Raw genomic sequence first — 66570 nt, 5'->3', positions numbered from 1 at the left:
TGTCTTTCTTTGGAGAATATTCAGAATCAGATCTTGGATTGTCATTGTAAACTTAAGGGATCCCAATAGACACTGACACAGCTCTATCTAGATGATCTGTAGGAAGCAAATGATCAAGCCAGCTAGAAGAAGTATTTTAGGAAGTATGCTCTTGGGGAAGAATTCCTTTAAACTTAGTTATACATTTCATCTAGAGCATTTCTCTCAAAATTAAATTAATGAACAGACGGTAAAAAATCCACAAGGCTTTTTTTGACAAATTCCACTCTCCTCTCAGATATTTCCAAAGTATTTTGGAGTCATTAAAAATAATCTCAATTAGTAACAGAGGATAAAAGGATATACAGCAACTATCAAAATGATCTATTTATTTAATCAATCATTTTTCTGTGGTGCCTTATGTGCCCCAGTAATAGAATTTTTTGAAGAAAACACATTAACTTCATTATATTAAAACCCTGAGCGATAAATTATATGTTGCTCTCCCCCATTCACTTCCTGTTTGGGATGTAGAAAGATTTCTATGAATAGCAGTTATTGTAATTATTGTCCAAGAAAGAAGGTAGGCAGTATTATGTCATGCTCAGAGTGTTGGGCAGGCACTGAGTGACAGCTTTTCACAACGACATTGTGAGATTTATCCCACTGAGATGCATGACCATTGCTGCAAGGGCATCCCAGTGGCAAAGGAGCAATTACAGTAGGACAGAACTGGGGGCAGCAAAGGAGGGGGGGAGGCCTCTTGCTTGATGTGTAGCACTGTCATGATCCCCTATTTATCACGAATGAGAAGTATTAATTCCACTTTTTGTACTCTGCCTAAATGTGATGAATCAGTGTGCAGCACAAATTAATTGGAATAGTAGTTTATTGACTCTCCCAGATGTTGTGCTCATTTATCTTTTTAATGGTTCTTGCTGAGAGATAATATTAAACTGATATGAGTCACAGTGCAAAATGTGCAGGAGAAGGAAAGACTGTGTTTTCAAAGGTACAGCATTTTCTCTACCCTGAAGAATTTTTGAGGTGAGGAAGAAGTATGACAAATACGGGGAAAATCTGTGGAATCAAGTGTAGCAGAGGGAAGTTATACCCATATAATGTTTTCTGCTGTGAAATAGGCCTAGAGGAGTCAGTTAACAATGAACGAGGAAGAGGCATTGTTCCAATGGGAGGAAACAAGATGATTTGGAAAAGTTCTTGGAACAGATAAGAAGAATTGAAAGCATAAAAAATTTGGCACTGTTACGATTTCAGCTTCTATTAGTAGAACAATTTAAAATACGTAAAAATACTTTGTTGCATGAGGATAGATATCTTTCCAAATCTGTTAATAAGTTCAAAACAGGGATTGGATTAATTCCTAAAGAGATGCTAAAGGGAATGAATTGGGGGATATTCTCTAGTAACCTTTGTCTTATATTTGTGGATACCGGGGGAGGAGTAGGGAAGTGGATCACACAGAGGCCAGGCTTGCAAGCCATCTGCACACAGCACTTCTTCCTGGCACTGGACACACAGACAAAACTTGGCTTAGGTGGACATTGATCTGCTTCTGCGTTTTCTTGTGTTTTGAAATGCAGAACTCAAAGAAATGGCTACATTCCATTAATGGAGAGGAAGAACCTGTCAGGCCCTCATCTTTTCCTCCAGAAGGCTTGTGCAGTACCTGAACAATCGTAGCTTTTTTCTTAATCCTAAATGCGTGCCTGAATTCCTCCCGTGGAAGCCAGATAGATGCATGGTTCAGATGAATGTTTAGTGCTATTTGATGTCAGGTTCTGCAGGTGGTATCTGTCAGAGGGAGACAGGGTCACTGTGCTATTACTTTCTGATCTGTGACTACATATTGTCTGTGTAGTGAGCTAGAACATGGTTCAGTGAAGGTCTGTCTAAAGTTTTATGGTTAGAGTCAAAAGGTTGAGAAAAGGATGGGTTTTGTTCAAAGCTTAGGTCCAGAAGAACCTGTGGCCATCACAGAATTAATACATTCATCTAGTCACCACTGTTCTTCATCAGTGCCATGCAAACCCCAGAAGAAAGGAAAAAGCACCCCATGCTAAGGAGACCCCTCTTAGGTTTGTCATGTGCATGACCACCTCCATCAAGACACCATTGGGGTACTCTGAAATAAGTGGCTACACAAACCTAGGAGCAAACCTGCTTCCTTTCTAATAAAAACACATGCACTGATGGAAGAAAATTTTCAATTAATGCTGACCTGTTTAGCAGCACTGGTGCCCTTTGGCTCTTCAGGTGTCATCACCAACAGTGCTTGAACTTCGAGGGAATCCTTTATTTGCATAAAGCAGCTTCTGCAGAGGTACTGGCTGCATGAAATACTTTGCCACAGCTTAGGTACAGCATGGGCAGACAGCAGCCCTCTCTGTGACAGAAGTCTCACAAGCACAGAGCTGTACTACTGTCAGTTGTTTTAGCACATGTGGGAGCACTATCACTGTCTCTTCTGTGGCACTGAGCATCATTTGCCTGGATGTGTACTGAAGTGTTCCCACTTCAAGACTGAGTTCAGAAGAAGTGAGAAATTACAGCGCTGGTCCTGTCTGGTGAGAATAAACAGGACTTAAACAGGACTTAAACAGTGCCAGTCAAGCCAGGCATGCTGTTTCACATTCAAGGCTTTCCAGCTGAAAGGGTTTGTGTTTTCAGTCTTGGGTAGAAGAAGGTTTGAGGTGATTGGCAAGAGCTGACTCTCTTCTGCTGAGATAGACAACAGACATATATAGAAGGAAGAAAAAAATCCCCAGTAAAAAAAAAATTTAAATTACCCATTTCCACACTGCTACAGAAGCTCAAAAAAGTTGAGGAATCTCCATCTTTGGTGGTGTTCAAAACTCACCTTGACAAGCTTTCCAAAGAACTCTTCTCCCTCATTGATTGTTCAGCTAAGAAACCAGAATTCTTGAAAATACTGGTGATGATTCTATTTATCTCTCTAACTGGGATCTCGAACGTAGATTTTGGTAATCTGGGTACCCCAGTGAGGGTGCCAAAGTATACAGTCATAATAGCTTTGGTGAATAATGTAAGGAGATAACCCAGGAAATTCCACTTCCCATCTCTTGGAGCTTGGTATTACAGTAAAAGTAATATGTGACTGGTCTTTTCTGACTGCTTGAGATCTTCACAGTTTTACAGGGCTGAATCATTAAAAGACATTTGGATCCTCAGGAACTGTCATGCTTTTCAGATGCTTTACAATTTTCAGGACTTCCAAGGAGATGGGGATCATTCCTCTAGCCAAGGAAATACATGCCTTAAAATGGATTAAATTCTTCATGGAAGGGTTAGCATAAGTGGAGTGACATCTGGTACGAGTAGCAAGTTCATGTATTTGGAGGAGAGAGCATGAGAAGGGGTATTAATGGAAGTTTATAGATCCTGTGCACAGAAGGGTATTACTTTGCAGTCGGATTTGGAGGAGAATGGGGAGTAGTGGATTCTGTATCAAAGAGAAGTAATCTTGTTGAAAGCAGTTTTGGAAGAAGTAACTAGCTGAGAAGGCCATGGAAAGGTGCTTGTGTGGACAGGAGAAGAGGGTGGTTTAGAAGTTGGGATGGTTTGAGGTTTCTGTTTACGTAGTTTGGTGTAGGGTAGAAGTAGTAGTAGAACTGAAGAATGAAAGATGAGCGTCTTTGGGTGTAGTCAGATTCTGTACACATCAACTGCTAGGGGGAAGGGCAGGGCAGTGGTTAGCAATTTAGGGGCTTGGTACTCTTTAATTCACAGAGGCTAGTGCTTCCCTCCTACTCTCCCTTAAATGCTTCCATAATGTTCTCTCTATCCTTCATTGTGGAGTAAGCATTTTTCACTGAGGTGTGGAAGAGGCAGAATAAGAATTCTAAAAAAAAAATTTTCAAAAAATTTACCTTTTTTAACTACTAAATCACAACCAGCTTTTTTATTTGGCCACAGTTTATTTCAGGGAAGATAATTGCCAGTCTAATCCAGACAAAGGCTGTATGATTCCTCTTGAAGGGCAGTGTAACTTAGGTGGGATGTAGGATCAACCAGGATAAGGCAAACAGATGTTGCAAGAGAGATGTGCGGGTCAGGAGGGCAGCAGAAGAACAACTGGTTTCCTAGGAGCCAGAAATTGTTTTGTGTCTGGTTTTGTGCACGAGGGGTTTCTTAGTTGTAACTGCTTAGTGGTAATTTCAATGCTTTGGCCTGAGATCCAGCAGCCAAAGCATATTTGGGTTCTGTTTTCTGCTCTGTCACTCATAAATTATGTGACATGAGAAAATCTGAATTGTGAGCTGTTTTCAAGCCTTCTGCAGATAAATAAAGTCCCATTGACTGAAATTAAGGTATTCTTCAGTTTGTTTGACCTCTGTTTCTGCATTTATTTGCCTTCATTATGAGTGTTTAAAAGTCCCCATCTCTTAGGATTTTACTGGCCTAATAAAAAACTTTTAGATATTATATAGATTGACTGGCAGTCCAAGTGGTGCGTATTTATGTCTCCATGTAGAGGTGTCTTGCAGGCTTGATTTTGGTGTACCCAGTCTTAGTTTTGGTGGCTCAGGCAGCAATCTTCAGTCCCGTTCCAGGAGAACACTGCTGTGTGCTTGGATCTTTCTTTCTGTAAAGAACGACTTTCTGATCATTACCCTGAAATTTTCTCCCTTGTGCAGTTGCATCCAGTGGTGTTTTTACTCTGTGATGTGTTGTGTTGTATACAGGCTTCATAAACTAATAAGCAGTGCCTGTGTTATATCCATCCTCACATTTAATCTTCATTTTTCCTAAGTTATACTTAGTGGACTTTATTTTTCTCTTTCCTCGGAAGTAATAAATAGAAGTTTTTGCCTCTTTCTGGGATCCCTTTAGTTTCCTTACATTTTAGTGATGCCCAGAGTGCCTTTGGTTTGTCTGTCTTGGGTGCTCTAGGTTCTCACTGGTGGCAGCAGAAGAGAGAACTGTTCCATCCTGTCCAGTATTTCTCTCCCTCTCCAGTAAAGCAAATCTAATTGCACTGCACTGCCTTTTCACATACTCCCCAGGCTGCTTTTTTCTCTGCTATGCCCAAGTTGCTCAAATCCCCTATTGCAAGGTTTTCAGATAATTGCACTGAGGCTGCCCCTTTTAATTACAACTCTTCCCTCCCCTCTTTCAGCCAAGTTATTGAGCCATTTCTGTATATTGCCTGAGACATTTTTCTTTCTCCTTAGCTACGCTTCACTGTCTCACTGAAGACATTGGAGTGTTTTCAATGCTCTGCTCAAAGAGCACCTGAAGAAACAAAACATACTGGCTTTTTGCATGCAACCTACATTTTACTGTGATATTTCTCTGGTGAGCTGAGAATTGGACAGATGGAGCTAGAATTACCTTGCTTAGCAAAATTGTTATGCTGTATTCATCTAATGCAATGCTGGATTAGACTACATGCTGCTCCCTTACTGTAAGATAAGCCTTTATGTCAGGTTCTTAATGGTGGTGGTAGAGTTTTGTTTGGATTTTTTCCCACTAAAGATAATAAGCTTGGACTTGTGTGCTTTTTCTGGCTGTAATGCAGGCTCCCTATTTGACCTTAAATATCACAATGTTTGCTTCCTCACGTACGACATATCAACGGGAAAAATACTGTCCAACTTAGTAGTGTTGTACAGTCCTGTGCTTAAAGGGACAAATGCCTGCATCTGAAACGCAGTTACAAGTGTGTCAGCTGTGCAGATTTGTGTTGGCAAAAACTCTCCTGTCATGGCTACTGCCCTGCAGAGTCCTGAAAAGGCAAAGTGTAAGTTACAAGAGACAGAATTTGAAAAGCATACAGGGGAAATGGAATGGACACCTTCCAAGAAATGTTTCCAAAGATGCAGAAAGGATCAGGTCTTCAGTAATAGTACAGCCTATACTGTGGTAGAGATTAACGTTGATTTGGGAGCCACACTGTCACTGATGCCATGAAAGTCTCAAAATCTGTGTGTACTGGCAGAGCACAAAACACCTGTGACTGACTGGAGTCTTGAGGGGTGGGTATGTGGTATATACTGGGTCTGTGCTACTCCTTTTCACCCATGTCTTGGAATGGTTGTATAAAAACTGTCAGTTTTGTGTTGGTGTGACCTGATTTCTGTTTCTACCTTCTGTTTTTTCTTAAACAGTATTTCTCTGTGAAGGCCTCTGTCCTTTAATTTGGGAAGAAATTAAAACACTCCAAGAAATCTCTGGCCATTTCAAGGGAGTGGTGTGTGCTTGTTGAAGATGGTGGTATTTACAGAGAATCTTCATGGATTCTAATGCTGGCATCAGTGCAAGAAGAGTGTCGGGAATGGGTTTGCTCTGGATGGTCTTCTTCTTTCATCTAGTCACCTCATTAGAAGGTAAGAACAGATGCTTTGCAACAACTTGACAAAGTTTTCTGTAGAGGTTAAAAAAAAAAGTGTGCTCTCCAGTATGCTTGTATCCTAGTTCAGATGAGCACATCTTTCTGTTTGATGATTGATCACTATCTCTTGGGATTTAACAAGTTATTAGTGTTGTTTCTGGTGGGAGAGGCAAACCCTCTTATAAAGGACCATTAATGAACATTACTGCTAACTATCTCAGAAGTGACTGCCTCAAAGAATAGATTTTTTTCTCCAGGAATAAGCTCCTTGTTTATACTTAGTGTGTATTTGATTCTCGTGTTCCTGTTCTTGCACCATGCTTGCTTTGTGAAAAAATCTCTGGACATTTATACTGTTCTAGAAGACAGCACCCAGTGGGCTGAAATCAAGAGTCTTTGTCTCACATCTGAAAAACTTGCCTCAAATAATAGATATGGAGAGAATGCTTTGCGTTAACAAGAAGAGGCAGTTCACATTCAGCCAGCAGGGAGAGGAGGGAGAGAGCAGTGAAGGCAGGGTAGGGGAAAGGTAGGCAGGGGAAAAGAGGTGCCATGAAAATGGTAGGAGAAAGAAGAGATGATAGAAGGGAGGGCGATGAGAGCAGGAGATAAGATGAGAACTATGGAAGAGAGTGAGAGAAGGGCAGAGGTACTGTAAACAGTCCCCTTGTTTGTTCCAAGAATATCCTTGCAGCTACATGTGCTCAATGAACTGTACTGCTTTGTGATGAATGTTCATCTCTTGCATTTCTGAAAGCCTCTGAAAAAGGAGAGGAGGGAGAGACGGAATCAAAGGGAGAGATCTCAAGGAAAGACCTAGAGGAAAGGAGAATAGTGTGAGATCTAATAAAAAGGGGAAAGGTTGTTAAAGCATCCCTTCTCTTAATAGGAGGGGAATGCAATGTGTGTGGGAAGTTCAGGGACTAAATAATTGATGTAAGATTATAATAGAAATTCTTAAATCTCTGAAATTCTGTGAATTACTGATTTAAAAATTGTATTACAAATTACTGTGTAATTCCTAGTGTAACTGGTAGAGAAACTGAGATAGAAAAGGGGGGGAGAAATGTCCATTCTCTCTGCAAATACAAAGTAACTGAGTGATGCCTGTACAAGTGAACATTTTTTTAGTTCAGTGCTCACTCCCGAAAGTTTGTAGAGATAAAAGTTTAGAAAGTACTGTGTGATACAGCTTCACAGATCACATAGTTGGACTGCCTGGATTAAAACAGGACAGTAAAATTCTGCCTATGGAGATGAAACAGTAAAGGTGTCCATGAGCCAAACTGCACCTCTCAATTCGGAGTCAGGGGAGTCAGCATCTTCCTTGTGACTGTACTGCATGGTCCTAAGTTTGCACTCCAAAGCTGATTTGCATCTCAGAGGTAAGTATTTTTGTTGTGGTCAAAAGTCAAAGAAAAATTATATGGTGAGGGAGGAAAGTCTGATGATAACTATGTAGAAAGCTTTGCTTTAGTGCAGAGTTGTCCATAAGGAAGAAAAAAGGCCCATGGCTTGTTTGTTGACTCATTATTATATATAGCAGAAACTTGAAATTCAGGTTTCAGATTTAAGTTGAAAAATACAGGGAATATCCAGTGTGGTCTTTAGTTTTTGTAGAGTTTCGTAGAAGTTTTAGATGGTGTTTAAAATAGATTTTACCTCTAACTAAAGAGAATTGACTGAGTGGGAAAATCAATCAAGGTAGTTTTTCTTCTTAGTGTTTCTCGGGCATTTGAGTTGAAGTCTGAATGTAAATCACGTTTTGTCTCAAACTAAATGTTGTTCAAACTTTGTTCGAAATTTTCTAAGCCTTATTGTTAATCATTAAGAAAAGAAGGAGAAGCTGTAGAGAGGGGAAGAGAAGTAGTCAAAATATTCAAACCATCTTTATATGCATTATGAAGAGAGCAAATACTTCTTAGGCAGAATGCCTCTCAGATATAAAGAAGGCAGCATGCTTTTACAGGACCTGATGGGACTTTAAACTCCTTCATGACTCAGAAGTAAAGAAGTTCTTGTAAGCAATAGAAAACGTTTTTGTTGGTTTTGGTTTTAATGCATGAAAAGGAAACATTAGGCTGAATTTATTCAGTGCAGCTCTAGTATTTGGACACACTGATTTCACTAGGAATGAGCATGTCCCTGCAAAGTTTTCCAGACATGGTTTTTACAATAAAAAAAAGCCTGAATGGAAACCTGAGGGAAGACTGCTTTGCAAACAGAGGACATTTATATACTTGTTATTTTATCTTTATAAAAGAAAACACAATTGCACAGAAGTTTTCATTAATACTACATTTCTCAGTGTTTATGGCTCTGCAAGATTTTTTGAGGATTTAATTTTGAGAGCATTATTTTTGAGATACATGCTGGGTGAAGGAATGGATTTTTCCCTTTTCTCAAAGCTGCATAAAGAAGTACACTAATTTTATTTCTTTGAAAATCTATATATGTATGTAATTACAGTTTATCACTGAATATTTAAGTTAACATTTTAATTTAACCTTTCTGATTGTAAAAGTTAGTGAAGCATAGGATTTAAGAATGCTTGATGGGCTGCAGTCAAGACAGGTGAGAGCGAGTGATAACTTGTTAATGAAATAGCTCTTTCCAGGGCACTGAGATCAATTTTATGTGGAATATTGGTTTTGCTTTGATGGAGTTATAAATGTCTACAGCTGTAAACACAAGCAGAGTTCATTTTTCAGAACTCATTAAATATGTTCCAAGGGAATGATGTGTTCTGTATGTAAGTGACTGCATTTATTTTACAACAAGCTCTCAAGCCTGCAGAATAGCTGGACAATCTTTCTAAGTATCTTCCAGAAATTCAAGATGTAGAGAGAATAATTCTTCTGCTTTGGTAAAACCGCTTTGCATTAAGAGTGTCTCCTTGGCAAAAGGGAATATGGAAGAGAAAGGTAGTGAGGTCAGACATTCTTAATTCATTTTTCCCCTATTTTTTCTACTAACTGGTTGCTGTCTTGGGCTGTTGAGAATAATGTATTGATTGCTCAAATTGGCTTGCCTTTGAAGTGGAGGAAAACATACTTTCCTCAGAGGGAATCTTCAGAGTGAAAAATACCACTGTTTTTTGGCTTATTATATGCAGTTTAGTATATACAAAGAAAGATTTAAATTAGTGTTATTTTACTGCAGGGGAAAAAAAAAGTGAAATCAACTTTATCGTTTGATTGCTTGTGATTCACACGAGTTATTAAAATCCTAGCAAACATTTTCTTCACAGTTCTTTCCTGATGCTCTCCTGCATGCCAAAATCTTTGCCACATGCTTGGAAAGCCCAGGGCAGAGGAATACACTGTTGTAGACATGCAGAAGGTGAATGAGAGTGGGCTGGATGCACATCTTGTTTGTAAAGGGAGAATAGACAGTGGTTTATCCTTTTGGTCAATCTCAGCAGCTCTGTTTGGTTTATTTTCTTCCATAGTAGATTCCTGTGTACTTCCTGTGCTAGGACATCCCTGCTCCCAGGTTTGTACCATGCCCTGTGTTGAATCTGTTCCCAAACTGCTGCTTGGAGGCCAGTAGGACAGGACAGAGTATTTGTGCTGCAGCTAACACTGTTTATATTCAAAGCTAATTAAAGCTTCAAAGAAAAGGAACAGCATTCTTGTAATGTAGGGTATCCAGGACTTTTAGTACATGCTTTAGTAAAACTTTGGAAGACATAAACTTGCTTTTTAATGTCTGTGGAAAAAAAGCAAGCAGGAAAACATAGAAAAGCATTGAAAGTCATGCTGTGCTGCCATCAAAAGTAGCCAGTTTGATGGCAGTGGCAGTTGGATCCAGGTTCTAGACTCTGGTGGGTGTTTACAATGGTGGGTGAACTTGTTAAGCTGTGGAAGAGTAGATATTATATTGTATCACTAGGAAAGTTGTAGATAGTAATTTAACTTGATTTCATATGCAAAGTTGAAACTTTTTTTATTTTAATTTCTTGATGTCTGCATTTTCTGACATCAGTAGTAGTGCAACATGCTAATCCTGGCAGTTTCCTTAGAGCTTTAACAAAAGAAAGGGGCTGGGAAAGAGAAAAATACACAATCATTCATAAAGCTTAAAAACTGTGTTACCTTGCAAAAAGCTGTGTATTTCCATATTCTACACCATTTGGCTGTCATTTTTCTCTTTCACAGATGGTGCATAACTCCTGGTTGGAGTGTGAGAATTCCTCCTTGCAGATGACAACTTTGGTGTTCTGATAGTGTCAGCATTTTGCTCTGACATAGCAAGCAGTTAAATTACATTATACTTCATGGAACTTACTAAACACATAGCCCATTGAATCCAAAAGCTTTTTAAAAATTAATTGCATTTGAGAAGTAGCATTGCAGAAGTAATACAGATCATTCATTGCAGGATTGACAATACAGATTTATCCAAGAAAAATTTGAACTCAGTTGTCTCATATAGGTTGGTTTTGTATATATACTCTTACATTATTCTATAACTCTGTAGCTTGTTTTTTCATATTAAGTCTTTTTTTTCATAGCTAAACTTGAAGTATTTTTTTTTTTAAGTCTTTGCATTGGATAGTTACAAACAAGTTGGATTTTTTGGCTATTTTTGTTTGGTTTTTTCTTGTTTCATCAACTCATTTTTGAAAAATAGAATACTTATTACAGTTGCATATGTCATTAGCTATTGATATACTGTTGCCTTCACTACAATAGCTGTTTAGTTTTGGAAGAAATTCTAGTGTATTTAGACCTTCCCAAAGGTTTCACTGTATTTTGTCTCCAGATGATAGACCCCATGCATAAATACATTTGTTTATCTGAGTGATGAAAGGCTCCTGATAAAAGGGTCCTCTCCCCATGCTCAAAGGAGTACAGAGGAACAGTGAAAGGCAGGGGAACCTGAATAACCTAACAGAGAAATGAATGCCCTGACCCAGCTTCTCCCAGAGCTACGACCGGAGTGTGATCAGTCCATGGGGTGGGAATGGAACCCACTAAGTTAAATCAGTGGAAGTGCTCTCTGGAACGCCTTGCAGATTGAAGGAGATTATTGCCATCAGGGGCATAGGATTTATTATGGGAAGTAGAGAAGATAATCTGCAAAATTTACTGCGGGTTGTTTAGGGGAGTAACTGTAGGTGTGGAAAGGGAGGATTAAGTGTGAGAAAGTAGAGAGATAAGGGGCCAGTCACGTACACCAGCTGCAGGTCAGTATGGCTGTCAGGCATCTGATCACCACAGTCTATCCTATCTTCTTATTAAATTCCATTTTTCACCAGTTACCTGGCTGAGGGGGCTTTGTTTTGTTTGTGTTTGTGCATGCACATTTTTATACCAGCAACTGGAGTTGAACCACAGGTCATAGTGGCCCATGAGTCAGCGCTACCAGCAGCTGGAGATCATGAAATGGATGAAATCAAGTGCTAGGAACTCAAGGTGGTCATAGGATCTGTGCATCTGTGAGGCGAGCAGCTGGAGTGAGTGAGCTTGTGTTGGTGAGCCTGTGATCTCTACATCAAGCTAGACTAGCCTGATGGTAGAGTTAGTGGGTTGGGAAGCCAGGGAAAGACCAGAGTCTGGAGGAGGAATGAGACACTAGTTTGTATGTGTGTGTCTCTGTGAGTGAGACAAATGGAGGGGTTTATCTAGTGAGGGAAGATCAACTATCAGGAGATCCAGGTCGACTCTTCTGGTCACCATAAATTCTGGGGGTTCTTTGAGAGTCCTGTCTGTATATTGTGTATCTCAGTGCACCCAGAGACAAGATGATCCCAGGGCCAACTCCTGGGATCCTGAGTGTTGAAGACCCCTTGTTGGAGAGATCCAAAGAATAGCAACCCAGAAGAACAAGCATCCAGGGCTAGCGACGGGGTAGGCTGCATCCTTAAAGCCTGTTAGTAGAGGATCCATAGCGTGCCTTTGTGTGTGTGTGAAGGGATGTATTGGTGACTGAGGCTGTCTGACTCCTCACACCGTGAGTGGGGCTGTGAGCTTCAGGTGCCGGCAGATGGAGAGACCACAGATCAAGAGGTCAGGAGGCTAAACCTTTAAGGACAGTTATTGCAGGGATCTATATTGTGTATAAATGCATATGTATTTCCCACTACCAGACCTTAATCCTGACCCACCAGAAAGGGGAGCAGGATGAGGCTGTTGGTGGTGCTGTTTCTGTTTGCCTGACTGCTGAGTGCTTCTGTTGGTGTTGATCTTTGGGGCTGGCCATTCACAGATGTGCAGTGCCTGCATGTGTTTGTGTGTGTGCCTGTTGGGAATATCCACTTAACCCTGCTATTGGTTCTGCCTGGGGCCACGGAGCTGCAGCAGCCTGGCTTGTGTGAGGTTACTGGATTTGACAACCCCTAACACTGTTTTTGCACAAGCCCAGGGAATGCTTTCTCTTCCCAGCCTTCTTAGAGAGCATTCACACTCTTCCTACTCGTTCAAGGCTTAATCACAGAAGGCAGAACAAGCTCAGTAACGTTTCAGTTCTTTTCAAGAACTCTTTTAAGTGAGTGAGTTGTGCTGCTTGGGGCATTCAGCTGCATAGCAAAGCAAACTCTCTGAACGTTACCTTTTACCGTAGTGCCCTTTGCCTTCTACCAGTGTACATTTGGATGTATTCAGAATTCATCTGGACAAGGTTTGGAGCAACCTACTGTAATTTAGCCTGGCCTTGAGTGGGGTGTTGATCAAGATGACCTCTGTACCTCCCTTCCAGCTTGTTTCATTCTGTGATTCTACAGTTTTAGTACTAGATTCTCATCACACAGGTAAAGGAATTCTTTTGCTCTCCTCTCAGGATCAGCTCTCTTGTCCGTGGCTGTAGTTTGCAAGGCATTGGCTGTATAATTCCCTCTTGCGCCACTGCCCTGTTAAGACACTGAGGGCGAATGTTCTTCAGTCCAGAAAGCTGTTGGGCCATCCCTGCCTCTGTGAAGGTTGTCTAAGGGTAAATCATCCTGGGGTGAGTTGTCATCCTCTTGCATCAGGGTATCATTTTGTCTGTAACACAAGCGCTTAATAGTCTTGCTTGAAAATACAGGCAGACCAAAATCTGAGGATCATTACTGTGCCTATTCTGAACAGCCTGATCTGTAATAGCAGCTTCCAGCCTCTGCCTAGTTTTTCTGGATGTTGACATAACAGCATAATGTAGCCCAAGAGATTGTTTTGTGATGTAAATATAGAATAGTACTAGCTTAAGTACTTGGGATTTTTATTTCACCCTTTCTGGCCTGCAAGAACTGAGGATACTGAAATGAGAGTTTAGATTTTGCGAAGAATATAATGAACCCATTTGACTCTTCTATAAAAAGTGATGTTTTTTCTTTTTAGTTTAGGGAAGAGAAATACAGGAGAATCTCTCATCGGTTATTTTTATCTTAGTTGAACTAAAATAACACTTGTAATATGAAATTGGAATATCATTCTTCAAACCTGAGATTGAACCGGGAGTCGAAGAAGAGCTGTAGAATTGTCATCATTTCACATGTTTGAAAGCCTCTAGATTGCTCAGCTATCTTGCCTATTCCTCATTTTTAATGCAGAGTGGAATACTGCTCCAATGATACCCAGAGATACCTCAATCAGTGTTGCCTCTAGCAGCATCATGGGCTGGACTGAGCCTGGGTTTAACCTGATCTTGATTTTGAGCAATGATGAAAGGGTGTAAGCCATTTTTCTTCCAGGGTGGTAAATTCAGCTGAACAGATCATTTCTCTCTGCACTCAAGAGCAGCAGATTAGCAGAGTGAGGATGTGGAATGCTACAGCAGTCATCAGTGCTACTGAAGTGTCAGAGCAAAGGCTTGTACATGTACACATGTAGTCATTCATACTGTTAAATTATGAGCACAGCCATGGATTTGTTTGGCCCATGCCAACTAATCTTATCACAAACAGTGCCTACATGTAGGTCAGAGGTTAGGATGGACCAAGGACCATTCCTGAGAGGTGGTTTGGATGCAGCCGTGCACTTCTGTGGGGTTGGCGTTTTTAGCCATGGGAACATGAACCATACTGTGCCTGCTGTCCTCAGAGCTAGAGAGCAGTTTAACAGCTTGTTAGATTTATGAGTGTGCATGCAGCTGGTGTGACTGAGGATGTGATTCAAGCCATACAGCCAGTAGGTGAGGGAGAACGAAGAAAAATAGTGAGGGACTTTTGGCTGTAGGTTGTGAAATAAGATTTATGAACACAAAATTCTTGTGTACTTTTCTTATTTTTCTAATGGTTTCTTACTTAAAATATGCACTGTAAAAGGGACAGTGCTGTCTGCTTCAGGCTGCCTATTTCTGTTCGCTTGTGAAATACTCATGTGCTTGGTAAGTATTACCTTGCTCACTGGTGAGAAGCTGTCTGGAGAATATGCTTGACATGGCAGAGCACAGGCTGCTGAGCAAGTCGTCTCTATTTTCTTTCTTCTCCATTCCTTTCTCAGTTTCTAGATGGCTTTCCCTGCCCTGATTAACTTTTCTCTCTTGTACTTTCTTTTAGTTTCTGTGGGGTAGATGCATTATACTTTGGTAAACGGGAGACTCAGATCTGATTAGAAAAGAAGTTCTTTCTGTGTTGAAAAATGGCCTTGTATATTGTTTCAGCATATCAGGCCATGTCTGGGAACCCAGTGGCAAAATAATGACATGACACAGTGCAATCTCTGTGCCAGACTGCAAGTGAGAAGGGTAATGGGCATGGGGGAATGCCAAATTCCTCTGCTGCCAGGACAGCCAGGGGAAGACAGTGCCTCAGGGAGGCATAGGCCTTTTGCAGATGTTCTGCTGCTCAGAGGGGCTGTCTGAGCTGAGCTGTGCTTGAGAACTGAGCAGCTCAGTATTTCCTGAGGTCTGTTACATAATTTTGTTGGGGTTACTTTAGCTGTAACCAGTAGTTCTTTCCAGTTTTGGGAAGCCAGCCCAGGTATTTTGCATTGCTTTTGAATCAAGGAGCTGCATCAGCTCCTCAGAGAGGTCTAAAAGGTATAAAGTGTCCTGTAGGAATATAGGGAATGTAGTTCAGGGACATGAGTGAAGGCTGAGGTCTGTATAAACTTGCTCACTTGATCATGTCTGCTTTAGGATGAGCCTAGTCTTTCCTTTCCAGTGATTAATGTGGAGTGAATCCCCAGGTGTATTGGTAGGGATAGTGACATCAGCAGTCCATAAACTGGAAATAAAAACCATTGAGGACCTTTCACGTGCATAAAACATGGACCAGTCATAATATTAAAACTTTGCAAGGGAAATTGGAATAATGAATCCTATTTGTAAGTAAGCTGGCTGTTGCTGTTGGGTTTTGGGTTGTTTTTTTTAATCTGGTTTTTGGGGTTTTTTTTTAAAGCAATAAGATAGAAATATGAAAATCAAAATAAGCAAATAAAGCTTCCTAGAATTTAAGAAAAGCCAGCTGATTTATACAGTATATATCAACACATGTAAATACCTATTCAACTGAGTAATTTTCTTATTCTGTGTCCTAAATATACAGAGTGAGGAGCACATGCTTGCATACCACGATGGTCTCAGACCCTGACATTCTCTTTTGGAGAATACTATGTTTATAGTTTGCACTGTCACAATCTCTTCTGTGTTTATTTGTACCCAAGCAGAGAACAACATGTCCGATAGCAGTCAAGGCTAGTATCTGTCTCCAGTGGTAGATTCAATAACAGTGGAAATGCAGACTAGTGGGAATAAGCTAGGCCTGTGAAGTTCTGCCTGTACCCTGCTCCTGAGCCCTGTGATGCAACAGATTATTTAATACTGGGATTCCTACACAGGCTTGCAATGTAATACCCAGCTTCAGAACTAAGTGAATCCATTACAGGATCAGATGGGTCATAATCCTAAACTCCCAAAGAAATTTGGTTCCAGAACTGGAAATAAACATGTCTTGGCCTCATGTCCACACTTACATCTGCAAATAAAATGGGCAACCATAGTTCTAAGGAGACTGGCATGGATTCATGTAGCTCATCTTGTGTCCCACCTTTTCCTTTCCTAAAAGAGAGTGGTCTCATGTGTACTGCTCATTATGATAACTCTGCTCCATGCTGTCAGTGTGTTTACACTTTGCCTGCGAAAGTCTGGTCAGAATATTGCCAAGCAACTTGATAATCATAAGTTAGCCTGATTATGTGCCCAGTGCCTCTGCCCTTGTCTTGGCCCTTCTTAATTTATTAGTATGGACATAACCTGTTGTAATTAATCTGAAAGTATGAATGTTTATTTTTGGTGTATGGAAGCCCTCTACAAGACAATGTTGTGAGGAACAGATAAGATTTTAGTCTGAGTTGGAATAGCACAAAATACTTTTTTTGTTTAATTTTTTAAATACAAACAGAAATACTTCTGGATACAACTCAAGAGACCTCAGAGATTGGCTGGACCGCACACCCTTCTGATGGGGTAAGCATTTCCCTTGTCCTCTTCTTGACTGTACCTCTGCTGGGAAGATGTGCATGCATCTGATGAAGAAGAGGAAACTGGAAGCAGTGAGACTTGATTTATGGATTTTCTACATATGAACAATTTGAACACAGTGTGTTGTACAGAGCCAGATTGTTAAGAGAGGAGGATGCTGAGTGGGATGCTGTTGCCACCTCCTTACCCTATTCCTTCCACTCTGCTCCAGAAATAGAGTCCTCCAGCCATCCCTCCATACAGATAGAATAGAATAGAATAGAATAGAATAGAATAGAATAGAACCTTTCAGTTGGAAGGTACCTACAACAATCACCTAGTCCAGCTGCCTGACCACTTAAGAGCTGACCAAAAGTTAAAGCATGTTATTAAGGTCACTGTCAAATGTCTCTTAAACACTGACAGGCTTGGGGTATTGACCACCTCTCTAGGAAGCCTGTTCCAGTGTCTGACCACCCTCTAGGTAAAGAAATGCTTCCTGATGTCAATTCTGAGTCTCCCCTGAGGCAACTTTGAACCATTCCCATGCATCCTATCATGGATCCCAGTGAGAAGGGATCAGCACCTCCCTCTGCCCTTCCCCTCCTCAGGGAGCTGCAGAGAGCAAGCGGGTCACCCCTCAGACTCTCTTTTCTCCAAATTGGACAAACCCCAGAACCCTTAGCCACTCATCCCAGGACACAGCTTTCAGCCCTTCCACCAGCTTTGTTGCCCTCCTCTGGATGCATTTCTCCTCCTTCCCATCCCTCTTACACTGCAGGGCCCAGAACTGCTGCCAGCACCCCGGGTGAGGCCGCACCAGCGCTGAGCACAGCGGATGATCCCCCCTTCTGGCCGGCTGTGCTGCCGTGTTTGATGCCCCCAGGACACGGCTTTGGCCCTCTGGGCTGCCCGGGCACACCCTGCTGACTCTCACTGAGCTGCTGCCCACCAGCACCCCCAGGGCCCTCCCTGCAGGGCGGGCGCTCTCCAGACGCTCCTCTCCCAGCTTGTGCTTGTGCCTGCAGTTACTCCATGCCAGGTGCAGGATCCGGCATTTGTTCCTGAGAAATTTCGTGCCAGGGATGATTGCCCAGTGCTCCCATGGTGTACAAACATTTCAGTTGTGCTCCTGAGCCCTCTGTGCTCCCAGGAGCATCGTACATGATCCCAACTAGCACTGCCATCCTAAGTCTATGCCATGCCAACCCTTGGTTTTACCTTCAGCTCTCCTGGTGGTATGCCCTTCCTCCGTCAATTATATATTAAATCTCTCAATCAGTCCTTCCAGTTTATGAGCAAAGATACATTTCTTCCATTGGGACAGTGGATTCTGTCAGGTCCCAGCACACCTTATGTCTCAAAGATTCTTCAACCATCACAACCCCCAGCATTTTGGCAGAGACACCAATCCTGAAGCCAGGTACTGATATCTTGGCATCATGTGTTTCTTCCCAAGTGTCTTACCACTACTGGAAGGATGGAGAAAAACACTACCTGTGGTCTGTAGTGTTCTTCCCAGTGCCCTGAAATCTCAAAATCAACTTTGCACTTTTTATTGGGACATTATTTGTACCCATATGAAAAAGCAGGTGTGGATAGTAGTCTGAAGGCTGTACTAAGCTCTTCTAGTGGCATCACTAAACTGGGGCCCAGGGAGGCAGCACTTGCCTAAAAAGATGTTCTGGTCTGCAAATGGGTGCTTCTGTTTCACACAGGAGAAAGTCACAGATGACCATAACCATAATGGCAAATGGTCTTAATGCAGATCTTGTTGCGAGGGGTTGGTTGGTCAGACCTTTCTGAGAACGCTTGAGCAGGTTCCTTCTCTCCTATCTCACTGTTTACGTCCTCTGTCTTACCCAGGGCCTTGTACCTATTCTGTAAAGCTTGTTAAGAGGATAAGGAGGAGTTTCTCTTACAGCTTTGTACAGGAACCCGCTTCTACCCCTCCTTATCCCTCCCTTGTGCCTTCCTTCAGGCACAAACCAGATCTGGACCTGCCCCTGTAGTGGCCATGCTGAGTGGATTATGTGCACAGATGTCAGAACACAGCTCCCACTGTGGTGAAGCTGGGTAGAAGCGACTTCTGCTTCAATGTGTTTTCCAGAGAAGAGTGTCTTTGTTGTTCTATCTCATTTGTTTCTGTCCTGTGTTTTGTCTCTGGAGATGAGAGATGGGAAAATAGGAGGGAAGAAAGTGTGACTCTCGCATTTTAAGATTGTCAGTGTTGTGTGACCAAATTTGCATGATTTATGTTTTCTGTCACAACAGTTCTTACTTCAGAGTTTTGACTGCTCTTCTTTACAGGGTCATACTCTGTCTAGAATGCTGTGCTGCACATGGCATCAGCAAGTTCAAATCTTGTCACAGACATGGCAAGGAGAAGGGAAAGACAAAGACCTGTCCTGTATTTTTGGTGCAGTTGAATACTGAATCAATTTTTTTTTTACTGTTTCTTTTTTCTCCTCTATATCCATTGCAGTGGGATGAGGTAAGTGTCCTGGATGACAAGAAGCGCCTGATCCGAACCTTTCAAGTGTGCAACGTGGCTGAGCCAGGTCAGAACAACTGGCTGCGCACCCACTTCATAGAGCGGCGCGGAGCCCACCGAGTGCACGTCCGCCTCCGTTTCTCCGTGAGGGACTGCGCCAGCATGCGCACTGTGGCCTCTTCCTGCAAGGAGACTTTCACGCTCTACTACCACCAGTCGGAGGCTGACATAGCCTCTCAGGACATGCCAGAGTGGCGTGAGGGCCCCTGGACCAAAGTGGATACTATTGCAGCTGATGAAAGCTTTTCCCAGGTGGACAGCAGTGGGAAGGTGGTCAAGATGAATGTCAAAGTGCGTAGCTTTGGGCCACTCACCAAGCACGGCTTCTACCTGGCCTTCCAGGATTCAGGAGCCTGCATGTCCTTGGTGGCAGTCCAGGTCTTTTTCTACAAGTGCCCAGCTGTGGTGAGAGGATTTGCCTCCTTTCCTGAAACGTTTGCTGGTGGGGAGAGGACCTCCCTGGTGGAGTCCCCGGGGACGTGTGTACCCAATGCTGAGGAGACGAGCACGACGGGGTCCTCGAGTGTTCGGCTGCACTGCAATGGAGAAGGGGAGTGGATGGTGGCCATTGGACGGTGTACCTGCAAGGCTGGCTACCAGCCTGTGGATGATGAACGAGCCTGCCAAGGTGAGAGAACTATTTCCCCATCCCCCCAACTCAGGCAGCCACTTTTTTTTTTGGTTCTCCGCATCAGCAGTATTTGGCACTAGCCAAAATTTCACAGACCTGGGAGAGTAAATCATTTCTCAAAGAGATCACTTCGTAGCAGCCTCTTCTGACACATTCAGCTCCTCAGACTGGAGTTGGGGTGACTGCTTGTCCTGGTTTAGGAATGGTGTTCCCTAGTTTGGTATTCCCACTAAAACCACACTGCCACTTGCTCCCCCTCCAGTTGGAAACACAAAAGGCAAAGATAAGAACAATTTATTTGAAACAGCAATGAGATAGTAAAATGAACAGTAACAGCAACAATATTGATAACAAAAGGTGTAAGGCAAATGATTTACATGGGAAGTGACAGTAAACAAATACTGATTGATTGGCTCTTTCCAACCAGGTGTTCTCCCAACGAAAAGGAATGCCCTTTTCCTCAGATTCTGAGTGCCTTCTCCCCATCCCTGGGAATGATAAGAGGTGGTGTAGAGTAACATCTAGTCCTGGTTACACCCCCACAGCCACACCCACTCCCAGCTGATGCAGAAAATTATCCTTGTCCTGGCCAAAACCAGGACACCTCTGCTTGCTGCTACGAACATGATTGGAAACTCCACTCAGGCCTTAGTTCCAGATGTACCATAATTCCACTTCTTTACCAAGAGGCAACAGTGTTAGAAAGAAGATGCCACATGGGAGAGAGCTGAGCCCAGAGCTAATACACTCTTCTGTCCTAGTTATTTCTGGCCCTTTTGCTAGTGTATAGTAATAAAATAAAATAAAATAAAATAAAATAAAATAAAATAAAATAAAAAATGGGGAAATGGCAGCAGCTTGGTCATGGGACAGAGAAAATGTGACAGGGCTCTGTGAGCCTGTCCTGACTAGAAAAAGCAGTCTTAATGGTATCATCATTACTAGTAATGTACTCTCTGCCCCAGGGCCCATGGTATTTCTGTGAAATGTTTGTAGGAGGAAGAAGTAGAATACATCACATATCACCCAGAAGTGGTATTGGGCTAAAATCTGTCCAAGCCTGAACACCCAGTCTAATGTCATGACTGTGTTCTTGTCTCGAGCTTAGGACTGTCCATTAGAGCAAACTGCTTATGTTGGTTATGATGTTCTTCTAATGCTTCCTTTGTTTGAATATGCATCTACTCAAAATCTCTCAGCCATGTAAAATGTTGCTGCAATACACTTAGTACTCTAAAAAATAAATGTAATGTGGAACCCAGTTTTGGCTGCAAACAAAATGCAAAAGTTGGATTTATTCAAACGAGAGTTAACTCAGACATGGAGCATACAAATACTCTGGTTAACACCGAGTGCAAATGCAATGAATAATTAATGGTTGTCAATATGTTACCTTAAATTCCTGCTTCATGAAGTGATTTGGGTCATGCAAAATAGCTTTATTAAAATACAGGTCATTGTGCTGGAGACTTATAAAGAAATTAAAATTGGTAAGTGCTTTTCATTTGTTTAAACTTTGAGAATAATTAAAATATGTGTGCCTTTTTATCCTGCTCATTCTGGGAGAAACGTAACTACATTCATTTAGTGGTGCTCCAGAGACAGTAAGCTCTGATGTAGAGCAGCTCTGTATGGCACTAAATTTGTTGTCTGCATCAGTAGCATGACTAGTTCACAGTCTAAATAAACTGCCAGTCAATAATTTAGTTTCAGATAGTACTCTTAAGCAGTCAAAAAAAAAAAAAAAAAAGAGAAAAAGAAATTAGACTTGCCAAATAAAAATAAGGGGTTTTTAAAAAATCTGTCTTCCATTTTTTGTAGTATTCAGTAAAAGCTGATACTTCCTTGCAGCTTCATTGTCACAGAAGCTGGAGATAGATGAAAATGGTTAATATTATAAGGAATAACTGAAATAATGACAGTCTATCAAGCTGCAAAAGTCAGTTCCCATCATTTGTTTCCTGAGATTCCGTGAGCAGCCTAGAGCAGCCAATGACAACCAAATAGGAATCATAATGTTAGAGGGGTTTTTTTTCTCCTCATGTTTCTTGTAAACTCCTCCGGCTTGATCATCCATCCTGATCTCTTCTCCTGCTAACAACATTTTGCTGTCCTGTCTGAATGAAGCCACATTCAGCTCATGTAATTTGTCTTTTTGCTTGGTGTTTCTCTGTGTGGAGTCCTCTCCAGCACTTCTCCTCTGTACATAACGTTCTCCCTTATGAAGAACAGAAGTACTCCATGATACAGAGCTGCCACAATGTTCTAAATGAAATGCAGAACAAAAGCAATAGCTCAAGGGCAGATTTCTACTGATGGTAATGCGGAGAGGTGTTCTTAATAAGACTGAAGAATCAACCAAGGGTAAGGAGGAGAAGCAAGTTTCCTTCTTACGCTTTAGTAGAAGAGTGTGTGGGCATTGCCTTCCCCCTCACCATATGCAAGCCTGTGGAGTCCTTCCTGGACCAGCTGTTACCTCTTTATTTAGAACAACGAATCTGCCAAGAGCCATTCTGGGCAGATAGCTAGAAAGCCCTTTTTTCCCCCTGCCCCCTGTCATGAGTTAAGGTACTTTCTTTCCTTACTTTTATAAGACTGCCTGCTGTATGTTACTATATGACAAATTTATCCAGCTAAATGGAAGAGTGAAATGGCAACCTTTGGGTGATGTGGGGCGCAGTCTGCGTGGGATTCACTTTTGACTTTATCTGAGTAGACTTGGCATGGTGAACAGTCAGAAAAGAGAATGGCAGTTTACAAGGAAAAAAGCAGGTTGGGACCTTAGCTCCTTTTCTTTCTGTAGATGTATACACACAGGGTGCATTGCCTTGCAAATGTCTTACAGGATTTAAGTTACCAGTGCTTCTGAAAATAATATTTAGAATGTACGACTGGGACATTTTTAAAAAAATTCCAAAAATGACAATGTAGACAAAAAAGAGAAGAAGAATGACTGCCTGATAAAGTGCTAAGCTGACTTCCAAATAAAGAGGGAAAGAGCTCTGGACAGAGCTGAGCTGATTAGCCATGTGTGTGGCACTTCTGTACAAACATATTCAACCAGGGGCAGAAAACACCAGCCAGAAACAGGAGGAGGGAATAAGTTTGGAATGAAAAGAGTTAAGCTGAACTTGGGAGAGGGAGGAGGAGAGGTGTTGGTTTAATGTTTGTTTTTGTTTTCTCATTACTCAAATCTATGTTAATCAGCAATAAATTAAATTTCCCCAAGCCAAGTCTGTTTTGCCTGTGACAGTAATTGGTAAACAAGCTCCCTGTCTTTATAACTTCTTTACCTTTGCCCACGAGCTTTCTCATCCAATTTTCTCACTATGTCTTGCTGAGGAGGGAGAGTAAGAGAGTGGCTGGGTGGGCATTTGGGTGTTTGTCAAGGTCAGCCATCCACATGGCTGCTTCTCCTCTCTTCTTTCCCTGGATGTTTCTAAGAGTATTAAGCAAGCCAAAGATCTGCCTGTCATCTGTAGTAGCTTTAAGGGTTCCATAAAATGGCCCATATGCTTTGGCTATCTGTAGTCCCTTCTGATTGCAGAAGGAATCACATCTGTATTACTGATAACTACAGGAGCAAGCAACTGTGCACGGAGCTGTTGGAGGTCTCATTTGGGAAGAATATTGCATGATTATTTTTGTACTGTTAAAAAATGCCCTTTCTCACCAGCTTGGGTAAACCTTTTTCAGTGTGTGAGGCTAAAAGAATTTAAGATTTATATTAAAGTAAAAGATTCAATAGTCTGCTAAAAATATGCACGCACTAGTAGCAAAGGAAAAAAAAAAAGCACAATAAGCTCTTCTTAAATTTTAATCACTTAAAAGATGCTTCCTTTAAAACCACAGGATAATTTACATTGCAGGGACTTGTGAAAGTCACCTGCTCCAACCCTATGCTCAAAGTAGGACCAAACTGGGTTAGGTCACTCAAGGCCTGTTCTAATCTAGTTTTAGTTATTACTGAAGATGAAGATTACACAATGTCCCTGGGCAACTGTTCCAATACTTGACAACACCCATGGTGAAATTACTTTTTCCTATGTAGAAGATTTTAGTAAGATGTAGTAAGAGGTTATTACGACTTGTATCTGTTACCTCATGTTCTGCCACCTTGTGCCTACACCTCATTCATATCCTCCCATCAGGTGGCTGATGACAGCCGTAAGCTCCCGCCCCACAGCCTGTTCAAAATGAACAAACCCAATGTCTTAGCCTCTCCTGGGTAAGAGCTTTACTTTCAAGGTAAACTCACAGTAGACAGTAATGTTTGGTGCCTTGATCTAGATTACCTTTTTCTGTTATTTTTCTCCCATATTGCTCCTTTCATCAGCTTCTCCAGCCTTCTTCTGCTATTTGCACATACATTTGGGTGCTTTTCAAGTAGTTTGCTGCTTTTCCTGTTTCAAGTGCTTACTGTCTACTTGTATTCTGTCCTTACCCTGCCCAAATCTTTCCTCTCATGTTTTTGCCTTTTTTTTCCTTCACTCAACCAATTCCCTGGCAGTTCTCCCGTATATAATTATCCAGTAATTGCTTCAGCTCCACCTCTTTTACCTAAAAAATCCCTTACTCAACTGATCTCTTATCAACAGTTAAGCGGGAAAGAGTTCTTAGTCACTTCATTTATTTTATCTCAGTTGATTCGATGCTCTTCTTTAAGACTCAAAAGACACACTTTTCTCTCCTTATGTTTCTTTCATTTTCCACTCTCTCTTACCCACCCAAACAGTTGTAGCAACTGTGAAACTCTCGATCAACCCAGGGCCCCTTTGCGTCACTGTGCCTTGCTTCTATCTCGGGCTGATCCCACCTTATTCAGAACAAGATGCAAGATGCACGGTAGCAGTCACTGTGCAGTAGCCTGGCCCAGTGGGAATTTACTATCACCATAAGCTAGCCATAGACATTTATGGGGGGGAGGGGAAGAAGTGCTTTATCTAAAAAACACTAAAATTTTTATTTTCTAGTGTGTTTTCTGCATGCTAATTATGCTATCTTTCTAACATTTTGAGAATGTAATGTCTAAATGTCTACATTGTATTTCTACAATATTGTCAGTTGCTAACTCCTTTCCATCGTTCTGCCCTCTAAGTGCCAAACTCCATCCCTTTGCCTAGAGTCATTCTCATTTGAGGCCCTCTGTAGCTCTGCACATCCCATTTTCCCCAGGCCTCAAATTGAGCTGTGTCTATTCATCCTTCCCAGTTTGACTCCACTGCCAGTTTTGACACTGTTCATTTTCAATACTCTCTCATCTAGTATTTATTCTTGCTGCCCCATAGTACACCTGGGAGCAGAACTCCCATAACAGAAAGAGATCACTTGTCTCAGTCAAGAAGAGAGCAATTTTATGCTCTTCTAAATGTCTTCCTGTGTCCCAGTTCAGTTCCAAGTCATATCTGCATACAGAAAGTCAGTGTCACCTGTATCCCATTCCCTAAAGTCACTGTTGGGTGTACCTAAAGCTCTGTTGAAGTTCCTTTGGTCCTTCTCCAGTTGCTGCATTTTGTTTAGTTCTCAGAATATTTCCTCTCTGCCCTTACCATCTGAGTGAGCTTTTTAATGCCTCTTTCTTAACCTCTTTGGTTCTTGGTCTGTCCTCTCTTCATTTTTATTTTCTTTATCCCTCTCTCTCTTGCCACTCCACAATTCCAGCACTTTTCTCTGCTGGTTTTGGTATTTGTTATTGTTAGAAGTCTGTCAGAAGCTGCTCCTCTGGCCTCCCGGGTGGAACTTGTCTCCAGTGAGCAGTCAGGCAAACACAGGGGCGAGTGCTGTAGGGGGAGCTGATGAAAACTGGGTCAGTGTCTGAGATGAGCTGTGCCCAGCTGAGCTGTTGTGGCATTCTGACACTGTGCCAAGATGAAAAATGACTGAGACAAGCTGAGGGAAAAGCGCTTGCGCACTCCAAACTCTGCCTTCTCCTTTCATAGTAGCCTTGACTTGATGGGAAGTGGCAGCTTGCTCTGCCCCCTGAGGTGCTAGCTCTGCAACCTTCTGTCCTTGCATTGGATATTGTGAATCAATCAGAGCTAGATCCGTGTTTTCTTGGAAAGTCCTGGTGCCTGGGGGATCATAAGTCATACGATCACCAGCAAAAAGGCCTGTGGCTTAGCTGGTGTTCGTGTTTCCATGTGAAGATGTTCTCCAGGAACAAACTGGAGGTGTTTCAGGAGAAGCTGCTCTTGTTCAGGCTTTCTCTGGGATGGTCCTGAAGTGGTAGTGCTCACTGCAGGAAAGCATACTAGTCCTAGTGACAGTGGGCCTGCTTCAGCCTGAATATTTGTTACGACTGTCTCAAGTGAACACAGTCATCTGCAGAGACTGGAGGACCATGGCAAGTGGACCTAATGCCGTGATCTGCAGTAAGAAGGGAATGCAAGGTAAGATTCAGAAACAAATGAGGGATGGATTCTGTGTGTGCAGAGACAGCCCTAGGCTCACTGTAACTGCTTGAATAAAAGGAAGTTGCTGTTGCCTATTTAGATTGCTAGGGAATTTTTTTCTCTTTCCTCCTGACTTGACCTTCGATATACTATTTATAGTGACTGGACTGAGGCAATGCCAGGAAAAGCTCCATGTCCTGGGAACAATTATTATTGCTATCTGAGGGCTAAAGTCCTGAGTGCTGTGGGCTAGCCTATCTTAGGCAGTTTTGGAAAGGGATAAAGGTGCTCATGAATGTAAGCAGCTCCCTGACTGGATGCAGAGGCAGGGTTCAGGTGGAAGCAGAAAGTTGTGATAGCTGCAATGCCTGCCTTTGGAGGCCATTCTTCAGCTTCTTTTAGCTGGAGGCCAGTTAGTGTCTGCTTTACTCAGTCCAGCCATTTTGGCCAAAATTAGAGATGTAAAATATAAGCAACAACAAAATTTAGGCCACAGTATACTTTTTCCAACTATATTTTCATTAGGAAGGTGAGAGAGATGTGAATCATGTTTAATCGCTGTAAATCAGCTTTGCTTGCAGTATGCTATATGATTTCATTTTGCTGTTTTTCTTCTGGAAATAGAAATACCCAGGGGCAGAATGAGAGTTTCAAAGCATTATTGTTTCTCTGTATCTGCCATCCCTCCTGGAAATAACAGCGTGAGATTATAGGTTTATGTAGTAATTATTTTTTCACTAGACAATAAAAAATAATCACCGTGGAGAGATCTTTGCTCCTAAGTTGCTCAGTATTCCGCTCCACAGTTCTTCAGGTGCAATTCCTGTAATGTGAGTGGAACCAGGCAGGTGACTCTCTTACTTATTGTTTTTCTTTACACTTTTCTGTCCTTGTTTAAAGTCTTTTCTCAGGCCCCTCCCTCAGAGGGAACCTGACAATCTATTCTCATTTCACTCTGAACATCTGAAATGAGATGTAGTCTAGTGTCAAGAACTTTCCATTCATTGTTCCCTGTCCACCCACAATCATGTATGTGATGAATGATCTGGCAATGAGGCAGCCAAGACCACAGGATTCTATCCACACATTTTAATTGGCTTGTGTTTAAGGGAAAACACAGAATAGCTGCACTTGGAAGAGATCTCTGGAGCACACCTTAACCTCTTCCCTGTACAAGCAGGGTCATCTCCAGCAATTTGCCCAGCACTAGGTCCAGACTATTTTTGAAATTCTCTAAGGAGGGAGACTCTGCAACCCCTCTGGGTAACCTGCTTCAGTGCTCGGTCACTCTCATGGTAAAAAATTGTTTCCTGGGTTCAGAGGGAACCTCCTGTGTTTCAGTTTGTGCCCTTCACCTCTGGGCCTGTCACTGAGAAACACTGAAAAGACCCTGGCTCTGTCCTCTTTGCATCGTCCCTTCAACTATTTGTGTACATTCATGGGATTGCTGGAAGCTTTCTCTACTCCAGGCTGAGCAGTCCCATCTCTACCAGCCTCTCCTCCTGTGAGAAATACTCCATCCCCTTAACCATCTTTATGGCCCTTTGGTGGATTCTCCCCAATATGTTACTGTCTCTAGTGTACTGGGGAGCCCAGAACTCAACACAGGACTCCAAGTGTACCCTCACCAAAGCTGAGTAGAAGGTAAAGATCATCTTCCTTGCTGCAGAATTCCCCAAGGTCTCCAGGACCTAGAGTTCTTAAAGGATGGTCTTGCTAGTAAAGACTGATGTGAAGAAGGTGGCCTGTGTCACCCAGCAGTTGACCCACATTTTCCCTCTTCCTTGAGCCACTTCTGTTCTTAGAGAAACCCTTCTTGCTTTTGACATCCTGTGCCAGATGTGATTCCAGGTAGGCTCTGGCTTTCCTAGCCACATGTCTACGTGTTTGGACAATGTCTCTATGTTCCTCTCAGGCTACCTGTCCGTGCTTCTGCCTTCCATGTGCTTCCTTTCTCTGCTAGCAGCTCCTTGTTCAAACATGCAGTCCTGTTGGCATTTTTTGCCTGAATTCGTGCTTGTTGGGATGGATTGCTCTTGCACCTGGAAGAGGTAATCCTTGCACATGAACTAGCTTTTTTGAGTCACTCTTCATTCCAGGGCATTATCCCACAGGACTCCTCCAGATCACCAAGGTGGTCACATCTGCTCTCCCAGAGTTCAGTGTTGTGAGCTTGCTTTTTGCTGTGTTCACTGCACTCCGGATCTTGAACTCCACATGTCATGGTCACTGTAGCCAAGGCTGCCTTCAGCCTTCACATCACCAGTGAGCCCTTCCTTGTTTGTGAGCATCAGGTCCAGGGGGCACCTCCCCTCATTGCCTCCTCTATTGCTTGGGTCTGGAAGTAGTTCCTGATGCTTTCCAGGAACTTCCTGAAACGCTTCTACCCTGCTGTGTTCCTCCTCCAGTAGATAGTAAGGTAGTTGTAGTCCCCCTTGAAGATCAGTGCCTCTGAATGGAAGGCTGATTCCAGCTGTCAGCCCTCAGCTCGATCCAGTTTTTCACAGATAAATATTGAAAGCCCTCTGAGATGCCCTGGTGTAGCCAAGACATCAATCTGCTGTGGTCTAGCACATAGGACATGTGAACATAATACTGAAATTAATTTTTTTGGTGGAACAGCTGCAGTGAAATTTTATTTGTTCAGTTTACTCAGCTCAAGTATAGTGCTTATTAATGAGACTATGTGGCTTCTTCACTCTGCTTAATTTAAATAAAGGGCAAGGGAATATTTGACCTGGAGATGTTGGAAGGAGGAGATGTGTTTACATTAATTCTGCTACTTTACTGTAAATGGCAACTGTATCAAAATCAATTCAGAAACGGGCCAAGTTCCTTCTTAAATGTGCTTAGGCTTTTTTTTTTCTTTTTCCTTTTTTTGTCTGCTGCTCATATTTGAAGGTTTTGTCAGAAGTCTGCTACTTTAGTTGGTGGAAATATTCTTTTTTAAACATGTAAATTACTCTGAAGTCACCTGTTCTCATGCTGTCCTTACTCTTGAGCATAAACAAGCAATTCTTCATTGAGTGACTCTTACCGTTCTGGGATTGCAGTCACAAATAGATGCTGCCTCAATGAGTAAGAGGTCTCATAGGTAGCAAGGAGTCACCTCAGTGGGACAAGACAAAAGGCATTGGACATTGGGCAGTGCTAGGGGAGACAGCAATGACCTGCCTTTGCATATGGTTCTGACATATGTCAAACACAGTGCATGGACAGTGAAATTAGATTTTGTGCAGACAATTAGCACAGGTGTAAGTATTTGATCACTAGTGTTTGTTACACATAACTATTCCAGTGTTGTCTCTATAGTAGTGTCCTGCATCAGTGATAGGAACAGATAACATTGTTAGCTGACACCATGTCCCTGTGCAAAGGCTTGTATTCTTGCTCTGTGTGTTGGTTGGTTGGTTTTTAGAAGCAGCTTTTGAATGTTTATGGTCACTTGGAGTGACTGCCCATAGCATTGATGAAGTCTTGCACTGCCTTTTAAGCAATAGAGGTGCTCTTACTGATGCCATGATGATTTTTTGCCTTTTCTTTTATACCCCTTCTATATACCATTTTATAGCTTTTGTATTCTTAGTGGCTTTTAGCCTACACTCTTAGACTTAATTGTTATGTTAGGAGACTAAACATCTTAGAAGCTCCAGACCCCAAGGTCCTCTCCAGAACAATTTGTAAACTAAGATAGAATCATCCAGGGGAAGGTTCCTTGGGGAGGGGGGGGCTTATTTGAGCCTCTCATTGGGGAATGTTTGATAGATATGCTAATTAGTAAGACCTAGAATGTTATACCAGATCTTTGGGGGGTGCATTGCAGTGTGCATTGAGGTGCATTCGACCTGGATGTGTGCACCTAAGGATCCTTAAAATAAATACCAAGGTAAAATCCCTTTTCCCCTTCTAACCGTTTTCTAACCGTGATTCTTGATTTTAAGACCAGGAAAAGGCATCATTACTCACATAGACTGGCTTTATTTACTGAGGAGGTGCTGCACCATTTTGTTCCATTGCATAAAACCTACAACGCTGCACTTGTGCTTGCTACCTTTGTCTAACTCATCAACAGCGTGCTATCTCTGCACACCTCATCCCTGCATCTCCAAGCTCAACAGCAAATTGCCAGTAGACTTCAAAGAACTGTGTAAAAATAAATGTTTATTTATTTTAACACAACACGTTTATTTTTAAATTAATTTTATTTACTAAATGCCAGACAAATTCTTCATTCACAGCTTTGCTAGCTTTCCATATGATTTGCAATTGGGCTAAAGGTGAATCTATCTGAATTCTTTTAGCACCATCCTTGTAGGGTAAATATGTTTTTATATGGCAGGGGTAAAGTCTGTACCGTCTGCAGATTTCCCTTTAGCATCACATACATGACAGACATTACCATTACCTGTTCATTTTCATTATTGTGACTAGCAGGAAGATCGTTGTCCCACTTGATATCAGGCTGTAATACTGAATAAAAGAAAAGAACCATTCTGCAGGGTCTACCTTGACAAGTGGAATGAATGTGCCATTAGTTCTAAGCCTCGACAACAGCTCAGAAGGAGTTTGATGCAAGAAAAAACAGATGAGATAAAATCACTTTTAAAGGTACTCACATTAAGTTCAGCATTCTCAAATTTGAAATAGAGAAAGATCCCTGAAATTTTGGTGGAATGACTATGCAGCGCATTGGATGAGAATTTCCCGTTCATACTACTCATGGTTTCAGTACAGGTGCATTTGCCAAGAAGTGTAAAAATTATATTCTACATCTGTGGCTGTTCAGAGAGCCTTAAATTGAGTGAAAGGTGTATAATTTATAAAGTGGATAAAATCTTACATACTTTTTTTTGTCCATATGAACATATGGACGTATCTCTCCATATGAGAATAGTTTGATTTTCTGCTGGATAAAGGCCTGAAGGCAAAGGCAGTTGCACTTTTCTAACCATCATCCATCATGAGAAAATTAGTCTCTTCTTCCCCTTTCCTTTCCAAATGGCAATGTATCACACGCTGAATGTTGTCGTTTTTTGAGTGCTGGGAAGAAACAGTGCTCCCCTATCTAACAGCTATTATTCAGAGTTGTTGAAGTCCCCTTTATGGTCCGACCTGTTCCAGGACTTAACACTCTGTTCGTGTGGAGGTTGCTCTGCATCCAAGAAGAGTTTCAACAGAGAAGATGAAGTAATACAAGAGGCATAAACCTGATGGGACTCCACAGCTGTTACGGGCTGTTATTTCTGGACTGCGCCTGTAACCGCAAAGGGGATTGAACACATATGATCCTGATTTCATATAATGATCCTGATTTCATATAATGCCTCTACACAGTATTCTTCTCTTACTGGCTTTGCTTCTTTTAGATAACTTTTTGCTATCCACAGTCCTTTGGAATATTCTGCTTATGGTCACCCCTAGGACAGTTCTGCTCTTGAGGGTGTCCCTTGTGTCTTTTGACATCAAATGCTTATCTGGTATCTGTCTGAAAGTTTCCCATTCCTTGTAAATGCTTTTTATTGTGAAATTAATGAACAAAATGTCAGCTGCAAATGAACTTTTACCTGAGTTCTGTTAGTCCATAAAATCTAAAAGAGCTGTATCTATTTATGTAGAAAATCAACTTTAGAAAACTTACATAAAAACAGTAAAATCTGTATCCTAGCACTTCAGTACTAGGTCCAAGCACCTCCTGTTAGGCATCTTTGCCAAACCTAGAATGTACCATACTCTCATATTGTTAATAAGTTATTTTTCATTTTCTTTCCCTGTAGGATGGATTTCCATCCTTGTTTCAGCTTGTTGCAAATACATGTTCCTATGCAGATTACATTTGACTAATTAACGTGCTTTTATCCATTACTGGGAAGTTTTCAGACCTACAGGAAAAAAAATAGGACTGCCAATCTTAGTGTCTGCTCTTAGTTTTAATGCTTAATCAGCCATGGTAGTGTATATGACTTAAAGTAATGAATCTGTTGTAGGCAGCATAAAAAATCCAATTTTGTGGCTGTGTTAGGTGGGGGGAAGGAGATGTGGGTAGCTGCTAGATATTTCAAGACAAATCACTTGGCTGGGCTCTTTGGATTCTCCAGTTTAAAAGCTCTTTGAGTGAATAATGAGAAGACAATTATTTGAGGTGGCCAAAGCTGTCTCAGTTCTCTGATGGTTCTCTTTCATCTGCCAGTGAATCAATCTAAGCACTTACATGTAGAATAAAATAAACTGTTTTGAAATTGCAACTTGAACAAAATATGCTCCATAAAGAACCAAAACTGGTAGTGGCTCTATGCAGTAACTTCTCCCAGCAGTAGCAGCACAAGTTAAATGTAAATAAGATTACAGTGTTTCTGAAATCTGAATTAATGATTTTCCTGCTTCTGCCTCTCTTATTTTACTCCTCTTAGCCTGTCCCCCTGGTTTCTTTAAAGTATCTGTGGGAGATGACCCTTGCCATCTGTGCCCTGCCCACAGCCACGCTCCACTGCCAGGTTCCCGGGAGTGTGTGTGTCAGAACCGGTACTATCGATCTGCTTCAGACAATTCTGATGCTCCCTGCACTGGTAAGTGTTTGGATGAAGTGTTTGCAAGCAACAAGGGCAGTTAATGAGAGAGAATGTGCCTGGATGACTTGGGGGGGTTGCAATTCCCTTCATCTCAAGAGCTTTGAAATAACCCAAAACTTCCCTTTGCTTCTGCACCTGACTACAGAGTAATGGTGAGAATGAGGATTCTTGGGTTTCATTACAGCCTTCAAAGGGAAATATTCTGTAAATAATGTTTCCCTTGCCCCTCCCTGTTACTGAGCTCAGCCTCTCTGTCCCTACCCTTCCCGTCTTGCTTTGTGTCTGTGCCCAGGTTTAGCAGCACAGTTCTGCTGCCTACTTCTACCTTTCTGAACTTTTAACTTCTTAGCTGCAGTGTCTTGTCCCACTCTCATCCCCATGCCTCCTTCTCACCCTCTGCATTTTCCTCTTTCTCTTCTCTCTCTCTCTGCCATCAAGGGAGGTGTTGGAATGCACAGAATGGGCAGTTTTTCAGCTGTCAGAGTTTACCCCGGTGCCATTGAGGAATCTGGCTGGCACCAGGAATAATTGCAGGCAAAACTGGTATGCAGTTCCTGGAATAGATGGAACAGGTTAACGGTAGTCTGAGAAAGTTCAGAGATATTAGATGCCGAAGGAGAGAATTACAGGTCTCAGTAGAGAGCAGTCTTTACTAAGGTTGTGTAAAGTTTAAAATTTCAAGGGATTGGCACTTCCCTGTTCTTTTACGGAAATGAAAAAGTCACACCCTTGAAACAAAGACCCTTCTTTATAATTTTGTTTGTCTAAAATGTGCTAATACAGTTGTTCCTTTGTTTATGTAAGTGTGCGCTTGATGTAGCAAAGAGTATGTTTTTCTTAGCCTCACTCAAAGAAACAACTAAAGAAGAGGAAGAATGACAAGAAAAAGCAACTTGTTCTTCTATTCTTTTCCCTTTGCTTTGCTTTTCCTTTCCCTCACCTCTCTCCCGTTCTTTCATGGGATTTTGATCTTTCGTTCTGTTTTCAAGGCATCCCCTCTGCTCCTCGTGACCTCAGCTATGAAATTGTTGGCTCCAACGTGCTGCTGACCTGGCGCCTCCCGAAGGACCTGGGTGGCCGCAAGGACGTTTTCTTCAACGTGATCTGCAAGGTGTGCCCGGCGGGGTCGGCGGGGCCGTGCGTGCGCTGCGGGGACAGCGTGCAGTTCGAGCCGCGCCAGGTGGGGCTGACCGAGAGCCGCGTGCAAGTCTCCAACCTCCTGGCCCGTGTGCACTACACCTTCGAGATCCAGGCCGTCAACCTGGTGACTGAGCTGAGTTCAGAAGCACCCCACTTTGCCACCATCAATGTTAGCACCAGCCAGACAGGTGAGGAGACCTCTGCATCCAAGCCCCAAAGTTCTACTTCTCTTTCTCTTTGATTTGCTTGTATCTTTTGAATCCTGGAGTTTTGTATTTTTACTTGTGTGGTGTGCCTTTTTCTATCCTGCCCAGCTAGTTCTGCAGTTTCACTTTTGCCCTTCCTGTTCCTGCCTTATCTAAATGGGCTTTCCATTCTTTCCTCTTGGCAGAAAAACTCAAGTTTAGCAGCTAATGTGGTTCTCGGGGAAGAGGCTGCCCTGGAGAAGATTCCAATGGGAGATGTAGCGCTGTGGGTCAGACAAAGCATGTTGTTTCATTGTGCAAGAGAGGGGACACTATCAGGGTTTGATGAGGATTTTGTGAGCATCAGCTTGCCAGAGAAGTTCTTAGTGAGCATTTCTTAATTTCCTCTTCATTTTCTCTATCCCCTACTCCTCTTCATTTCATCTTCTTATTTTCCTGTTAATAAACAACTTATTTTTTCCTCTTTACATGGTAGAAATACTAAAATGTGTTGTGCCAGTTATATTCAAAGATGTCGTGATCCTTGTAACTAGAAACTAAACCGGGGGGATGACTAAACTAAGATACTAATGGGTTGTGTGGGCAGTCATAGGAGTTCTATTTCCTGTAAATATCATTTACAAGGACTGGAGCTGGAGAGAAACATACATCCAGGCATAGAGTTCTGCTAAATGTCAGCATTAAGAGACTGGGCATATGTTGTTCTTCACAAGCATGTATAAGCTAATATGGAGAGGAATTATACACAGCTTGTTTAAGAGGATATAATGAGGAGTAATGTGATGAAGAGGAGAAAGAGGGGGAACATTTTGAACTGAGTGACAGAAAATGTCTGCAAACATTTAGAGTTGTGTAAATGTTAAACTGAAACAAATCCTGTAGGAGATTCCAGAGTGTAGTGTGGAAACCCCTGCAGAACAAGGTTTTTGGTAAAGATCCAGAGAAGTGCTGTGAAACCAGATGTGGCATCATGGTCTTGGTTAAATCACATCTTATCATTTCTGCTTCTATTATATGGAAAGAAAGGGAATATATATGTACCCCCCAACTAATTTCCTACTGTTAGCAGATGCTGGGGGGTTGATCTGTTTGTTCCCTTTGAAGTGTTACCTGGCAGACATTGAGTAGCAGAGCACCTATAGGATCCCTGGTTCCCTTAAGAGGCTGGCTGCAAGTGGGTGATCAGCTTTTGTTTACTGTAAAATGTGGGTGGGTAATTTGTGTGGTAATTCCAGACAGTCCTTTAGCTTCTCCTGGAGAAAGGTGGGTGTTCTATTAACATCCTACAGAATTCTCTTTCTTCATGCTTCTCATGTCAACCTTCTTATCTATATCAGAGATAACTTAATTGAGTAGCTGCTTCCTCCTCCTTCCTGGAATCACCAAATCTACTCTCTTCTTCTGCTTCTGTTTGATTTTTCTGACCACTCCTGCTCTTCCAGGTGTCTCTTGGTGTCTCTGGGTGTCTTGGGTGTGTTGGGTGCCTCTCTCTAAGGTGCTTCTCTTGTGCAGTAAAGCTGTTTCAGGGGACGACAACTTTCTTAAACATCAGTGGGTACCGAGTGGCTTCTTTTTGTGTTTGGTCGCAGTTTTTCTTTCCTTGCTTTTCCTTGGGATCGTTAGGAGTGAGCTTGAGATGAGCTGCCCTCGATTTGTACTGACAGCTCATACTAACTAGGCCCTGCTTCCTCCATCACATGGCCTGTCTCATCCATACCCCCTCCTTTTGATCCCTTCAGCAGCTTTTCACTTCAGCATTGTTTGTTGATGTTGTGTGATTATAACAATTACTACTATTTCTATTATTATTGTTATTATACAAGCAGAGATCAAAATTTCAGGATTTTACATGCTGAGAGAGACAAAAAGGGTACAGGGAAACAAGAAGGGTACATAAAGAAAAGCAGACTGGAAAAAGGTATGCTTTCAGAATAAAGGGCCACAGCAAAAATTTTCTCTCCGTTGAATTAAAGATGACCCAAAAAAAGACCCTCCAGTCCTGGCAGTTTCTGAAGCTTCTTCTTACTTATACATCAGAGTCCTCTCTCTTCTTCCAGTTGCTGGTCCAAAAAATACTCCTGCCCCTTCATTAGAGGTATCTTAGGCAATATTCTGTATGGAAATAATTCTATTTTTTCTTTTTCCTGTGATACCTATTCACTCTTCATCTTTGTCTCCAAAACACTGTTCCTCTAAGAGTTTGCTTACCCCTTGCAGTCTTCTGGCCCTTTTTCAGAGCATGATAGGATCCTTTGGTTACACAATCACAGTTTTCTGTGGCAGACTGATCATGATGTTCCTACTCTTCAGTGACCACGTGCCTGAGACCAGAATAAGAAGGGCTGGCACTGAAAAACGTCCTTTACTATAATAAGACTTAACCTGAAACATGAGACCTGTTTGGATAGCAATAATAAAACCTGTTTGGATGGTAATAGTGTGAAATGCAAATATGATATGCTAATCACCGGAAGAACTGTACAGAGATGAGACAAGAGAAGGGAATTGCTTTCAGCTCAGGTTTGAAGTGCTGAGGGTGAATACCTAAATAAATGTCAGGATGTATAGAGAGATGTTGGAAGGCTGTTCCAGATAGCAGAAACCACATGATGAAAGGTAATTATGTAATTCTAATTAAGTTACACTTCTTCACAGGTGTGAACCTGACACACAAAAATGCAAAGAACTTAAACTCCTACCGTATTATTACAAAAAAAAACCTGACTAAAATTTTATTCGTTATTTTAGCATCTTCAAGTGTACTTATCAGGGTAAACAAATACCTCTTCTCATGTCTCAGGACAGAGGTCAGGTTTTCATTTAAAGGTCTGTGAAGAAACTTCTTCTATGCACAGCTGTAACTACCTGGAACGACCATTTTTTCTCTGCAAGTTTCACTGAAGCATGTAGTAATGTCTGTTGCCAGAGACATGCTATGGAGCTTATTCGTTCAGGCAGTTGTTGCGTTCCTAGAAAGAAGAGGAAGAGAGAAAGGCAGCAGAGATTTAAATGTTGGAACAAATCAATGCAGACTTCTAAAAGCAAGTGTATTGGGGTTTTTTTTAACTGAATCCAGACATTCTGAGAGCTAGTAGAGGTATATGAGGATAAAGGTTGTTTTCTGACCTGATTGCCTTGTACCTGTGAAAATACATGTAGCAGCCTTCTGCATCAATGGGAATCAGAGCAGTGGGACCTGGCGATACCAAAAATCTGTAGAGCTGCAGAAATGAGTGCTAGACAGTCTGAAGGTTTGTGTAAGAGGCTGAATAGGGACAAGGACACTTTTGGGTAGTGCCAGGAAGTTTAAGAGGACCTGACAGAAGATTTTCACATGAAATGGTATGATAAGAGGAAAGAATTTAAATGCCAGATGTGATTATGAGATTATGAAGGGAAATGATGAATTGCTTGAAGATGTTTGCTTTTCCAAGGGGAGCCAAAAGAGTACAGTAGATTTACTTGGCCAAAGCAGGGACAAAGGCAAGGCATTTTCTAGTTCAAAACAAGAAAGAAATAAGAAGAGAGCTGTCAAAAACTACATACTATTGTGTTTTGTCAGGCTAAAGCCAGCAGGTACAGCGAGTGGAGTGTGAGTGTTCATTGTCCTCTGAATGAAATACATTGTTTTTCAAAGTAGTTAGCTGTTTCCTTATTTATTACCTAATTGTCAACCCTGAGCACCAACCAAAGTTCCCTAAGAATTCAACTTTTTTGTTTTCTATTCACGTAGGAACAGCAAAAATACTCTTTTAAGTTCTAATTTTTCCCTTAGTGACGTTAATGACATTTGTCAACTTAGCCATCTTTAATGGATTTGCCCAGCTATGACTGGGAATTAATAACAATTTCTGTGGTCACACCACAAAAAGGAACTATTCCAGTTTCTCTCTTCACTATGCCCAATCTCTGCAGCATGAGCAGAGAATGGATGTGCTTGTTTCCACAATTCAGGTTTCAGTTACTGTTTAAATGAAGGCAGAAACCTTTTGAGCAAGTATAAATATAAAATACAAAGTAAAACATGGTACCTTGTGTCATAAAGGCTATTTTCCTCTTTATTAAGCATGAGTGGAATGCATCCACAAAACCTAATAATAATAGAGGTAAAGGAAGTTAAAATAACTGACTAATTTGCCCTTTTAAACCACTCTTCATCCATAGAGAGCAAAAGTACAAGGTTATGACAGAAGACAATCCAAGATACTTTTAAAGGATTTTTGGATATTTAGAGAAAGGGCCAGAACTAAAGTGAAATGTGTGGGAAAATGTAAGACATTTTTTAAATAAAGATAAGATAATAAACACATCAAGAAGGGCATTTCCATGCTGCATTCAGACTGATCTTGCTTGAAGATAGTATTTGGGAAGCTGTATGGAACAAAGCTAGGGTCTTCACGTCATCTGCTTGCAAGATGAGGAAAATAGGATACCTGAAGAGGTAATGAAAGTGAAATAAGAGTGAGAATGGCAGATTTGGGACTACTATTAGAGAATATAGAGGCATGTTAGAGAACATTAGAGGCCTGCCTGAGGTTGATCAAACTGTATAATTTCAGAAGATTGTGGGGCAAGATGGAAGGATAAATAACTAGATAGACCACACAGGCCTTGGCAGGGTTTAGTTTGAATCCCAGCTGAGTGATGACCCACAAGCCAGTTGTCTGTAGTCCATGGATGTCTGGTCTGTACTTCTGAATGAGTGTCTCCTCAGAATCAGAAAATGGCTAAGCTTGGAAAAGACTTCTGGAGAATGTATTCTCCAATCCCTCTGCTCACCAGGGTCACCTCAAGCAAATTGCACAGCTAGAACACTTTTGAATATGGCCAAAGTTGGAGACTCAACAACTCCTTTGGATAAAGGTGAGGCTTAGCTGCCTGCACATCCCTGGATCCTCCTTCTTTCCCATGTTGAGCAGAGGAGTGACATTTCTTTTCCACTAGTCCTCATGCACCTCTCACAGTCACCATGATGATTCAAAGATTATCAAGAGTGGTCTCAAAATGGCATGAGGCAGTGCCCTGATGGACGCATCCCATCAGGGGCCATGGAATTATGTAGTTTGCCTAAATATTCAGTTGCCTGATCTGGCATGAGGAAGATCTTCCTGGCTGCAGACTTTACCCTAGTTCTGCAGGACCTGGTGTTCCTAAAGGCAAGACTTGCTAGGAAAGACTGATGTGAAGAAGGTGTCCTGTGTCACCTGGACCCCTGCACCACCCAGCAGCTGGCCCACATTTTCCCTCTTCCTTGAGCTACTTCTGTTCTTAGAGAAACCCTTCTTGCTTTTGACATTCTGTGCCAGATGTGATTCCAGATAGGCTCTGGCTTTCCTAGCCACAAGTCTACGTGTTTGGGCAATGTCTCTATGTTCCTCTCAGGCTACCTATCCGTGCTTCTACCCTCCATGTACCTCCTTTTTGTGTCTTGAGTTTAGCTAGCAGCTCCTTGTTCAAACATGCAGTCCTGTTGGCATTTTTTGCCTGAATTCATGCTTGTTGGGATGGATTGCTCTTGCACCTGGGAGAGGCAATCCTTGCACATGAACTAGCTTTTTTGAGTCACTCTTCCCTCCAGGGCGTTACCCATGGGACTTTTCCAGGCATAAGCACAAAGGGGTCACATTGGCTCTCCTGAAGTATCTTCATGGAATGGAATATGGATTGAATGCCACATGCCAGAGATGCTCATGGTCTACCAAGAATCGCACTTGGCTGTGCTCTGCATAAATGGGGATTGCCATATATTCTTGCTCAAGTCTGCACTTCCTTCACATTCCTTCCTTACCTAGTCTGTTGATTGAGATAGATTTAATCTTGCAGGCACATGTCTGCTGCCAGGAAAAAATTTGTCCTGCAGTGTAGAAGGGTTGCAGCTGACAACCCACAAAATACAGAATCTGGTAGTTGTATTTAACTGGTATTTGGACTTCTTTGCAGCTTTAACTAGGTTGATATGGGCAAGAATTTTCCATACAAGTCTTAATTAGAGTTCTGGTCTCACAGCATTTTTTTAATCTCAGTAAACAGAAGAATAGAATAGAATAGAAATAGAAATAGAAATTAGAATAGAATAGAATAGAATAGAATAGAATAGAATAGAATAGTTGGAAATGAACTTACAGTGATCATCTAGTCCAACTGCCCAGATTGGACTGAATCAGGCCCTGTGATTTCAGCTGCCATTAGAGACAGGGACCTAACATGTCTATGTCTATAAAAACCCCATGTGAAAAGAATGAATAAAACTGAAAAATCCATATAAAGCTGGACACATTTTTGTATACAAAACAAAGCTTTGAAAGCAAAGTTATGTTACAAACATTTTTAGTAGTTGGCATGCAAACAAGGGAAAATACTCACCTAGCACTTCTGTGGCAGCGGAGGTATGGTACTTTGAATGTCTGTAGACATAAAATCTTGAACTTTTTATTTCCTAATGTATTAACACTGGGAGAATAACCTGATAATACACCTCTGACAGGAAGTATGTATTTACTCCACCAACAATCATTGTCACATTGCACATCACTTTAGTATTAGTATTCATACCATGTTAGTATGGAATTTTTCAAAGGAGAAGTCTTGATATCTTTTTTACATGAAGTGATGGAAGAGCTCCCTGGCCAGTGGTTCATAATTTTTTAGGTCCTTAAAAGAGAGACAAACATGAATCAAAATCTACACTCTATCTCAGAGAGGCAGATTGAAGACAACCTGCCTTGCAGTGATTCATAGCTGGTTTTATTTCTGAGAGTTTTTAATGGCTTTTGCCCTAAGCACTGTATGCTTATTAGGCACAAATCACCTATTTGTGCCTAATTTGCTATTTTTTAATACAACAGGCTGCATTATCCTGGTTGCCCCCACCACCACCATCTGATTACCCTGACTGATGGACATACCTGGATAATAGGAACATTCTAGAATGCTGTGGCACATGGTCAAGAGATATGCTTGAGTGATGTTTTGATTTTTTCTTTATTTGATTAATTCTTCTAGGTAGGGGAAAAATTGGGGGTAGGGAAGGAATGAGAAGCAAGGGACGAATAACTGTTGCAGGTGGGAAGGAGAGGAATTGAGGGAAGATTTAACTCTGATAATTCTGTAAAATCTTCGTCCAAAAGCTGAAAGAAGTGGGCTGTTCCCTGGCAATGTAGCTGTGTATTTAGGTTTGCATCTCTCCCTCTGTGTTTGCTTTATGTCTCAGGGAAGGGAGTTAAACTCTTTGGAACCTTAAATGTAGCAGAATCTGTCTTGATCAAATGTTAACTGACCGGTTACCTACTGACATTTTGATAGTATCATTCATTTGCGTCTTAAACGCTACATATGGTCTTGGTTAATTGTTAACTCTCTTCCATTCTTGTCACAACATTCTCAATGGCAGGTGAAGTAGTTGTGTAATATTGTTTGAAGAACAAGCAATGGTAAAAAATGAAAGGAATAAGGAGGAGAGAAAGCATTTTATTGCTTAGACTCTTACATTTTTGTTTCATTTACATTTTTAAATTAGTTCCCACTTGCCTGTGCTGTTTGAAGCCCTTCTGAAATATGTTTTTCAGAATAATTTTATCTTGTTATTAAAAACAATCCTTTTATCTTTTTCATAATTTATGAGGGAAGAAAATGCTATTCTGCAGGTTTTGATCATTTGCCAAATGTCTGTGCTTCATTCCTCACATCAAGGAAGTTTATGTCTATTTTGTAAAACCGGTGGTGTTTGGTGGCAGCTTTTCATTGGCATGCTTTTTCTGGAAAATTCAAATGTTGCTGAAAATGTTGCATCCATTAGGAAAATGAGGATTCCCTAGCTGCTTACCTGTAGGTTTCTTGGCAACGTGACATTTTGTTTGCAGAGAGAAAGCATAACTTGAGAAGAGTTTTGTGGAAAGACAGCTGGCAGGCTGAAAGATCCTCTTAAAATTATCCTGAAATTTTTGCTTGGAAATCTCTTCCTAAGATGAAACTCCTACTCTCTTAGCTCTTGCATGAACCCGCAGAGTGTGCATGTGTGTGCACATGGGCTCATGAATGGTTTTGGTAGAAGTGGATTTCCATTCTCCAGAAAGCTTCACATGCGAGGCCTCCATTACTCTGGTAGCCCATCCTTGATTTTTTCCCCCCAGGAAAAGAATTCCAACCTGGGGGAGAAGCAGAAGAGAAGTAATGTGTTCTGCTTTTGTTCTGACCACTGTCCCATTCTTTGTCCAAGTGTGATCTTAAAACAAGGTGGTGGCATGGAGCACCTTCTCATCTTGCATGTAAAAATTGCACATTTGAAGATCAGAATTATATTCCAGCTACAATACAGATGATTTCTTAACTCCTGTGCATAATCAGTTGGATGTGGATTTTTTCATTTTCTTTCTGTCTGAGTTGTCAATGACTGTATCTCCCAGCAGAGTAGTATTGTGCCTGGATTTCTTCTGGTTATTTTACAAAGCATTTCATAATGTGAACTAAGGAAAATTAAAGGAAGAGCTGACCTAACTTATTTACTCATCATAATGAATATTCAATTATACTTCATTTTTAAGCTTATCCCTTTTTGTCTTTTATTCCAGTCCCCTCTGCCGTGCCTATGATGCATCAGGTGAGTCGTACTACCAATAGCATCACACTGTCGTGGCCTCAGCCGGACCAGCCCAATGGGATCATCCTGGATTACCAGCTACGCTACTTTGACAAGGTGAGCAGAAAGTGATACTGAGCACTTCTGTCTGGGAGATGGAAAAAAATGCTTCAATTATGAGGAAGGAGCAAAGTAGCAATACCAAAAGTTTGTGATATATGTGTCATCTGGCATCAGTCCATCTGCATTTCCCAACTTGGAAACATCTAGGGACAATGTTAATTTAAAAAAAAAGAGAAGACACTTGTTTAAACGTAAAAGCTGTGGCTAACAATAAGTTTAGCGTCAACTGACGCAGGTAACAGTGGAAGGAGCTGAAGTTTCTAAATACGTTTGCTGGAATTGGATTCACTGCAAGTCTGTCATTTGTTTCTGAGGGGAAGTCTCGTGTCCCCATTTATGCCTGGATAGACATCTCTAAGAAATTCCATGAGGAGGAATGCACTCTTTCATTTGCTAAGTGGCAAATACCTCTTTGTGTGCTGGAATTACAGGGTGGCAAATACAAATTTGTCCTCCATTCACGTCTTGTGACTCCTAATCCATCTGACTTGAGGGGAAGAGATGTGTGGGGCTGTTCATACAAACTCCTATTCCATATTACTGGTCTTTCACATAAATATTTTTGCAGGATTTTGCAGGGCTACTGTTAGTGGTAAAAAATACTGCTATTTGTGATAACATGTCTAGCAGCTTCCTGAACACAGCATTACATGTGTTCTTGCTCTGAATTCTCCTAGGAGAGTATATGAATTTGGAGTTTGTAGAAAGCAAACCACAGGACAAAGTTTTGTCTCTCACTTTTGTTTAGATTAAGAGTCTTTAGCAGAGCTTTGCGGGAAGCCCAGGCTTGGGGGAATGAGAAGCAGCAGTGAGGAATGAGTAGTGTGCAAGGAAGTAAGGTCTGGAATAGCAGCTGTTGTTGGGAGGCTCTGTAAGAGGCTCAAAGAATACTGGGTTGACATGGAAACTGTCATGCCTTGATGAGGGGAGCAAGCAGTGTAGGCAGAAGTTTCACATTCCTTTTTGGTCATTGAAATTCACAGGCAGAAGATGAGGATAATTCACTGACCTTAACTAGTGAGACCAACATGGCCACCATATCAAGCCTGAGCCCAGGCAAGATCTATGCCTTCCAAGTGCGTGCTAGGACAGCAGTTGGCTACGGCCCTTACAGTGGGAAGATGTATTTCCAGACTTCAACAGGAGGTGAGTGCTACCATTTTGTCCCGAGGTCTGCACATGATCACCTTACACTTGCATGTGTCCCTGAGTGTGTTGGCTTATCCTCTGGAGGACTGCTACCAGACACTCCTACTCAACTTGTGTTTCTGTTTATAATAATTTGCATATGCAGATTTGTTCACTCAGAGAAGCTTCATGCTGTCTGAGGGTATTGTTTACACTACTGCCATGCTCCCCAGCCCTGCTCCTTGTTGCCTCGGTGCCTCTGACCAGCAGGCACAGAGTGTGCCAGTAAAAATCTCTTTAGGGGGACAGGGCACTACATACACCACTGTAGTTTGGCCCCCCCCCAGCTGTCAGGGGACGTCCTACAGCTGAAAGCTCTGTGAATGTCTTAAAGATAGGTGGGACATGGGACACAAAGGTAGATGGGACACAGGCATATGTGCAGAAGCTTGCCTTCCAGCAGGATCACCATCATTTTGGTACGGATCAAAGGTACTCAAGTATGCCACTGGGAAGCTACATTAATAGGGGACCAGTGGATTACAGCCCAGGTGTAGAGCTAGCCTGTGCTTAAAGTGATTGGCAGCTGTCAGTAGACCAGGGGAAGAAAAAGATGATTCAGAGGGAGCACTGGCTTTTCAGATGTAGGAAGGAAGGCACTGGAGAAGCACTGTGACTGGGGAGCAAAGGGCTGTTAGGGACAGAATTACGGGTGAGATGTAGTGAGCAGAAGGGAACTCTTCACAGCTCCTGTCCTCTGCATCCATGTGTGTGTGTATGTGTGTCTTCCTTGCCAGGGGAGCGCTCGGAGATGGTGCAGGACCGACTGCCACTGATCGTGGGCTCAGCACTCGGGGGTCTGGCCTTTTTGGTAATTGCTGCCATTGCCATCCTTGCCATCATCTTCAAGAGGTGAATTCCTTGAGCTGCTCATGTGCACTTCAGACAGTGGAACTTCCTTACCCCTGCAACATAACCCCGTCCCAAGGGAAACAGCCTGATCTGCATTTATCCAGATGTCCTTGAGATGCCTTTCTCTAATTAAGGAAAGATCCTGCCCCATTACTCCTATCTGAGGAGCCTCTCCTTTGGTAAACCACTCATGTACTTAGCTGATATTTGGCTAGTTAGCAATACGAACACAAGGAAAGCATTTCAGAGCTGATACTCAAAAGGTATTCAAATGTATCACTGTAAAGAAGGGACTGTAAATTGCATTTTAGGCAAGCAAGTGGAGAGTGAAACAATGTAGTGGAGAAGGACTGGTGGAATAAGTATGCTTATCCAGTTATTTAGAAGGTGATAAGTACCCTTTCACCAAGAACCAAGAGACAAGGGTGCTCATGTGCTGAAGAATAAAATCTATACAACCCCAATGGTTCTATGGAATGCTAGCTCATAAAATAGAGGTTAAAGAAAGCAAATACCACTTTCCATTTTGGAAAGAATAAAGGGCATATAAGAGGTTGTAGAGATAATCTGTTACAGCAAAAAAAAAAAAAAAAAGGACAGAAATTTTAAAGAGAAAAAAGTAAGGGTTGCTTTTTTTGTAGAGGTACAAAAGTAAACAATGGGGATTTTGTTATTTGAAGAAAAGAAACAGTCATTACCCACTCCTTGAATTTACTGAGGTTTGAACTTAATCCCCTAGATTATCAGTAATGGATTTCTGTATCTTTGCTCTACCGTGCCTCTGCACAAGAGGGACTTTTTAGCTTTTTCTACTGATCTAAAAAAATGTATAAACTACTTTAGAAAGTGACGTCTAGTTTTAATGTTTTCTTTTTTGTTCTCTTCCCTTTTCCACATTTGTTTTCTCCTCTCATGTATATTCTCTTTCAATATTTTTCTTTCTGCAAAGAAAAGAATTATCAAATATTGTTATTTTTGAAATGTTGCCTCCTTTTGTAGCTTTGAACTGTTAAAAATACAATTTCTTGTTACAGCTGGAAATGTGATATTCTGTGCACAACTCAATAAAGCATATATTTTTCTAAAAAAAATGAACCAAACCCAGAATAAGTTAATATTACCAAAACTGTGTTGGGGAAAGACATTAATGGCATCTGTAAATATACATATGAGGAAATATCATAAAAAATATGTTCATTTATATTTAAAGAGTTATGTGCAGTTAATAGGCAGCTTTTCAGAAAACATGGAGATACCAAATTTCTATTTTAAATTTGTCCTTGATAAGAAAAGTAAGTTTGAAGATGCAGAAAATGAGGAACACCAGATGAAATGAGTAGTTCTTTAAAAGGTTGAACATATGTAGAGTCAAATGCTGTGACTTTAACTTGTTTTTATGAATTGTTGGTACACATTTTTCAAGAAATATGCAATGTGAAACATCTATTTTAGCTAACTGTTTTGTTGGTTTTTTATACAGAAAACAATTAGTTTGTTAGATAACCTATAAAAAACCATTAATGTAGACCTGGCATTCAGGTTTAACAACAGAGTTGGAGCTCTTACGTAGAGATCCCCAGTAAAGCAAATTTCTTTGCACAAGAGAAAAAATTTTGAAGGTAGAACTGCCTGTGGTTTTGAAAGCAGAGTTTAAAGAGATAAGTCTGACAAGTAAGAAGAATACAGTTAGCTGTTAGAATGTCAGAATTACTTATGTTCATAAAAGTAACATAATGTTTTGTGATACTTTGTCTTCAAATGCTAATTGAATCAGCAGCTAAAAGGTCTTATGCTGAAACAGCAAAACATATGAGTTGACACAAATCCATGCAGACAGCAGGGATACTGCAGGATACTGTAGGGTCTGATTTACAATCTGGTCTAATTAATAGGATGATTGGAAACTATTGGAAACTGATGAAATGCACATTATTTGGAAAAAGAATGAACACTTTGGAACAAAGGAAGTATCTTGAAAATGGAAAATATACTTAGAGCAAAAAAAGAATAGGATGAAACTCCTAAAATAATTAGATTATGCAAGAAATAAATACTTGAATGATACACATTTAGAAGGAGAATGAAATCTGAGAAATGCCTGTGCTGAGAAAGACCTATGCTTACTGGAAATGAGATGCATATATGCAATAAACTTTACAATATAAAGACCATACCTGTTTTGATCTGCACATGCAAAAATCACATCACGGGACAGATTTCTGTCTATCTGGGTCTGTGTGGCTTGGTTCGGGTACCGTACTTATGAAAAGAATGGCCAAAGTAAATGCTGTTAAACAAAGCCAGGAGGAAAAATAATTGGGGGAAATCTATACATGTTAATCATTAGAGTAAATGGCTGTTAGAATGTTTTTGAAGAATTTAAAAGGCATCACAGAAGATGGCTTAGATTATAATTGAAAAGAATAATTTGTTGTAATTTAATGAAATTAAAATGCAAATTTAGCCTGAATAGCAAGAAAACTTCTAAGGCAGTGATGTTAAACTGTAATTTTTTTTCAGGATAGTGTTGAAAGCCCTATCATTTTTCATTTCTAAAGTGGGGGTGAAACAGTGGTGTAAAAACTACCACGTAGAAAACAAGCATGCACTGGTTACCAGGAGATGGGCAGGATCTTAACACCCATCTTCCACCCCTAATTTCAAGGATTCTCTGAGCCTTGCACTGAGAAGCCTACCCCAGCATCTGATGAGAGACTCTTGTGTGTGTTTTGACTTTCCTTTCCTTTGTGTCCTGCAGTAAAAGGCGAGAGACTCCATACACAGATCGCCTGCAGCAGTATATCGGTGCACGAGGTAAGTGTGCTTGAGCAACAGATGGCAAGGGCCTGTCTCTTTTCAGGACTCATTAGCAGCTGTGTGTCTCAGGGTTTGATTCTGGTGATGTTTTGGGCTGTTTCCCCCACTGCAGGACTCGGAGTGAAGTATTACATTGATCCTTCAACTTACGAAGATCCCAATGAAGCCATTCGAGAATTTGCCAAGGAGATTGATGTGTCCCTCATCAAGATTGAGGAGGTCATTGGATCAGGTAGTGTGAGAATCTGCAGATTTTGAAGTGCCTTCTTGTTCCCCTTGAGACCTGGCACACTACTGGCCTCAAATGGACCCATGAATCCATGGTACATCAAGTGTCCCAGGATATCTAAACCTCCATTATTACCAAAATTCATCTGAGCCTACTGACCCTTAGCTGCTGGCTCTAAACCAAGTTAAAAACACCCTTTGAAGTCTCAGAACTCCTCATTTGAACCATGAAGATGTAGTCTCCAACCTTCACCAAGAACTTTGCCTTAATCTAAACATTCCCAGTAGCCCTATTTCCAAGCAGCGCCCAAAGTCATTCACAGTAGAATGCTTTAGTACATCTGACTAAAATCCATTGCTGTGTTTCCTTACTTGAGGTGTGTTTCTTCCCTCCCTGACAGGAGAGTTTGGAGAGGTGTGCTTTGGGCGTCTGAAACACCCAGGGAAGCGTGAATACACAGTAGCTATTAAGACCTTGAAGTCAGGTTACACAGAGGAGCAGCGGCGGGAGTTCCTGAGTGAAGCCAGCATCATGGGGCAATTTGAGCATCCCAATGTCATCCACCTGGAGGGGGTGGTCACCAAGAGTCGACCAGTCATGATTGTCACAGAGTTCATGGAGAATGGATCACTGGATTCCTTTCTCAGGGTACCAGAGTCTCCCAGAACCATTAACCTCTTCATCTTGCTGTGTGCCAGTCTCAGATCTGATAATTTCTCCTGTCTTTCCTCTTCACTCCTGTCTCCCTAAATCCTCAGTTGCCCTCTTCAGATGCAATAGAAATGATAGCAAATTACCACAGTAAGTGGTTTCAGGCCAGCGTGGTGAAAATGCTCCAAAGGCTCAATGATCATATAAAATTTCTGCAGTATTTTAGACTTCTCCAGCTCAAATAATTAATAGTACCAAATTGTTTATCTCTGTACACACCCTTTCAGTTGCTTGTGTACATGTTCCAAATTTTTCCTTTCTAATAATGTTTTTCAGTCTTTATTTCACAGAATATTTTCACGTTTCAACATTGTAATGAAGTAATGAAACTTGCAGTTATTTTTGGATTTCACGTTTTCTAGTAACGAAACACAAATATGGACAATCTATGTAGTATAGCTGCTTCACTTCTCTTTTTTTACTGATTCATGTGCTAATTCAGCCACAAATGCTTTGGCATGTACAAACTGAAGAGCACGTGAACCCATTGAGTAGAACTGCATAGAACCCATTTTAAAGATCTTAGTAAAAGCAGATTTGTCTGCTCACATTCGTTTAGCCATCTTAGTAGTTAGCGAGGTTAGGTGTAGGATACTAAAGGGAGATGTGGCCACAAGAGGAGGTTTGCCTTCAGGAAAAGGTCACCAATGTCTGATTTCATTTGAGGTTCATTGCTTTAAGCCCACCCTCCTTTGTTATTTGTTGTCCCTGAACCTTCAGATTGTGGCTGAAGTTAAGATGTATGTTCTCTAACTTCATAAATCCACCTTGTTCCTTTGCTCTTTGTTAGTCTCCCCTGTTGGCTTCATGTTCTGTGGTCGTGAGAGCCTGTGTTTGCCTCCTCCCTTGCAGCAGAAGGAAGGGCAGTTCAGTGTGCTGCAGCTGGTGGGAATGCTGCGGGGGATTGCAGCCGGCATGCGCTACCTCGCAGACATGAACTATGTGCATCGGGACCTGGCAGCACGGAACATCCTGGTCAACAGCAACCTGGTGTGCAAGGTGTCAGACTTCGGGTTGTCCCGCTTCCTGGAGGATGATGCTTCTAATCCCACCTACACTGGGGGTCTGGTGAGTCACTGCTGTGGTGGGAGTTACTCACAGTAGTGCTGACAGATAGAATTTTTTCCTGTGTTCCTCCTTGGTTTGGTGTACCCTCTTTAGTCCATCTTGAGACCACAGAGAAGAGTGGATAGAGCCTTCTATCTTGTGGGCTATTTGTTCCAAAGCAGTAAAACGTAAAAATAACTGAGGATCTGAGCCACTCTGCCGTGTGAAGTCTCAGTGATATTCTTTGTGGCATGATGGTGAGTAGGTCAAATCTCGCAGCCTGATGTAGCTGTTACCTTCCCCCTTTCATTAGCTTTTCATAGGAAGCATAAAGGACTGAAGGAGAGATTACAGTCCTGTACTGCCACTCTTTGAAGAAAGAGTTGAGTTTTCTCGTACAGAGAGGATAAATGGACTAAGTGTATTTATGGGCTTACAACCAACCATCAAATGAGCTTATTGCCTGTGAAATTGTGACAGCTGTCACATATACTACAAAAGGGGTGGGAGTATAGCAGGTGGATTGAAAAAGAAGGGGATGAAGATTCCAGTCACTGAAAAGTGGAACAATTTTTAGATCTGTGCATTTTGAAGAACCAGCACCTGAATGATATTTCATCTTGTAGGTCATACCTGCAGTTAGAGAGGTCAAGGTGGAAAGAGAAAGGAGTTAATGCAAGCTACTAAGTCTCTGACCTTAGTGCTGCAGTTTGGCATTATTTAAATGGCTTTAGATTTCTAAATGATTGTGGTTCAGGAGGATTTAGCTATATGCCACTTTCAAATGCTGCAAAGTAAAGCTGTGAAAGTATAAAATCATGGGATTTGTAGCAGCAAGGTAGCTTGATTCTCTCTTTCCGTTTATACTTGTCAGTAAAACCAGCTGAAAATCTTGAACATAGTATGAATTGAACCAGGCAGAATCAATGAGACTATCATGCTCAGGGTTGTGTTGGGCTACTAACATCTGATTGTTTCAGTGATGTTGTTTTCACAATTAGTGCTTATCTCACTACGTTCTGGTTGCTTTCTGTCTGCTTCCCAGGGCTGCAAAATCCCCATCCGCTGGACCGCCCCTGAAGCCATCCAGTACCGCAAGTTCACCTCCTCCAGTGATGTCTGGAGCTATGGCATTGTCATGTGGGAGGTGATGTCCTACGGTGAGAGGCCTTACTGGGACATGTCCAATCAGGATGTAAGTTTTAGAAGTGGTGAGGATGTACGTCTGCCTCTCTGTCCTGTATCAATTCAAGCAGAAGAAAGCCATACACACAAGAGTGTTTGAAGCTCTTTTGTCTTTTATTTTCCCAGTTGTGATAAAGCTTTTTTCTTTTTTTTCCTGCAGGTAATTAATGCCATTGACCAGGACTATCGCCTTCCACCACCCCCAGACTGCCCAACTGTTTTGCACCTGCTGATGCTTGACTGCTGGCAGAAGGAAAGGGTCCAGAGACCCAAATTTGAGCAAATAGTCAGTGCCCTGGATAAAATGATTCGCAAGCCATCAGCCCTCAAAGCCACTGGCACTGGGACCAGCAGGTGAGATGGGCATTTAATGCAAAATAATAGGACTTTTTTCTCAGTAGGCATCATGAAAAGGAAAAGGAAAAGAAAGCCATAAATCAGGCTATATAGTTTTGTTTCTAACCCTCTCATTTGAGACTGGGAACAAACAGGAAGGGAAAAAAAAAATGAGGAAGCAGGTTGGAAGAACTGTGTATCCTGATTCAGTTAATGTGGAGTTGTGAGTGCTGAATGTGACAGGAGATAAATCTCAGTGAGTTGCACTGGGGATGAATGACTGAGGGATCATAGGGACTGAAGGGAGGGACACATCTGGGTGCAGCTGCACGAGATACTCTGTGATCACACCATATTGTGTGACCACAAGAGATGATGAAGAAAAAGAAGACCTTAGCTTATGGAGGGAAGGAAGTCTCTAGATAAGAATAATTAGAACTGCAGCTTACATCCCATATTTTCCCAACTGCATTTTGCAGTCTGATGGAACAAGAGGCAGGAGGTCAGCAAAGAAGAAGTCTCTGGAGGGATAAATGGTGCCAAGGTTAGTTGGCTGCTGGGCTGATGACGAAATTACATCCTGCTGGCCTGGAGGGTTTTTCCCTGTGGTTATAAATCTTTTCTCAGTGGAATGTACTCCACAGCTGGGAGAGGGGAAAAGTATCTAGTGATGCCCAGTTTACTAAAAGCAGCACATAAAGAGTGTTATAGCTTTGGGATAGATTCATATGATGAGGAGAAGAGAAAATGCCGTGTGTCAACAGTCATTTCTTTGGCCTTTTACTGCAATTCTTTTTTCTGATGGGTGTTGGAGCTGAAACAACATGCTCATTGTCTCATAGGTTACTATGTGACCCAAAGAGAACATCTAGGAGAGGGAGACCTAGTCACAAAGGTAAATAGGTATATAAGGTCTCATGTGTCTCTCAGAAACCTCCTCACTGCAGCTCTTTGCCCAGCTAATAGGTCTAGACCAGGAAAGTGTGGAAAGATCTTGGGCAACAAGCAGAGAATGTACCTGAGAGAATATGGGCAATGGGTAGGGAGAATCAATTTCTTGGGTTGGTTGATTGTTTTCAGGCAGAAAAAGGGACACAGGTAGCCTGGAAACAGCACATCGAGGTGGGACTTCAGGAGTCAGGGCATGAAGAACAAACTGTCATTGTTCTTCATTCTGTCCTCTTCAGAGGCTGCATTCTCTGCCTCTCATAACTCTTACTTTACTAGTGTGGTCAGCTGAAGTTGGTAACTTGGGTTTTAGAACCTGCCTCTTTTGCAGACCATCTCAGCCTCTCCTGAGCAACTGTCCTCCAGATTTCCCTTCCCTCAGCAATGCCCACGAGTGGTTGGATGCTATCAAGATGGGCCGCTACAAGGAGAATTTTGACCAGGCCGGTCTGGCTACATTCGATGTCATATCACGCATGACTGTCGAGTAAGTAGCAGGGCACAGAGCAACAGATACCAGACACTGAGTTTTCCATGCAGAAAGTGAAAGCAGTCTGAGAAATTGGCTGTATGGAAAACACATACTCATGAAAAACAAGAGGGAAGCCAAAGCAAAGTAGCTACTGTTCCTTGCATATTACTAGGGCCTCTGGACGCCATCCATGCCATTATACACTTGTAATCTGTTTTTATAAGCATTAATTCTGATCCAGTGTGCATCAGAAAACATATTGTCAGTGTTGCAGAGAGCCTGTTACATCAGAATGTTCATGACAGCTAGCACAGATAATAACAGCCACTTTTAAGTAGATGCGTAGAAGCAGCCACACAGTATACTGGATTGAAGTGTTATGTAGAAGAAAGAATCCAGAAAAAGGAACATTCTTGGAATCACAGAATGGTTTGGGTTAGAGGAGACCTTTAAAGATATTCTAGTCCAACACCCCTGCCATGAGCAGGGACACCTTTCACTAGATGATGTTGCTCAGAGCGCTGTCCAACCTGACTTTGAATGTTTACAGAGTTGGGACATCCACAACTTCTCCTGGCAGCCTGTTCCTGTGTCCCACTACCCTTCCTTATCTCCAGTCTAAACCTACCCTCTTTCTGATTAAAGCCACCACCCCTTGTCCGGTCACTACAGGGCCTGGTAAAAAATCATTCTCCATCTTTCTTGTAAGCCCCCTTTACATATTGAATTGTCAGTTCAATTACATGTTGAAGATCATTCTGGAGCCTTCTCCTCTTCTGGCTGAACAACTCCAACTCTCTTTTTTCTGTAGGAGATCAGCCCTCTGATCCTTTTCGTGGCCCAGTTCCACTGCTTCTTTTTGTACCTACCAAGTTCTGCCAACACCCCCTCCACCCACACACATTTGTCAAGCAAAAGCAGAAGCCTTGTCAGCTGTTTCTCAGACACAGACAGGCACACACACACACATCCATACACGTTGATTTGCATCTACAGCAAAATGGACTGAGTCTGTTGAGAACAAGCAGCTCATTTTAACAACTTCTATGTCCTCTCTTCTTTTGCAGAGATATCCAGCGTATTGGAATCACCCTCGTTGGTCACCAGAAGAAGATTCTAAATAGCATCCAGCTCATGCGAGTCCATTTGAATCAACTTGAACCAGTTGAAGTGTGATGTTTACATCATCCTCATTCCACTAGTCTCAAACTCTGGAAAGGTTCTGGGGGAATTCAGAGGGATTTTCAATGTAAGAAAAAGATGTCAGTATGCTACTTGAAGACTTAATGCACCCAGAGAGTGCACACTACATGTCCTGTTCCATGAACAAAAGCAAGGCCTTGCCGTGATTTGAAAGCAGAGCTAAATGACTGGTGACAATTACATGTGGCTGACGTCATACATTGGGAATGGGTTTGGGGTGGGAAGGTTGTAATAACACGGGGCAGAAATGGAATAATGGCTTGGACAGATCACAAGCACCTGTTGCCTATTGTCTGCCAAAAAAAGGTACCTGACAACTTTACAAAGTCATCAGCAGGCTTTATTTATGGCTGAGAGCCCAGCAAAGCTGAAAAGACATAATAAAGGCAACAAAAAATCAGCCTTTTTTTCAGAAGAGTGCCATTGTGGTGTGAGAGGTTATTCCGCAGATGGAGATGAGCATCAGGCTATCACTTGGTATGCCAGCTCAGTTTGGAACTGAAGTTCCAGGTAGTGCACAGTATGTGATAAGCAAAAACAGGTGTCACCTGGTAAAGGGTTCGAAATTCAGTGCTATTTCATGTGCAGTTCTTGGGTCTGTTCCATGATGGGAATTACTAATCTTTTGTGCTGGTGTGAGGAACAGTCATCTATTTATGGGGCTGCAACAGAATGGATAAATAACGATTCCTAGAATCCATCCTGCAGGATCTGAAAGTGAAGAGGGAAACAAATAGATTCTGGCTCTCATAAGCCCATTCTTGTGAGGAAAGGTATAGCATGTGTTACTCCAAAATCCTGAGTACTCAGAATGTGGGTTCGTTCTCTTCTGAACCCCTTACAATGAAAAGCAGAATGACAAAAATCTGAAGCCCTCTGCTGTTGAAAAATACTTCCTCTTTTTCTCACCCTAGCCACTGAGCACAGTTGTTTGAATATTATTTTTGAAGAAAATGCAGACCTGCAGTAGTCAACTTCAAACAGACAGTTGGAATGAGGGAGGTGAAATTCACTCACAAGTTTTTGCCAAGAGTAATCAGGGAGTGGTACCAGTCCCACAAGCCACTTCAGTCCTTAAAAAAGGGTTAACAATGTTCTTGGGATCAACTGTGTTGTTTGGTACAGGCACATGAGAGTGACCAGAATGGCAGAGCTTATGTATCCCTTCAGTACATGGAAAAATCTGCTTCAAGAAGGAGCAGAGCTTTGGGACTGTATCTCTCTATCTATCCCTATAAAGTTGAGCTTGAAAGGAAAACTCATAAACTATACACTTGTCTACCTCATCAACACATAGGAAGGGAAATGGAAATGGCCGTGGTAAACAAGACCCCAATTATGATACTGTGTGTCCTGAGAGGAAATAACCCCAACTGTTCTGATCTGTGCTCATCTGTTGGCTCACTGTGAACTAGACATGAAACTAGTGTATTTTTCCAGCTGTCAAGGTTGGAACATCACAGCTTCCTCCGATACTACTCCTGTTTGGATTTAAAGATTCCCCCAGTCAGCCCAGCAACTGAAGACCAAGAAGCCACGTTTAATAGTGATTGAAGCATCCAATAATAGGATAGGAGGTGCTCCAGAGTCGTTGCACTGGGATAGCCAATGCACTTCAGACTCTTTGTTACAGCATTAGAATAACGTTATTTTTAATTTTTTTTTTAGCTGAAGAGGGAGAACAGCATTGCATTTTTCAAGATACAAAAAAGTCAATACAAAAACAATAAAAGGAAACATGAATAAAACATTCATGACAGTACAAAGAGAGTGTGAAGATTTAAAAAAACCCCAAATCACATCAGACTAGAGTCCAACCCTAGAAAATTTCAGTCTGTGCTTTTTAAGGGCTTTCTGGAAACTTGGAATACTCACACATCCAGTCACATGTATGCTGACTGACTGTCAGCTCCACCCACGGCATCCGAGACAGAACAAGTGTTGTCCTCTTCAGGAAGCATATTGAGCACAAGATGTTGAGGGGAATCTGTGGTCTCTAGCACCTTCCATATATATTCACCAGAGGACAGCAGTGCATGTATGCATCTTCATATATGAGTGTATTCTAGAAGTTCTCTGTGCCATTTGGGGAAACAAGGCAGCCTTTCTTTTCCATGCCTTGAGTGGTCAGGATTACTGGAGAGATAAGTCTAGACCAAATTCTATGGCCTCTTTCAGCCTAGTAGAAACTTACATGCAGAAAATACATTGTGTCTCTCTCTTCATGGAATAGGAGATGAAATGGGAGCCTTGCCTGAATTCTGTTCTATTGACAGTGAGACTTAGAACTGTACACGGGAAAGGCTAGGCATCACATTTGAAGGCAAATGGGTAACTCTTTTCTGTAAGAAGTGTCTCCGTTCCCTTTATTCCCAGTGTGTTCCCAAATTTCAGGTGCTTATTTTCTTACACAGCTTGTGATGCAAAGGTTCTCAAGTTGCAATGCAGCTTGTGTTATTTGCCATCATGTCACTCCTTAACTCTGCAAGCATGGCAGAAGGGCAGTCATGGCAAAAGCATTAGAAATACCCTGGTCTTACTGTTCTCAGTCATCTGAAACCAGAAATCCTACATTCTGTTTCCACAGTTGTCTGGGATGTCCTGCAGTATATGGGCACCCTCAACAGGTAGGGATGAGAATGAGGAGGGAAAGGAATGGGCTCCCCTAGGCACCTGATACCCGCCCTTCACCAGAAGAGTGAGAAACAATGCTGAAAAAGTCTTGCAGAGCTGCATTCTTTGCCCGAGAAGCAATGGGAGACTAACAAGTTATTGCCCACCTTTTCTCCATATGATTTCTATAACATGCAGTGTGCAAGGGTGATGAATAAATTAAATGCTCAGGGATCAATGCACAGACCTTCTTGAGGGCATTAGGCTTTTGTGTGAAAGCTCAGAAGAGTTACACCTGTAGCTAGAAAAAATATATTTCAAAGATGAATGTCTCTTGTGCTTGAACACCAACTTTTCACAGTCTGGAAACAGGAAGAAACTTCACCTTAAGGCAAGCTGTTTTGTAATTATTCCTGATGAGGTTCCTTGAACCTGTCTTTTTGCTGGACAGCCTCCCAGACAGATAATTGGATCTGCACCAGGATGTCAGTTAATGTTCTGTGCTGCCAGAGAGCACATCGGGCGAGCAAGTTCCCACCTATGCTGCTTTGGCAGCAAAGTGGAATTCTCAGCCAGGAGCTACATGCCTGTGCACTCCTGCCTCACTAAGCCATGGCACGTTTCTGCCAGAAGCAGCCCCTGCTCGCCAGTGTTCAAAGACAAGCACGTAAGCCAAGATTCTTTCTTCCATGCCTGAAATGATTTTAAGGAAAGGCTGAACGAGAGTGTGACTTACACAGTGATTCCTGGGCTTTGCACCCAGGTAGCTTCAATTCATGTGGGGGTGAAATGGCTGAAATCCCTGGTTTCTTGTTTGTTTATTTGGTTTTTTTTTAATTGAAGGGTATAGTCTTAGCTCATGCTTCAACAACATTGTATTAGGGCTAATTGAGGGAGCACAAGCTGCTTAGTGGAGAGAAATGCTGAAAGTCTGTCTGTTTAGCACAAATATATTCAGCACCTAGGGCTATCTAGAAAGAAAGAAGCTGCTGTAGCTAGTCCCAGACAATTCATATGTTATGAAGCTGAATGAAACCTGTGGGTGTGGTGGGAAATTATGAACATCACCAAGGAACTTACCTTTACTAAACAAAAAAGAGCAGAGCTGTCCCTACCACTGGACCTTCCTTGGTATGATTCCAGCCAACAAGTCTGCCTGAGGGCTACTCCAAATGAAGATAACCAGCTTGAATCCATCCTGCCTTTGGCACATTTTCTCACCAGTCAGCTACACAGTTGTTATACACAGAGATGCAGCTAGGTAGTAGCTTTGGGTTCAGGACAAAACTGATAATTTCTCTTTCCTGAAACCAAGTAGTGCTAGAGGGGCAATGCAATCAGCTGATCACATGTTGTGTGCTAGCATCTATTCCTGAGTACCACAGGGTACCATGTGTGATTGCAGATCACACATAAATTTGAATCTTTGGGTATCATTGAGAGACAGCATGGAAGAGCAAACCTCATTGCTCTACCTAATCTGTCACTTTTCAAATCTGTATGGAAAAAACGGCACCTTTCTTAGAATTTACATTTTGTTGTGGCATCCAAGGTCATAGTGCTCTTTGTATAAAGCTGTTCCGCTTCAGTATTGCTGAAAAGGCTGCGCTGAGCTAATGAAAAGTCACTGTCTAGACCTTGTGGAGCTGTAACTGGGACCTGTTCAAAGAGGAATCGCTCCCCCTGGTGTGCTGAAATACAGAACTGAGGTGTCCTCGTGTGCTGAAGTACAGAACTGCCCTCAAAAAGTATTGGAGCATAGCTATTTCATTTCCCTTTCCCGGGTGATGAGAAAACTCTCTTCCTGAAATATTCTCAGTTGAAACATGCAAGTTCATGAAAACATACTGGGATTTCCTTCTGGTTTCTTCCATGACCTCTGTTCCTGGAACGAACAGAGCAATGTGCTCTTTTACTCAAGTGCTGCAAGAGCAAGTCACAAGTATGAGTGCAATGGGTTCGCATCTATGCCTCAAATAGTTAATAGTTTGGCGTGTTATTTATGTCTCTTATACAAGACCAAGTGTGCTTTGCTGACAGTGATAAAGCTGTTTGCTTCTGAAAACTAATTCCTTAAATTCAGGCCATGCTAAGTAAGGTTGGATTTTTTCCAGTTCACAGAGACATGGAAACTATGCAGGCTGCTGGCTAAAACTAGAATTTGAGTTGCATCTATCCAACTCTCTCTCATTGCATTTTGGCAACTTTTAGCCAAACCTACTACTGCCCATGCATTTGGACAGCTGGAACAGATTGATCATTTAGAAACAATTCTGTTGCTGAGAACAGGCTCTTGCCCTCTTTGAACCATACTAACTCTGCAAGTGAACAGGAGATTAAAAATAAGAAAATCAGATTTATTCAGAGAAGTCAGGACAGATATGAATGACAAGGCATTATCTGAAATAAGCTATTTAAAAATAGATCTATTCATGTTGCTCTGTTAAAAAAAGACAGTAATCATAATGTGCCTTCCTGTCTCTACTATTCGGGTAGAAGAGGGAACATTGATCTTTACCCTCCAGGACAGTACACTTCACCTCTTGACCCACTGTTGAGTTTAACTTATATTTGACTGAAGAATTTTTGCTAGAAAGGCATCTAATCTTGATTAATTCAGGAATAATGAATCTACAGGATACCTTGGACTGTTTTTCCCATGGCTGTGATAATTTTTAATTGCTGTTTACCAGGCACTTTTTGTACACTACCCAATTTGGATAAAGAGCTGTTTTTAATCTGATATTTCTGCATTTTCCACCATCATTGGGTCCCATATTCACTTCTTTTAAAAAATGAAATCTTTAAATGTCTCCCTGTAACACATCTTGTTTGGTCCTGTCATCATTGTTATGGTTCTCTTCTTCATCATGTTTTTGGCCTTCCTTTCTAAGATGAGAATATGAAGAACAGACAAAACCTGTCTCACTAATACTCTACATGGACAGAAAACCAGCCTCTCACACTGACTGTTCACTGCTTATTCACCCACAGATCACAGTAAGCCTTTCACAATTGAGTTCTTTGACTCAATCAGGACACTCTGATCCTTCTGACGTAAATGTTTTTTTAGGAAACCCATTCTATGTAGATAGAAAGTGCACTCTTTTTATTTTTTTCCCAGCTGTCAAGCACGACCCTTAGAGGAGAGTTTTCAAAAAATGGATCTTCATATTGTCATTTTACAATGCTAAGCAGTTTTTAATCAGTATTTTCAATCTAATAGACCATAAAATGATCCTTAAGTCAAGTTTGTACTCGGTAAGATTAATTTTATTAGTACTTTGCTATCCAAATCTCAAATATTCGCAAGACCTGCCTGAATTAAGGAAAATATATCAGTGTCTGCCACTTCCTCCCTAGACACAGGGAACAAGCATTTTCCCTTGCTTGTTCAGCACCTCATCAGAAGAACCCAGCATCTAGCTGTTCCTGGGTTGTAAGCCCTTCTTAAATACAGTAAGGAATGAACCTGTGACTTCAATTTTGTGAAACTCCAAGGGCAGAGGAGTTACAAATCATGGGCCATATTGCTATACCTTTTTTTAATTACAACCAGGAATTTACAAATGTAAAATGCCTAAAAATGGAAGTGATCCAGAACTTCTGAATCCCTAATGGCCCTAGCAAAGGCAGGCCCTACCACCTGCCAGATGCTGGTTCATGACTGCTGGTTTGTATCCCATCAATTTCTTCCATGCCTGCTTTGAGAGAGTACCTATCAATAGGTCCCTTACAAGGTACAGCCAGAGCAAAGCTAGATGAGATAAACTCTAAATCACATATATGTGATCAGATGGGTAAGCATAGCAGCAGTATCTTAGGATCTAAAATAACTCAGTCAAGAAATTCTTAAACTACATCCTCTCACTGAAATAGATTAACTGGAGAGCTCTGGATCACAGGCTCAGGCATTTAGGTCCTTTTAGTGGATCTGGATGGCCATACTGTAAAATTATCCTGTAATTTCTTATATTACTCTGACTGTGCTGTTGGGTTGGACTGTGACACACGTGTTCCATCACAGCAACTCGATTGTTGTCCATACATCACCTGGGATCTGTGATCCCATTCACACAGGAATTTACCATGTGAATTACTGAGTCTTTTAATCTGGTGATAGATATCAAAAATAACATGCATCCCTTCTATGCCTCTCCAAATGGATCCATCATAGTCAAGATCCCACAATACTGAACTACTCTTAAGTTCTTAAGCAACTGTATCCATAATGTCCTAGTCATCAATCTCCATTGCTTTTTCATTTTTTGGCATACCAAGCCAGGTCAAGGATTCATTCTTGGATCTCCTCTGTCTTGTTTAATTATCTTATGCTTAGATGGTGGCATAGGTAAAAAGAAGTATAGATATGTCCCTAATCCGTGAATGTAAACTGGAGAACTAAATTCATTTTCTTCAAGTTTGTAGTGTACCAGTGCCTAAGACTGAATATTTTTCACCACAAGGTTGAAAAGTGCCATACAAATGATCCGGAGGGAGGACTCTGTATCAAAAAATTACTCCTTTTACACACCACCACTTCGTTTGAATTTCCCATAACAACATTCCAGAATTATTTGCTGAAGGCAAAAACAGTAAAGGAATCTAGGGGGTTTGCTTGAAAAAGAGAGAAAATTATTTTGACAAGAATCAAGTTATAGCAAAGAGTAAGGACAGAGCGAGTGAAAGATTTATGTTCTTCAGAGGAGAAGGGAGTAAGAACTTAGAGCAGATAGAACATAAGACACAAACAACAAGTGAACCCATGAAGAATTTTTAAAGTAAGAAACTGCTTTGGACTTAGAGCCTCAGAATGACTGAAAATGCAGCAAATGTAGATTTCACAGCATCCCTAGGCAACCTGCTCCTGTGCTTTATCACCCTCCCAGTAAAATACATTTCCCGATGTTCAGATGGAACCTGCTGTGTTTTAGTTCATGCTGATTGCTTTTTTTTATGTCACTGGACACCACTGAAAGAGCCTGTGCAGATCTGCCTTCTTCAGACACTCCCCTTCAGACTTTTGTACATATTGGACAGTCCCAGGTCTCCCTGCCTCACCTCATAGGAAAGAAACTCCTCTCCCTAAATTGTCTTAGTGGCCTTTTGCTGGACTCAGTGTGGCAGCTCCATGTCTCTCTTACACTTGGGAGCCCAGATCTGGATGCAGGACTCCAGGTGGTGCATCACCAGAGCTGAGCAGAGGGGAAGGATCACCTGTCTCAATCTGCTGGCAGTGTTCTGCTTAATGCAGCCCAGGATTAGCTTTCTTGGTGTCAAGGACACACTGCTGGCTCATGTTCAACTTGTGTTCCATCAGTATCCCCAGACTCTTTTCCTCAAAGCCATACAGCCAGAGAGGCATCATTTATAACAGGGTTCTTTTTCAGCATTTCATTTTGGTGCAGGAGTTAAAAGAAGAATGTTTCCTTGATTTTGGGGCATGCAGAGAAAGAACTATTCATATAATAAACTACAAGTGGAAGCACAACAAAGAAAATAATTATTTACAAACATTAGAAAGGGCAAACAAAAGGGGAAAGGAATCGTTTATATTAATCATAACTCCTGTTTATAATCTTAGCTCTTACTTACGGTCTCTATTAGCAGGGCAATAGAGAACCTGAGTGGATGTACCTACTTAGCATTCAGCATGTAAGAGAAGTTCATCATGCACAGAGCAAGGCTTACGTCCCACTTCAATCTTATTTTATAGTGTGAGTAGGATGTAAAGGAGTTCATCAGCTTCATAATGGCTCTATTTACACGGATTTTTTTCCTCAGGAAAGTTCACTTAAAATGCCTTTACTTCAATGAAATGTCACTATATTTACAGTCAAGTAATCAAGAGTAAGATTAGACCACCATCTGTAGCAGATTTGATTTGAAAAATGTCTAACTCTCTGAAAAGCTGCTTTTATTAAGCATCTACATGGAGAGATAAGTGACCCTCTTTTGGAAACTTTCATGCTTTCTCAACTGGAATTTGGACAATGGACCAGGAACAGTTTTAAAGGAGAATATTGAAAACTCAGTGGGATGGAAAGATCTAAGATGTTAGTTTCAGTAGGAGAAGATTTTGCTGTTCCCAGGAAAGAAGTGGAAGCAAAAATGTAATATGCACATAGTATAGTCATATATAAACGCAAAGTACACATGTTTCTATACACACCACAGGTATATACATATATAAACCACACAGATGTTTGGCTTAAAAATGAAGTGTCAGTATAAAAAGTGATAGCAAATTTCTTATTTCCTTTCACACATGGGCCGTGGCATTGACAATTACTAAATACAGTGGCCAGATCATTGACTAACAAAAATAAAATATTTGCATTTATTGCACTATTCCAGTTTTTATCAAATGACAATTAAGCCCATTAGCGTCTTAAGGAAAAACCCAACACTATAGGAAGAAGCAGTACAAGCCAGCTACAGAATTTGGAGAAATGAAAACAGAAATGAAATATGGAAATCAAAAAAATTGTTTGTATTTGCATTCTTTTCCACCTGTCCTGCAGAGATTTTCTGCTCTTCAGGGGTAATTCAGATTACCAATATAATGAAAAGATTATTCTCTCCTGCAACAAGGCACTATGCTGATCTAACATCTCTGCCTTGCCAAATCCTGGCAGCAGAGGTGTTCAGCATTTTGAAGAGAGTTTTTTTGTCAGATTGATGTTTTGTGTCAAGAGAGAGCCTTACTGAGTGTTAGCATATTAATAATAATTCTTTACTTTTTCTTCTCTAATTTAAAGTGAGCAGGGATTTGTGTGCTAAGTGCCTCACACTTTATATCCTCAGTTCCATACTATCACAAATATTTCCTGATACTCAACCCACACTTTTGCTTATCAAATTTCAACCCCTTTTTTGTTGTTGTATTTTTGAGGCCCTTTTGAATATCTGCTCTCTGTGACTGTTGTATGCTTTTTTGAAGCATATGATTAGGTGATATGAGATGATGTGGCGTGCTGTGATGTGACATGACACAAAGAGTATAGGAGAGAATGGAAGAAGGAAATACATCTACATGAGAAACTGGAAAGACAGCTTTGGAAAGAAAATCACAAGTCTGTGCACTCTGAAGCAATGCTTTTCAATTTCAAAAGGGTAGATAAGGAATTTTATGAATATTTCATATATACATACGTTCAGACATCTAAATTTTAAATTAATAATATCACTGTCACAAAGCCATCTGTATTAATTGAAGGGGCAAACCATGAAGACTTGGCTGATGTCAAATGTTACCTCATAATACATCTGGACCCACAGAACAACAGTTCCATTCGAAAAGAAAACATTATTAACAAAGTGGATGCATTTGCACAATCTGCCCTTTCGGGTTCTTTAGATAATTTTTGTGCTGACTTTTGTTTAGAATCACTTTTCACAGACATCAGAACTTCATATTGCATATTTCTGTTCACAGTTGAGGTTGCAGAATATTTTCATAGCTGCATATGAAGAGCTGATGCTCTTTGGCAGAAAAGAAAGCACGGTATGAAGTTTCAGATCAGTTGTATTAGTGTTGTAATGGGTGACAGTGAAGTCATTAACAGCTCTTGTCAGTACCATTATCTTACAGGATTAAAGTTTGGTGCTTCTTTTCACTGCATCACGCTGCTTGCAGGCTCAGACAGGCATTTCCCCATGGGTCACTGTTCCATAAGGGTACAGGGACTAAAAACTCCTTCCTTTTTTAAGACCAAACTTCTGCAGAAAAGTTCTCTGACAAGATTTGTCTTCCTTAGCAATTCTGAAGTTAGGATTTATGGAAGACACACAGACATGCTACTGATTAGACAGGCTGATAGAAAGAGGAGGAAAAGGAGGACAGATGCAAAAACACCCATGTCAGAAATAAAGACAACCCAGCAGTTTAGCCCACAGGTGAATACCAAAGTAGATGAGATCGTAACAGTTGTGTCTAAAAACTTATTTAGTGGCCCGAAGATTTTTGACATCATTTCCCTTTTCTATTATCACCTTCACCAAACTGATGGTTTCTTTCACCACAGCACTGTGAAGAGCAGTCTCTCCCTTAACACACGATTTCCTTATTGTGTCTCACACCGTATCAACTGTGCCAGAAACACTTCAACAACTAGAAATCCACAGCACAGCCACAGATATTTTATTAGTGAAAAGCTGAGAGATACTGAGGAAAATACAGGATTTTCAAAGATTTCCATTAGAATGAGTAATGAATATCCATGGAATAAGGGAGATGAAGCGTAAGATTTCTTTCCAGTCTTAGGAAATTATCAGTTCAAGACTCTCATCTCATTTTCATGTTAGGACTAACTGTAGAAGACAGTCTGGGTTTTGTCCTAAAAGAAGAATCATAGGATCTGATCTGGTTTCTCATCCATGCAGTGTTCAATTTGTTTGGACCCAAAGGCAGATATTACATCTGTGAAATGAATTGCCACTCAGAATGAACAAATTCACTGTCAGCATTTCTCATTAAAGTATTTTAGCGCTTTGTTTATTCCACTTGTGTTCCGACTCATATTTTTACACTCTCTAATCACTTCTCTGTGAGTATCTCAAGTACTTGGAAATGTTACTTCACCAAATTTCCATGAAGTAGCCTATGTTTATGGCTCTGAAATAATTAATGATCTTTTACAGATGGAGAAGCCGAGGCACAGAGAAATGCAGATCCTTGTTCTTAGATAGGAAATTGACCATAACTAGGTTTCACACATAAATCACTGTTTTCCCTATTTTTTTTTAGACTTTTTCTGAAATAGGTGGATGCAGTTCTCACGCAATGCAGGGTTGCTATGAAAGCATTCTAAAAAGTGACATACCCCTCCAAAACCTTACAGGGTAAAATGTAATGTTCACCCTGAAATTTAGGCAAAACCACAAAATAAATACTACTGCTCCTGAGGGCTGCATGGACATACAAGAACTTCAGATGCATTCTCCTCTCATGAATTGTGTTTGTTCAGGGAGGAGGCTCTTCCCCAGGACTGTTTACATTACTTTTCTCTAGCAGGTCTGTGTAGCAACATCTGTGAGAATGAGCTTCAGATAGGAAAAGCATCATCTGAATCCACACTGCTTCTCTCAGCACTGAAACATCTGCAGAGGGGATCACAATGTGATCTTTCTCAATTATCAATCCAGACAAGTCACATAGGAATAAGAAATGGAGAAAAGGAGCTGAGAATGGGATACATTCCACGGACAAAATTGACTTACGGGCTTTTTAGGTCATCATAAGCACACAATGTAGGGACATGGGTTTTTTAGACAGTGTAGGTCCACAGTTCATCTCTTGGAGTGAAAGCAAAGTGTTCAGAGGTATCAAGAAACTGAGTCATGGGTAAATAGAATATCCTTGAGTAGGTAATTTTCACTAGCTCTTTGGGATCCTGAGTGAATCTCTAATGCAGTTCTGGACCACTACTGGACCATTTTTGATAATTTGGATGTCCTGATACTGTCCATTTATTTATACCTGCTTACGGCTCAGATGTCACCGTTTCATTGACAAGCTCTGGGGCTGTGTCCATCACAACAGAGTGACACCCACACTGTCCTACAAGGCAGTCACATGAGGGGCTGCATCCCTCACTGCACCTAGAGACATTTTAATAAATTAAACATCTTGGTGCTGAATCCCCAGCCATTCAGCCATTTCCCCTCCACCCTGGCAAGTTTATTTTCTGCTACAGCTACAGTCTTGTAGCCATTGTCCAAACATGCAGGCCCCAGTACTTTTCTTCTAAAAAAGTATTGCAGCCTAGACTAGTACAAGAAGGGGCATTACCTCTCTCGTGAGTACCACAGATTTTACAAGCAAGAAGTTTCTGAATAGTTTGTTATTCTCCAAGGCCTGGAGCATGGGAGATTCCCAAAGCCTGGAACAATAAAAATTGCCCATTCATGGTCTTAAAATAAATACATTTGTTACAGGAAATGAGTTTTGCTGCATCAGCAAACCAGAGTTGGTTAGAGGTTTTTGTTCTCAAGGCAGCAAACACTTCGAGAACTCTCAAGACATGCGTAAAAATGATCCAC

General features: G+C 41.4%; 1 protein-coding gene across 1 annotated transcript; it reads left to right on the top strand.

The window, feature by feature from the left end:
- Positions 1-6256: 6256 nt before the first annotated feature.
- Positions 6257-54018, top strand: LOC309571197 (ephrin type-B receptor 5; the record flags this gene model as incomplete). Its single annotated transcript, XM_082278483.1, has 16 exons — positions 6257-6350; positions 16680-16744; positions 19224-19920; positions 32723-32878; positions 33871-34209; positions 42795-42919; positions 43909-44071; positions 44851-44965; positions 47724-47779; positions 47895-48014; positions 48412-48659; positions 49575-49790; positions 50815-50964; positions 51115-51308; positions 52570-52725; positions 53778-54018. The coding sequence occupies 16 exons, from the start codon at positions 6257-6259 to the stop codon at positions 53884-53886; spliced, it is 3003 nt and encodes a 1000-aa protein (XP_082134609.1). The 3' UTR covers positions 53887-54018.
- Between the last annotated feature and the right edge of the window lie 12552 nt (positions 54019-66570).

Source organism: Coloeus monedula, assembly GCF_965178545.1.
Source record: "Coloeus monedula genome assembly, chromosome: 3".
Lineage (NCBI taxonomy): Eukaryota > Metazoa > Chordata > Aves > Passeriformes > Corvidae > Coloeus > Coloeus monedula.
Note: the sequence above shows the minus strand (reverse complement) of the source record. Positions and strands in the feature narration are given on the sequence as shown.